Here is a 72,089-nt window from a genome sequence, read left to right on the forward strand (position 1 = left end):
CCCCTCATGAAATAAATTCCAAGTCTAACTACAAAGCATTGAATACGATCCAATGATGTCGTCAATGTGTGTCTATATCCTCCAAACTGTTTTGGTTTTCACAATATTGTATCTTGTAGGTGGAAGAATTTATGTCTGGTGTGCACGAGTCTTTTTTTTTCTTTCTTGACATATATGTGTACTATTATAATACTAACAGTGCCCAATCATGATAATGATATTTTAGATTTAACTTTAAATGCACTTTATACATGGCTCTTCTGGTTTCTCTATGAATATAACAGTTGTACATTTTACCCAAGTCTGATGTATAATACAGGAATGCATTGAACTGCTGAATTTGCATGCAAATTTATCACATAATGGTCCTTATGTATACCATTATAATACAGGTGGACCGATCCCCTTGGAGGAAGAAGTTCACAACAAGTACGCAGTTAGAGGGCATAGATACTTTATTGGTTGGGGGACTGATTCCAAGTTTGACTGATGTGATGGAACCAAAATACGGAAACCCCAACCTGACAGTGAACTTCACTGGATGTTTATCAGGTATATTTGGGAGGTCAACAAGTCACAAAAATGAGATAAACCTACATTTTGTCACATTTTGATATCATTACTACATTTTTCCGGCAAAAAACTGTAAACTCATTACCGTACATACTAGTTAACGAGCCAAAAACAACTTTTACCGCTAAATATATTTAGCCAGGTATGTCGGTATATGAGTTCTAATCAATAGAATTCACACACTATCTAATCAGAAAGTACATATATACAATAATTTTGTCGAAATTTAATTATTTAGCGTTTATAAACATTATGGCCAGTTTACAATTTGTTACAAATCGAGGGAATGAGGCTAACTTATATTGTTATAAATATAGAAAAAATAAGACTTTCAAAAACTCAAAATTGTTAATGCGTTGTAAAAGAGTTTACAAAGCAGTGCAAAACAGACCTCGACGATAATTATTGGTTGATTTAATGCAAAAAAACAACATCCTGTTCAAAATAGTTTACTTTCACCTCCTCTTGGTGAGCATGGTTTACAGATGTAAAATATAGATTAATGCATGTACATGTATAGGTTTACAGTCCGCATAAGTGGCTGGCTAGAAAGAGGCAATGTAGCGGTAATGTACACTTTTTTATGTAGCGGTAACTATGTTTTGCTCATTTTTGTGGATTTGGCGTGCCATAGGTATATATCTTTTTTTTGTTTTCAAGAGAAGAAAGTCTTTGAGAGATCAAGAACAAGAGATTAAAAGCAAAGTTTGAACCATCTCAGTCAAATTCCCAAACAATATGTATCTTTTAAAAAGAGACACCTGTATATTATGTATAGAAAAATTGCAATGTTTATATATTGTAATTTTGAAGATTAAAAAAAAAATATTCTACAATAGATGTAGTAAGTTTGGTTTTTTTCAGATGTCAATTACAAACCAGTGAGAGGAGGCTCCTTTGAAGTACAACCCATGAAACAGCTGAGGGACCTTAAGAATGGCTCCATGAGTGTGTACGGGCCTGAGGTTCCTCAATGCTCACCTGTGGACTATGACGATCATCTGGTGTCCACAACATCCACAGTCTACGTACCTACTACAACAGCTAATCCACTGGTTAGTGCACAGTCTTCAGCAGTATTTTGTGTTGTTTAACAGAGATTTATGTAGTAGAGTTGTTGAACCTTTTGGCCTTTGGGATTATTTTAAAGACCTCACTTTGGTCATTTTGACATAGTGATGACAATAAAACCTACTTTTTGTGGAACTTGGGTATGAGAAAATCTTGATGAAAAGGAATTTATTATCTTAACCCAAATCACAATACCTTCTTATATTGAAATAAAAGAATTTTAGTTACATGAAATTATAAAATGGTGTCCAGTTAACTTCCTTAGCAGCAAGTTTTATGCTAGCCTAGTAAGTTATATTGTTTTTTTAACAGGACTTTTTTTATTTAGATAATAAATTTCTATTTGTTTACAATAGTCTGGTGTTACAATGCCACCCTGGGATGTAGGAGGCCCCAAAATTTACATCATTGGAATTGGAAACAACGGAACAACTCCACCGCCACCTACCACCACCACTTCTACTACCACCACAGTTGCCATTGTCACCACTGCGGTAGACCTCCTTACCACCGAGGAGGGACCTACAAACATAACACTGTTAATGGGACAAATCACCACAGATAAAGTGTCCTCAATGACTATCTGTAAGAGAACTCTTGCCTACTTATAATGCCACATTTTATATGTACATAAAATTGTAGATAAAGGAATTTTTTTAACTTTTTAAACTTTGTCAATGATTCAAATTCAAAGTTCTCCCAATTGTAAATCTTTTGATCATGAGAACAACACATTAAAGTCATATGCTGATATTTTGGGAAGTCCAATAATGTAGTTGATGTCTTTTAACCGAGTTTGTAACAGTAAAGGATATTATTTTCCAGTGATAGTGTCTACGTTGCTGGCTCTGCTGTGTCTTATAGCCATTCTGATTGCTGTTGTCATGAGACGCATGCGGACTCGTTACGTCACGTACGATGTCCGCAAGAAATACAATTTTGATGACTTTGAGCTGAAGGAGCCGCTAAACCATAACATGGAGACATACAGCCCCGCTCCCCCACCCCCCAAAAAAGACATTCATATCGCCACATGGGATGAGTTCAGCATGGTGTCAGCTACATTAGGATGTATGTATGGAAAAAATGATTTTTGTTATTTATCAATAGCTTTCTTTCATATAAGCAGAAACATAGTTGCATGGCTTTCTTTCACATACGTATTCAGAAATATAGATATTATAATGCTTAATGTTTTTCATTGTAGCAAGTAAAAAGAAACAAAATGGAATTCTCCCAGGAAAAGTTAACACAGTAAGTGATATTTATATAAATGTAACAAACTTTATTGAATAACAAAAGATTAAATTGATTAACCAGTAGTAGTATCTTAATTTCAATGCTCATTGACTGAATATGACATTGAGTTGAGGTCCCGGCACATGGTGTCATTTTCTTTAGGTTTTTATCCAGTTTTGTTATTTATTAGTTACCTGCAGACGTGAGGAACTTAGAATACCCAGTACAAACTACCTTCCTACCAGACGACAACACAAAGTACCCAGTATACAGCTGTAAAAAGAACAGGCCTGCTTCTTCTATATCAGAAGTACTGGAGGAAATGGAGAGGCAGCAAAGAGCTAAAGGTCTGTACACTGAAGGCAATGTGTAAATAAAGATAGGTTTATCTAGCTCTCTTGCAGACAAGTTTTGGGTAAAACTGCACATGGTGTCATATATAAACTGTTTCTCTTTATTTCATTCTCAGTACCATCTTTTGGCCATGGATAACGGTCACTCAGTTGTTATATTTTATTTTAAGTGCACCAGTTGACTAAACAAGTAGTTTTGTAAGCTTATTGATGTTAAACCAAAGCTTCAGTACATGTCTTTATATTGTCCTTATTCTAATAATGCAGGTGTTTTGCTTTTGTACGTTGTTTCTCATACACAGCTATTATCTCTATCTTTGAGTTCAGCCTGTAATTTGAATTTTAGAGCTTGGTGCTGACCCGGATCAGTACGAGGAACCAAAGTCCCACGGGGAGGGGGATCTGGAGTGGGACCCCCTGGTCGACCACACCCCACTCACCATGGTATGTATCGACTTTAACTAGGTCATTGTAGGTCTTAACTTCATTGTCAAGAAATGCAATCTTTCTGTCATTCCTAAGAACAATGGTATTTAACATTTTCATTTATTATTTTAATTACATACAATTCTGTCAAATCCTAAATGTCTTTTTTTCACTACAACACTGAATATAGTATTTCTCTGTATGGTATATATCCTAGGAAAACCTAAGTTTAACTGTCATTTGGTACTTTAAGTGTATTTAGTTCGATTAATACTTAATTTCACAACAATTTTGATTAGATTTGCATATGCATGATCTATGTCCTTCCTGGGTATTGTAAGCCTGATGAATTACCCCATATTTCACTTTCACACTCTAATTGTAGATTTTCAAGAAATAACATCTCTTTTATTTATCATTTTAAACTCTAGAAAACATTATACCCATGTTTTATCTGACATTTAAACTCTGGAAAACATTATTCCTGTGTTCTGTTGTTGGATACTTTTTCATTATTCATTATAAAGAAGCTACAATCAAAATGATATTTAGGCAAGGAAAAAAACAAAACAAAACAAAAACAATCCCCCAACAAAATTGATAAATAATGTATAAATTTAAATAAATCAGCTGCAAGCAAACTGAAAAGGGTTTTGAGCTTTTATTGTTGTGTGTTGCAAAGTATATATAATTTATTTGAACAAACGCTTGTCAATTTCGCTGTAAAACCAAATCCAGACCTTGATTTTTATGCAGAATTTGACTTTATCTCTTATTCACCAGGGAGTCCCTGACACTATTTATGAGGTTTGTATGTTTTGTAGTCATATCTTGCAACAGAGCAAATTCTGGTTACAGGACTTGGGTGGCTCTATATGCAGATCTCTAACTTCTCTATCAGTCTCTATTTTAGTTCTCTGTGTGTCCTAATACTTTCTCTTTTGTCTCTCCTTCAATGTCAACTTTTGTTTCTTTTTAATCAGAATGAAGATTTCTTCACCTCACTGTGAATCAATATAGATTTTTTTTTTTATAGTTTTATTGTATGATGTTGTAAGCTAGAATTTATTTATTATTTTGTGAATAATATCACTTTTATTTCTGTTGTCACTGTAAACTTTATATGTGCTAGTTTTAAGAGAGAGAGAAAGAGGATTTATCTGTATGAAGATCTTTCTCAGGTCTGCTTGCCAAATTATTGTAGAAAAAGAATACAACAGTATATGAGGCAATTAAAGAAGCTTTTGCAATGCTTAATGAAAAGGAATTGTCCCAAAAAGGATTTGGATCCCAGACGAGTGTCAGCTCAAACTCTAAATAGAGGGGTACTCGTGCACTCATGTATCTTCAGCTTAAATCCCATTCTTTGAAGCAATATAATTCTTCATTTTAATATGGGACTGTAGTTTATTTAACTGACCAGGAATCATCATTTACCCCACCTCTGTCGATTTTTCCATGAAATCCTGGCTTACGATTGGTTGAAGACTGTCACGTGAAGGCGATGGATTACTTATACACGGTTGTAAATCTATACCCGGTCGATGTATTACGTCACAAACACAAACGTGACGTCATAATAGGCACAGTATAAGCGTGATGAAGCATTTAATTAGCAGAGAAAACCATTTATAAACTACAGATAAAACGTAACTGTTTCATCGGTGGGGTAAATTCGTTACATAGTCTTTTAGTGACAAGGTTTGGGATGATACCTGGTTAGTAAATTTCATACCTGGCGAGGCGGAGGGAATCATCATATATGGTTTTTCCATACAATCATAACACTTTGTAGACCCACAGTAGGAAAAATAAATTTCAAATGGTACAATTTTTACATGAATGGGTAACCCAGTTATTTATGCAGAAAAGAGCACAATTAGTGTAACACTATATAGCTGTAGTTCCTATGGCAAGTTTATTTGGTTGAGGCTTTATTGTTTGAATTGAGAATTGAACTTTTATTTCTATTTTATTTACAAAATATGAAAGCATGATATTTATTGAAAAACTCTCAAAACATAAATTCCATATGTTACTTTTTGGAAAAATAAGTTATACAGTAAAACTTGTTCAACTCATTATTTTATAATCCAGAATATTGCTTATCACAATAGAAACAGATCTGCCTATCACAAAAGAAACATTTCATGCCCTTCAATAAATGAAATTGTTTTGAAGTTCAGATTAGACAATTTAATTACAAATTTTACAGTACATGTATAATGTTTATAAAGATCTAAGAAAGACAAAAAAATAATGAAACTGCATGTGAAGATTTATATGTACTTGGTATGAGAGATGGGAAATAATTAAAAATCTTTAATTTTATCGAATGTCCAGAAGAGAAAAAGATGTGAAGGAGAGATTTCCTTTAATTAGCTAACTTCTCATGTTAAAATTTACAAGCACTGTAGATCACTAAATTTTCGCGAGATTGTCATTGATTCTTTGTAAGCGAGACATAATTTTCACGAATAGTTGTTATTCTTCTATATAATCGTAAGGAATACTTTTATACGCGGGAATTAAATTGTCGCGAACGCATTGTCTCGCGTAATTATGCGAAAATTAAGTTCTCGTGAATAAAAAGTGATTTACAGTATCTTTGAAAAATCCCTTTAAACTGCATTTACTTGTTCAGTTCAATCATAAAAAGGAATGCTTCCTGATAAAGAACAAGTTAAGTCATGACAAATGGCCCCCTTTTAATGATTTCTGCTTTAGCTAGAAGATCCGCTTGCTTTTTTAACATATCATTCAGCTTTCAATGATTTATTTGTAATTTTAATCTGTCAGCTCATCTACATGTAATACTTTGACCTAAATGCATCAAGTTATACTTGGATTAATATGTTTTGTAGTGGCTTACAGTTTAAAATGTCTTTCAGTTATATTAATTGAGTTCCTTGCTTATTTTAGTCGCTGATCTAGTATTCTAATTTATGCGCATTAATTAAGACGTAATTAATAATTTACAGACTCAGGATGAAGATTCGGATGGTAAGAGCCGAGCCACTTCCTGCGAGTCAGAGGATCCTCTGAAGATTTTAGAACAACAGCAAGATCTCCTTCACGAATACAATGCAGACAGCGGCTACGAAGCAGAGTCCCAGCGGAACGGAGATGAAGATCTGGACCTTAACGAGTCCATAACCCCGCCCACCCCTGATAGCTCCAAGCTGTATTATGACATTACGGGGGTGGAAGGGTCCCCTCAGTGTACCTCCACCCCCCACAAAATTATCGTGGAATCTGAGGAACAGTTTGTCTAGTCCGAGAGTTCCAGGAAATTGTCGAAGTGTTGATTTTTTTTTTCCTTGGTGCTTTTATTTTAAAATTCAATGTCTCATTTGTTATAAAAATTTTATGCTCATTTAATTTAAGAATATACTGGATATGTGTTTTAAAAACATGTATCCTTGCTGATAGATGTTTTTTAATGTGTTCAAAGTTCACTGAGAAAGGAAAGGGATCTTAGGTGTGTCCTACTCAATAAATTATTGCTGTGATCAAAATATTTAATCTTCAGCAGAAATTTGATCATTGAATATGTGTATTATCTTTTTTCAACATGTAAAACAATCCATTAGTTGTTTGGTTTCTTTTTTAATTGTAAATTGTATGTCATTCCAGTTTGCATGTGAAGTGGGATTGAGAAAAAAAACTTGCAAGATACTTATAAAGTTCAAAATAAAATATAATGTAATTTCTGTGCAATTTTTGTGAAATTTGGGGCTTTTAAAGGGCAGGATTTTTAAACAACTTTAACTTTTGAGAAAAAAGTAATGGTTTAAAAATACAGGTCATCAAGGTTTATTTCTTTACCAAAGAATAGTTTACATGGCTGTAGAAACATCCTATTTTATATTTTAAGGTGATTCAGAATCAATTTGAATAATTTGTTGGCATTCAGCTTAATTTACATTGGGGAAAATACTAGTGGTATTACACATCAAATTGTGAGTGTAGAATTATTGTGCAAATTACAATGATTTTAACCACAGACATTACCCATATATGGTAAATTAAGCACATTATAAAATGTGAAAATCAATGAATGTGTATTTCTACCTCTGTCATAGTGGCTTAGATATTAATGTGTATGTTCAGAGAGGGAATTTATTTAAAAAGTGAAAAAAAGTGCTTTGTTGAAGTTAGTTCTTTAACTGTGTTGTGACGCCTAATACTTATACAAGACAATTTTAGTGTATGTATGTTGAAAATTGTGTTATTGAAGTTTTTATATTTAAACATTCCAGTGCTGATTTCAGCTGTTTATATTTATTGAAAGAAATGTACTTTTTATGAGATGTGAATTTTTTCTTCTCCATTCATTAACTGACATGAAACTGAAATCAATTCACTATTTAAACTAATATTGGAGCAAATCTGTGCATTTTCAACCCCAAAGAATCTCAAATGCACGATTTCCTTGAAAGAAATGAATTTCTTTCATTAATCAATATGTAGTAGGTAGGAGTTGTCTTTCCTGCTCTATGCTTTATGTTCTCTTTTTTCAAGGCAGCATTGACGTAAAGTATTGCAGAGATATATAATTAAGCAATATATAATTAAGTGTAATATAATTAAGATATATGGATGGAGTTCACATTTCTCACCGTGTATGTTACCAAAGAAGTGCAATAAAATCCACTACAAAGTTTTCTGCTGCTTTTGTTTTCATATTACATAGAGGAAAGAGGACAGACCAATATTTAACATGTGCAAAAGATTTTTTTTAATTAACAAAGACTAGTTAGTATTGGGAATGTTAACAGTGCAGACTTGAATATATGACCGTCAAGAACAACTGTCATATGAAAATAAGTTTACATACATGACTGGCAAGTTTTACTTCTGGCAAAACTATTTCGTCTTTTTAAAACACATCAAAAACAAAATAAAAGGGGCTTTACCCCTACCTCACCCCCTACACTGTTCCGTCCGATATCTGCTGACCCCCCCCCCCCCCCCCACCCACGATGCCGACATGTGCATATTCTTTCCATAGCTACATGACCTCTAACTTTAAATCTATAATATCACTTTTCTTTTGGAATTGTAAATGTTGATACACTGTATTTCACTTATTTGTACTAAAAAACAAGATAACCCTCAAGTGTTTGTAGAATGCTGCGCTGATTGCAAAACAGACGCAGCTGACGAGACATTGGCAAGCCATTGAACTAAATCTACACTGAGAAAAGAAGTACTTGAACCTTTGAGAATAAAAGTTCTTTTTGGGTGTCACGAAGGTAGACGATCTATCGCATTTCCACTTTTTTTTCGAAATTTGGAAATTTGAAAAAAATTTAAAATGTTGGCTGGTTGCGATAATCCAGAGTAAGATAGCCCTGTAATAAGATTAACCTTCAAACTGCTGAGTACAGAACTTTTAAACAATTGCGCGGCGTCGAATTCTACGCTTCGACAGTAAAATGGCATTTCATCAATTTCTTTTACAAAGTATCCTTTTTTTTTAAATTGTTTAGATGCCAAAAGTTTCATTTCAAGATTCTCAACAGACTGTTATTGTCTAGTCGACGAGGGTCATAAACTCACAATCAAAAATGTAGCTTCGTTTTTCAGGGAGAGGGGAGGGAGGGAGTAATTAACATGTACCCCAAAAAAGGTTTTTTTTAAAAATTCGGAGGAAGACTTTTTTGTTCCCACATTTCTTTTTAAATCTTTGAAAACATGGGAAAGTTTTACCATATTTTGCAAAAAACAGGGGGGGGGAGGGTATTGATTGATTATATGTTGTTTTACGTCCCTCTCGAGAATTGTTCACTCATATGCATACGCCACCACTTGCCGGTGGAGAGCTGCAAATTTTGTCCTTTATTCCACACTTACGGCCATTGAGCAGCGAGGGATCTTTTTCGTGCCAGCACCTACTTCGACACGGGACCTCGGTTAATACGATCTCATCCGAACGCTCTTCACGTCCTACAGTGGGATTCGAACCTGCGACGAAAGAATATACGCCTAACCTTGCTACTCTAGAGCAGACCACTGCGCGTCACGCTGGCGACTAAAAGAGAGGGAGGGGTTCAATGTATAAATCCTTTCCATTCTGAATTAGCGCCTAAACATTTCTGTAAAAGGGAGGGTGACCACTTGTCACCCAGTATAGGCGCTTGCAAATGCGACAAGTACGTTTTAAGGTAACATTTTTATATCGCTGCAGGGCAGCCATGTTGCATCGTTTTTGAAAGGGGGGAGGCAGCCAGAGAAAATTTTTTTTTACTTACTTGAAAAAGTTGACAAGCGCGCGAAAATCCTAAAAAGCCAACTTTTTTTCAATGCCAACTTCTTTCAGTACCAAAATTTTGAGTATTAACACTACATTTCCCTTATATCAAATTCCGAAAATCCTAAAGTTTTCCAATAGTAAGAGTAATGTTGGGAAAAAAGTGGGGGGTTGGGGGTTGGCAAGGCCCCAGTTGCGGGGGGGGGGGTTGAAGCCAACTTTTTTTCAATGTCAACTTCTTTCAGTACCAAGTTTTTGAGTATTCAACACAACATTTCCCTTATATCAAATTCCTGTAGTATAAAGTGTGGGGGGGGGGGGGGGGGAACCAGCCTTTCACTAAAGTTTTCCGATAGTAAGAGTAATGTTGGGAAAAAAGTGCCCCCCTCCCTGCTTCTACGTGCCTGCAGGGTATGTATCACGGACCGGACTCCTGCAATTTGTTTCAGTATGCTGTCCCTAAACACTTGAAATTCATAAAATTTTATAAAAGCTATCTTGAGGATGGAAAAAGGGGGTTGAATAACCTAAGAAGTAGATGATTACATGTTTTTCGTATTTTAACACATTGTTCACAATATTTTTTTGTAGTCTTCACAATGTGAACAATTGTAGACATACAGTGAAATTACAACGAAATGAAATGCCAGTGTCTACTACATGTGAAACGCTCCCCCAATGTTCTGTCTTGATGCGTCTAGATATACAGAGAAATTCCTCCTGGTTGTCAGATATAAAGAACTGATTGTACAGCATGTATAAAAACGTCTTGAGCAGATCGTTTTGGCAAATGATACTGCAATTACTGTTTGCATAGCATTCCCATGGCTGGGGACACATGCCAAGACGGATCCATGTTTGATATCTTTATGTTGGAGAGTTAACTAGAAATATACAAGCCTTTTAGACTGAAACAGACATACACTATATATGATGACCAAATCATTTGAAATATAACCTGGGCAAAGGTTGCATGTTTGAATCCAGGGATATTTTTCTGGGTGTGCTTACAAACCAACTTTGGCATATTTTTTTAAAAATTCGGATAAACTAGGACAAACAAAACTTATAATTACAATAACGTTTAAGAAATCAGCGAATTTAAAACTATGTCAAGTTATCTAACTTGTTATTCTCTGAATTAGACAACTTTAATGTAACATGTGCCCAAATTTAAAAATATAAATCTAGTTTTGGGGTATGAGGGAGGTGGTGAAAGTACCCTATTATGAGCGGGGGGGGGGGGGGGGGGGAGTCCAGTGTCATTTTTGTTTCTTGTACTAAGTATAAATTAGCCGCGTTCTTCATAATGCAGTTTGTACACTATTTTAAATATAGCATCTTATGCAACTGCCGCATAAGAGCGTTTTCTTCTAGTGAACTTTCAATATCTCGAAGGCCATATGCACGCCAAAAGATAGCAGAGAAGTTAGACACATATTGGCGACAATATGTGCACATATAATTTTTCAGTCGGCGATAATATGTGCCAATGATCGACAATATGTTTGGATTAGATACATAAATGTCGTCGACGGTATATTTGTCCTCTACAAAAATTGATTTTTTAAAATTAATATTAGTATATGACAATTGAAAAATTAATATTTTTGTAGGTGACATATTTGTAGGGCGATAATTTGGTATACAAACAATGATGTCGCCGTCCTCTAAATAAATCGTTGACGACAATATACAGCTTATCCACATATATTGTCACTTGTCGGCACGTATTATCGCCGGACTGTTTACCGCTTCCATTCCACAGATCACGTAGATGAAGACCGTAAAGCTGTCATTTATTAATTAATTTCGAAAAATTTTTATTCGCGTTTTTTGCAGGGGGTGACTGATTCCTGGTTTAGAATTCACGCCTTGGGCTTTATTAAGTTTATGAACAAATTGAATTACATTAGACTCTTCAGTGAAAAATATATACTCAACTGGAGTGATATACAAACACTGAAATGTACTTGAGAATTAAGCATTATTAAAAACCGAAAAAAAAGAGGACCCACACGACCTATTAGTCTGTTATTAGATTATATAAATCCATTGCGCTCGAGTATTAGGATAAGCGAAAATTCAGGTAAGTATTTCTTTTGAAATCCAGTTTTTAGTTGGGGTCGACACACGTCTGACTTTTCACCAAATAAATGTACCATCAGATCCAATTTCTATCACTTCTGTTTAATTAAATGTTACCTAGATAGGACCTTGCCGGTAAAGGCTTGTTCATGTTTTTCTTCCATTAAAGTGTTTCTATATTAGCGGACATCGACGTTTGGCCCGACCCTTGCGATCGTTCACATCTCAGGGGTTACAATGACATCAGAATTAGCTATTGTGACATCAAACAGAGGTTGAAACAACTTGGTCTAGAGAATGGTTTAGAGAATGATGTGTTCAGTTGGTATAAGAAAGTAACAAAGCATCAGGAAAGGGGGGGGGGTTAATTTCTCTGTTAAATTATTTTCTTTTCTGAACCCTTTTACATAAATGCATTAATTTTTTTTTAATTAGATTTAACCCAGAAATCTTAAATTTGTGACGCTTTTCTAAGGATACATACTACATGTACTAACAAAGTATTTGATGGGTGGATTAGTAATATTTATTTTTGGACTTATTTTGATGGTTGATGATGCATATTGATATTTTAAATATCGTAGATTGTTTATGGTGTTCATTTTTTTTTCTTTTTTCGCCACTTTATAACTGTGCCATTATTGAAAGACTTTGAACGAAAAACTGAATTTATGCCGTTAAACTTAATTGTTTTACTTATTAATATACATACCAATTAATTTAGTTATTTCTTGATTATTTGTATCATTTGTCCTCGGAATGAGTTCAGCTTTTCAAAAATTTTACCTTTATATTCTCGTAATTATCAAAGGAATAAAGCAGATACTCAGTATATGTTTGCTTTTTGCACAATGCAAGTTCAATATTTGATAAAGTAAAAAAATCTTCATACATTTCTTCAAATCTCTCTCTCTCTCTCTCTCTCTCTCTCTCATAGATCTTTTGATTCAAAACTCCCTTAAGTTATACGGTCTGCTTGACGCTTTTTTTCCAGTGAAAAGCAAGGGGGCAAAGGCTTTCAATTTCACGGAACCATTTTACGTGCAAAAGTAAAGGGGATCATACACGTGATCTATGCCCTGCTCCTCACAGTTAGCGGGTTAGAAGAGGCACCCCCAGAGTGCAGCGATGATCCACTGGCGTTCCACGTAATCTTATGCCTGTCTATTAAAGCGTCGAGATGCGAGTTCGTTTGACAGAGAGTACGCGTGTTTGAGTGGGTCGGACGGTATTATCCTCGCATAACGTGCGCTCCAATACAAAAATGTCAACACTGTGTATTACGATATCGATCAGCTGAGAGGGGGAGACACTGTATCGTAAAAGAAAAAAAAAAGTTTGTTCAGTTTTCAGAGAGTTGTAAAAATTTGGGGAGACACTATGAAGTGGCCGCATTCTCTGTGGATGGGGATTTTATTGTGTGTTATCAGTGTACATTCTCAGGAAAAATGTCCCGAGAAATGTGTGTGCATTCGAGGTTCCACGGTGCGATGCATGTTTCTGCAGTTGGATAGGGTGCCTATAGGAATTCCCACGTCTACAACAGTTTTGTATGTATATTTATATTTTTTTAATTCATAAATATTTATTTACAGTGTTTTGTTCATATTTTTCAAAAATAACACCTGGATAGCAACGGTAGTCGGTATAATAATGAAAAGAGATTTTTTTTTCAATATAAGTTGAACACAAAAACTTTTTTCATACATTAACAACATATTTGAAAAATAAGGTTCCCCTCCAGTAGTATTTGACGTTTGGGTGAAAAATTGCCCAGCCACTTTCACAGAAGGGGCACCTGTGTTTTTCACCTGTGTTCCTCTTATCGAAATGATAACACACCTACAACTACCTGTTCAGAGGTGCTCGCTCAAACATATCACTTCCAGTTGAATTTACCGTCTATAAACATGCATGTCACCAAGCATGTTGTGTGGGACTCTTCTGTAAACTTTTTATGAGAAAAAACAAAATTGAAAAAATTAGCATTTTCTTACTGGCTTTTTATTCTGTTCAGCAATGCTGACAGTTGTGAAATATGTAAATGAATTTTGCTTGGAATTAAAAGTCATTCTGCTTAAAGAGGATTTAAAAATCTTTATACTGAATTGATCTATGAACTAAACTTTTTTTTTCATTAAAGCCATCTGTGGTGTAGCTGTTAAGCTTTAACAAATATATGTAATACTTTCAAAGCATTTTAGTTTACAAACGACCTTTTTTTATTTTGTTATCTAAACATTTTTTTACCACTCATTTCTTAAATTAGGAAAGTATAAGGTTATTTTTTATTTAACGCAGTTAATTTTGAAATGAACAATTTTTTTTGTCCATCAAACAAATTTTCAAATTTAATTTGACCTTTTAAGATTTTCAAACTTTAATACTTGCATTATTTATAATTTTTTTTAGTAGAGCAGAAGTTTTTCTTTCATCTTAGATTTGCATTTTCAGTGTTGCACATCTAGGCTACAAATGAAGTGATCAATTTTCAAAATTTATGCAGACATATGTCTTGTGAAGGAACATTTGGGTTGAATAAACCAATTTGAGAACTTAAAAAAGTGCAGAGATGTATGAAATTTACATGTAACGTAGGTACATTAGTTTAAAAGTCAGGTATTTATAGGCTATTAAGTTCAAGGCTTTCATGCATGAATCAAATCCCTATAGAATCTTTCCATTATAAATGCATGTTCTAATTTACTTATGCATTGTGCTGTGGAACAACAAATCGGGCCACTTTAACTCTGTCCGTCTCTTTAGAGAAAACATATGGCTCGACATGGAGAAAAGAATCTCCAAATTACCACCTGTGAGGAGTTGTTTTAAGATAATCTACTTATCTGGAAAAACTAGATGTTATCACAATATTTGTTTATGCAATCAATTATTTACACAAGAATAAACCTTCGAATATATGGCCAGGTTACTCTGCCTCAGGCCTGGTTGTTTCAGTTGAAAATCCAATACAGAGGCTTTGTTATCTTGTTTTATATGTCTTGGTCTTTAACTTTGATTGTCAACAGCCTTAATCCTTCTTTACTGGAATTATGTCTGAATCAGACACCACCACACACACTTGGTCACTGTAGATCTATTCAGGAGCCCCCCAGTATAGTTATAGAAGTCTGCCATAGCAATTATACTTCAGATATTAAAGTCACAAATGGCTGCTATTTTTCTCCCACTTTTTCCCCTCAGGACTTGTATGTGAGAGAGTAATTTTCAATAATTGGTGATTATTTACAGAGATCAAAAAATTTTATGGAACATTGAAAATCATACTGAGATATAATGTGTTCTTAACACTAGACAAAGATTCATTGACTTTCTACACTAGCTAGCTGCCACATGTTTAAATGGGTGATGTGTCAGTTTCCAATCCCTGGTAAATCCTTATAATTTCACACATTAAATTATTAAATGTAGGATTAATTCAGGTCAGTGAGAGAATATCACCTTTACTAACCCTAATGTACCCACTAATGCCAGTGAGATCACTATATAGTTGGAGGAGGGATTTATCATAACATTTATGAATACCACAGTTTCCTTTGTGTCCTCAATGGTAGAATTTGTAATCACTATTTTATAAGTCTGTTAAAAATATGTGTGATGAGTTTAGGTTCACAGAAGTGGTTGTTTTTTTTCCTATTTATTTGGAGTTACCATGCACTGACTGACTTAATATTTAATTGAAGAATTTGACAACTCCATGGCATGGTTGCCAATTTCAGCACCATTGCTGACGTTGAGCTTACTTCAGCAAGAACTGCAGCCAAAATCAGATTCACTTTTGGGGTGCAGTTATTAAAACATTTCTAGATTTCTTATGTATGGGGGATACCATTCTCTTTGGAATTAATAGTAAAATCTGCATGTATCATTGTGAGTGATAAGTATTGAAATTCCCTCTTCCCTCCCTTCTAGCTGCAGATCTGTAGCTCTCCGAAAAAATATATTGATAGACCGGAGAGCTACAGTGCCACCCATTGAAAAAACTGTATATTTATTGCGCACAAAAAAGTGCGCTGTTTCTCGATTTATTTCTCCATGTTTTTAAAACTGTAATCTCAAATTATTACTCACCGTGTGTTCCTAACATATTCTTTCATTGTTTCCACAACCAAACAATCTACATAATTGTTGTTAATAGCCATTGCAATCATCGGACATTTCGCTTATTTATACTGCCATTTTGGTTTCAAAGATATATTAATTAATAACAATTTTAATTAATATACAAAAATAAAGCTACCTCCCTTCATGTTGGAAAATCTTTTACAGATATATTAATTATTAACAATTTTAATTAATATTAAAAAACGAAAAAAAAATGTTTAAAGAAAGATCTACAAATTTAGGAGTTAAAGAGAATGGAAAGCCAGCTGGTATGACACAATTTCCCAAACTAGCTTGTAGCATGCAGAGTCAATTTTTTGTGAACCAGTTCACCTTCTTTGTTTTAGTTTGAGCTGATTCACTGTTTTTCTCTGCCATGTTTAATGATAAGAATTTGGCTTGACAATTTATTTTCCGAATTGTTCACATTGTCACACTAAGCTCCGTTTATACCAGATCAAGATAAATATGCCAAATATTTCGACTGATTGACTAAACAGCGACGACACTTCAGGAGGTGACGATTTCCTATGGTAGAGGGGAAATTGTTGAAGATTAAGTCATTTGTGTTCTGAAGGGGGTATAATTATGTAACCATCAAACTGAAAAAGTAGCCATTTAATATGAAGGACTTCCTTTCTTCTTGAAATGATTAAATAGGGAGTTTGTTCAGAATTTAAAAAGGAAGGTGAACACAGTACAAATATGCATCAATTAAAACTCTCCCATTTTTATAAAGAAAGTTGTTGACAAAGGATTTTTTTTTTTCAAAAAGATTTATTTTTTTGTTAGTCTTAAAGATTCAAATATCACTTTGTCTGCATGGGGGGAAGCAATCTGGGAAATGTATTTTCTTTTTGCAGCATATCTCCCCTGGGGTACTCAAAGGAAATTTGAACATCAGTGTACAATACATGCATGTATTCATTATACTTGTTCTAGAATTTTAATGTGTCTGTTCCTTTTATGAGAGCTGTATATTTAAGAATTAGATTTCTTGGTAGGCGTCAGGTTAAATTTGTCTGTGACACCTAGGAACTTTAGCAATCTCATTTGTCTGGCACGGACAGAAATTTTATTGGGGGAGGGTCTTGTTAAACAGTTGAATTATCAAATGAGTCCTCTTTAAATGGCATATTTTGTTTGACTCTGGCAAAGTTTTTGTCTATATGTAAATATACTCTGTGGTACGCTCGGGTCATGAATGTGATTTTTATAATGGCGAGTTATCTTCAGTCAATGTGTACTGACAGAGTGCTAAAAATAATTATGGTATTGGTGTACCTTATAAGTGCAATTGGTAGGTAACACTTAAGTGTAAAAACATTGCAGATTCAAAGAAAGTTCCTTTCAAATTGAGTATTAAGGATTAAGTGGGAAAGATTATAGCTAGGATATATATCTTGATTTTCAAGCATCTTTCTTTAATATGGGTTAATTTCAAAGGACCTACCATGTAAATTGCACCAACTTAAAAGATGCATGCTAGCTGGTAGGAATCAATGAAAGTATATATATAATTTCTTTTCAAAAATTTTTAATTCAATTTATTACTTATCTTTCATGGAAAAATTCTAGGTTAAACCCATGCATGAATTTTTCTTCATTAATACTCATGTTTAGTTAGCAAAATCTTCAATATTTAAATATTTGACATTTTTCTCTGCTGAAACACTGAAACTGAATGAAATTCATTTGTCTAAGTAGGTGCTGAAGTTAAATAGCCCCACTGAAGTGACAGAAGTTGATAAATGAATGTTACAGGTCTGTAAATGGTCACCTTTGGTCATTGACCATGGTCACCTATCACTGGGTCACAGCGAGATTCTCACTGGAACATAAATTATTTCTACCTAAATTTTAACATTACTATTCAAAACTGGCAATGAGGTGTAATGTGTCACAGTTTGGTTCTAAAAGAAAATTTAATTCATGCAAACATTTATTAATTCTTTTGTCATCCAAGTTCAAAAATCATAAATTTTAGTAAAATTCATAAAATTTAACACTAAAAAATAGATATATAATCTAACAAACAGGATATCAAACGCTTGCTATATCTCTTCCTAAAATGACCCAAGTATGTAAATATTAAAGTTGAAGTCAGAGTAAGCATTGCAAAAGTTTAGTTTTTTAGCTCACTTGAGCTTTTCTGATCACCTGATGTCCATCTGTCTGTCCGTATGTCTGCCCGTCTGTAAACTTTTGACAGTTTCAACTTCATCTCAAGAACCACAGGGCCAATTTTAACCAAACTTGGTACAAAGCATCCTTGTGTGAAGGGGAATTTAAATTGAGAAACATGAAGGGCAAAGTCCCCTTACAAGGGGAGAAAATCAACAAAAGACAAAAATAGGGTAATGTCATCAAAAAATCTTCTCAAGAACTACTAGACCAGTAAAGCTTAAACTTATATGGAAGCATCCTGGGGTAGTGTAAATTCTAAATTGTTAAAATCATGACATCTGGGGTTGGGAGGGGCCACAATAGGGAATCCAAGTTTTACATAGAAGCCTTATATAGGAAAAATCTTTAAAAATCTCCCCAAGAACCACTGGGCCAGAAAAGCTGACAATTATGTGGAAGCATCCTTCTAAAGTATTCAAATCACGACAGATGGGTAGGGGGCCACAATGGGTATAACAAGAGGGGAAATCTGGTAAAAAAACTGCATTACCAAAGTTACTCAGGTGAGCAATGTGGCCCATGGGCCTCTTGTTTAGGTTTTCCATAGAAAACACAGACATTTGAAAAATTTCAAATGAGCAAAATTTTGGTAGACATTTGTACATTAATATTAAGCACCTCTTCACAAAGAAATATTTCTTTTACCCCTCCCCTTCCACTTGAGTCCAGATTTCAGTTTTTTGGTAAGAAATTAATCTGACCTGTTGAAATAAATATAAAGCCTATATGTTTTATATATATATATATATATATATATATATATATATATATATATATATATATATATATATATATATATATATATATATATATATATATATATATAAAGGCATGGCAATTTAAATACCTAGGAAAAATAAAATTGAATTTTTTATACTTTTCTCCATTTTGATGGAAATGGTTGTCATTTAAAATTTTTGATACAGAATGCCCAACTGGACTTGATAATGATAATCATCACTCTAAGAGCCACAGCTGTTCATTAATGTGCATTACTTCCTTAATTCTTCCTCTCAGCAGCTTAAGGAAGCTCACCAGAGAAGTTGGGGTCAGAGCAGGGACATGTAGTACTGTGGCTTGATCCTTGTAGAGATTCTGATCTTCATTTCAAGATTTTCTGTCTCCATTCATAATTAAGACTCAAATCCCAGACAAATTGATTGGCATGTGACCGTCTGTCCTTCATTTCCTATTTCTTTGACACATTATTATTTTGGGGTATCTTTAAGCTTTACTGATCAAAGGGTGTCTGATGTCTGTCTGTAAATTTTTCACATTATGGACTCCTTCTCTGAAGAACCAGTACGCCAAGTTCAACCAAACTTACCACAAAAAACATCTTTGGGTGAAGGGAATTAAGGTTTGTTCAAGTAAAGGACCTTGCCCCCTTTCAAAGTTAGGCAATTAAGAATCAGTGGAAATTTAATGGCATCTTTAAAAACTTCTTAACTGGCCAGAAAAAATGAAACTTATTTGTGATAGGCTTCCCAAATGAAAAAAAGGGGGAAACAAAATACTATAACAAACTACTTACAAAACACATGTTTTGAAAGTATTTTGATAGTATAGCAAATCACATGCAAATGAGCTAACAAAACACTATAACAAACTACTAACAAAACACTTTAACAAACTACTTACGAAACACTCTAACAAACCACTAACAAAACACTCTAACAAACCACTAACAAAACACTTTAACAAAATACTTACGGAACACTCTAACAAGCTACTAACAAAACGCTTTAACAAAATACTTACGAAACACTCTAACAAACTACTAACAAATCATAAGCAACAAATCATCAATAAACCACTAAATTTGAATTTTTAAGAGAGATATAATTATTAAGCCATTGGCCACTTCTCCAAATCACATACATTTTCACAGAATTTTCAAGTATAATTATAATTCATCATTTAATCCAGTGCTTAAAACTGATATAAGCTGGGTAGTATATGGATTAAAGGTCAATCTTAACATGAACAAAACCCCAATAAAAACAGGCCATATATGTACAGATCCACATTCACAGATTGAAGGTTACTGTAGTCCAGCATAAAAGAACTTTATGTCATGCAATAAATAAATACCTCTGTTATATCCAGATTCATCCTGATTATGCTTTTTCCAATCAGGGATCAATATACATGTATATACTTTACATGTCCCTTCATCAATCTCTATGTTTCTCTCTGACCTAGTGCTGGTGGTTTGAAAATTGGCGCAAAACTAGTAACACAGGATGAAAATAGATAAGTTGTTCTTGGAAGATTTTACTGCACCTAGATAATTCAACCCTAAACATGTCTGTTAATCAAATGAAATGCTAACAAAATATTACTTTGATGCAGACAAGTATAATGAAACACTTTCAAAATGCAATTTCATTCTGCAGAGTGTAAAGAAACCCGCACCTCAGATCTCCACATTTTTTCCTTATTCAAAATAAGGAAAAAATGCGGACGGGAGTATTTGGACTAATTTTCCGCATTCATTCCAGATTTTCGTAGATTCAAATTTCCAGATTTTCTCCGTATTCAAAATATGGAGAAAATGTGGATGGGAGTAAAATCCGTATTCTCTCCAGATTTCCGCATTTCCATATATACAAAATATGGAGGTATTTACTTGGTTGATAAAATGCGGAAATACGGAAATCTGGAGAAAATACGGAGTTAATCACATGGTTATAAAATGGCTAATAAAACCGCTACATGATGCATACATACATAAATATTTACAAAACCATCAACAATGTGCAAAATTATATACAATTTATTTTATCATTATGAGAAAAAAAAACATATAAATGAATGAACAAAATTACACATTACGTTCATGAGCAATGTATTGGATCTTATATCTTTGACAAACAAATAGGAGCATGTATGGAAAAAAAACTGGAACTCTTATTTAAGCCACAAGTTCATCATGGAAAAAATGTGGCATTTTTTAATATTCATATTAAATAAATGGAAATTTATTCATTCTATTTAAGCAAAAGTGTGAGTGAAATGTTCAACACTATTAGGTATTGGGGAAAAAATAACAACTGACATAGCATTGAATATTTACAAAACAAGAAAAAATTTTAGACATTTTTTATCAATCTGGATCACATTTGCCATTTTCTACCTGCATCCCTGATTCATATTTCTCACAATTCAATTTATATTCTCAGGTCTGTGCTTTACACCCATCTGTCCAATAAAAATTTTCTTCAGACTTCTTTGTAATTTGTAAGGTCTCTGCATGTTTAATTTCTTGCAACAGCACTTGCGGTCAAATTGGCAAATCCTATCAATTAAAAAAAAAGTACTTAAATTATAATGGTGCGATATTAATAAAATTTAAATTCATTGCTTTTATTCCTTTTAAAATCTTTTTATAAACACAATTTTGGGTTCTTCAATTTAATATCAATTTGTTTAAAATATTATTTATAATAATGACAATCATAGTTGACTGTTTTTAATTAAACAAGCAATAAAAAAAGAAAAAAAAGAATATATATACCTCAAACATAACCATCCATGGACCAAGCTTTAAGCCCGTTAAAATCGCAGTAAGTTGAATAAGCACTTATTCTTTTTCAGAAATCTCCTCCTCATGCACAGACACTACCAAAAAAAAAAATGTATGGTAAATCATTGCTAGAGATTACACCCCACGGCTCCCCAAAATTAACACCTTTAATTGTGGTTAACCATAATAAAATTCTATGAGCTGATTGAAAGATTTGAATCATGGGCATATTGGCTGAAACGTACGTAGCCTGGTAGCTCAGTCCTAGGCCTAGAGTATTTATTTTCATCATCACAGTGACACACGTTAAAAAAATATGAGTGACCTACCGCATATGAAATACGTGTATCTGCATCTTTTGGTTGATACAGCAATACGATCTCAGGCTGTCTGGTCAACAAACTTCTTCCTTTAGACAGAGCAGACGTTGCAACATGGAGGCCAAGGTTAAATTTTGGCGGTCTGTTGTTTAAATTAATTGATCACTGAGCCCGACTTTTTGAAACATTCTTCCGATCCCGATAAAATTGTACATAACATTCAGGAGAAACAGAAAACTGCTGTTAACTCCAAGACAGTTTTTATGCACCCAAATTTTTTCGGGGCGCATATTGTTTTTGTCCTGTCTGTCTGTTTAGCTGTATGTCTGTCTGTTTGTTTGTCTGTTGTCAACTTTAACCTTCGCCATAACTTTTGAACTGTGAGACTTACAGACTTCATATTTGGTATGGATACTCCACTACAAAAACACTTTCAACTGACACCAAGGTCAATGACCTTATGACCTTGATTGTGACCTTTATGCTAAAAATAGCTTTTTCGAACTTTCGCCATAACCTCTGAACCGTGAGAGATAGAGACTTCATATTTGGTATGCATACTCCACTAATTAGGCACTTTCAACTGACACCAAAGTCAATGACCTTGTGACCATGACTGTGACCTTTATGCTAAAAATAGCTTTTTGGAACTTTCGCCATAACTTCTGAACGGTGAGAGATAGAGACTTCATATTTAGTATGCATACTCCACTAATTAGGCACTTTCAACTGATACCAAGGTCAGTGACCTTGACTGTGACCTTTATGCTAAAAATAGCTTTTTCGAACTTTCGCCATAACTTTAAAACCGTGAGAGATAGAGACTTCATATTTGGTATGCATACTCCACTAATTAGGCACCTTCAACTGACACCAAGATCAATGACCTTGTGACCTTGATTGTGAACTATGTGCTAAATATAGGAATTTTCGCCATAACTTTTGAACCATAGATGATAGAGACTTAATATTTGGTATGCATACTACACTAATAAAGTGCTTTCAAATGACACCAAGAACAATGATTGTGTGACCTTGACTGAGACCCATTTGCTAAAAATTGCTTTTTAGAACTTAATGTTGCCGCCAGGTGCTACTGTGTCTCACAAACACATCTTGTTCTTGATGAAAAAATTCTAAGTCCAGAGCTCCGTATTTTTTCCGGATGAAAAATATTCTAAGTTAAGAGTTCAATATTTTTCCAGATGAAAAATAGACTAAGTCCAATTCTCCATATTATTTCCGTATATTTTCCGGATTATTTCCGTATATTTTCTGCTTTTCCGTATTGTTAATTTTCTCTGTATTTTTTTCCACATTTTTTCCATATTAAAATGAGGAAAAAATGCGGAATAATGCGGAAATCTGGAGATCTGAGGTGCGGGAAACATTAATAAAACACCAACAATGTAATGAAACATTAACAAAATACCATGTCACTCCATCCTGTAAAGTCTTGCATTGATGTTTCATTAAATGCAACACTTTCAAAACATACTAAGAAAATATAAAAGTATGATTTGTTAGTGTTTTGAAGATATTTTGAAAGTATTTTGTTAGATTTCTTTTTCATTTGGGTTCATTACATGGTATAGATTCAACTTTATTCAAAACATAGAATTTTGTGACCTGCCACTTAACATTGTTAAATACGGGTACTGGGTAAAAGTTTTAACAATGTGTATGCGATTGCAAATTTCATTAGAAAACGGCTACAGTAGCAGTTGTAAATATTAAAAGGTGATGACCCTTTTCAAAAATAGTGTTATGGTCACTGAACTTAGTGCAAGTAGCTGATAAAAGCCCAGCTTGAATCTATAAGGGCCACTGCGTGGTTTATGGCTTCTAGATGCACAGATGATAGGAAGTGGTGACAAATTAGTGGGAATGTTTGACTTCTCTTGCCTTCAGCATCCATAAACACGTCAATCAGTTAGCTGATCCTGCTGCTACTGCAGAAAATGTGGTGTACGCATTTGCATCCAAAGCTGAGCTTTCTGCTGCACCTGTTGAAGTGCTTTGTGTTTTGTTTTATTTCTAATGTATTCTGTCCTAGAAGAAAAGAAAACTGTTAATTCTTTTTGATTTATGTTTTCCTTTCTGTTGAATCATACTAAATGCTCTTTTTTTGCCTAAATATTATCTAATCTAACAATCTTGTTATCATGCATAAGTTGAAAAATTCCCTAATGCTTTTTTACACCAAGAGCTGTTGTGAAATGACTAAATGACTCAATGCTTGCAATAACAAGATAAAATAGAGCCCTATTACTTGCTGTGTATTAAATTGGATGAAGGAGGGGACTTGCCAAATAATATACTCTCTGATGAGCCACCAAGTGTCTGCTGGATTCATGTTATACAGTATCAATGAAACTAGAATCAAAGAAAGTGCCTGCCTGTAAAGAGGCAGAGATAATGTTCTGATTAGCAAGATGAAGTCCCACCGTGCTTCATAAACACGCACAGCAAGTGGCACATGGCGTCTCTGTATTGGGGGGGATGGACAGTGAATTCCCTGCTCTGACATCATCCCCAGACACCCACAGCTGGTTAATTGCTGCCGGGATTACATAAACAGATGCGATATATCAGGCATTTTACAGCTTCTTTTCAAAGTGTCATAAGTTGTTTAAAAAAGCTCTTTAAAAGATATATTAATTATCTCTTACTGCATGGTTTATCATAAAAAATCCCCCCTTACAGATGATGTAAGCCGGAAGATTATTTGTGATGTATTGCGCAATATGTCTCTCATGCAAACAGCTGATTTATATTTGAAGGGGAAGGAACTATTTATAAATTCCATTTTCCAATGAGTTGTAGCCCTTGACACAATTTTCAAACTTGAAAATTTATAAATAATATTTTATTGATTAAATACTGATACATGTATAAGGTTGTTTTTCTTATACTAATATCATAAGAACTTAATAATAAATTTTTTAATGCTTTCTTAAAATTGAATGTTTTTTCTATTTCTTTTTCAGAGATTTAAGATTTAATAGAATAAGAAACATTCCAAAAGGAACATTTAGACAATATGGAAAAATAACCACTTTGTAAGTATGATATATCTTGAATTTATTATTTTAAAAAATCACAAGATATTAGCATCTATATGTCTGTCATTATTTCTATCAGCTAAATATATCAATCATGTTGTAAAATATGTAATTGAAAAATAAAAAAGTAAATTGTTTTATATTCATATCTCTTGTTTTAAGACACATAGTATGAGAGGCACTAGGGTCTGTATAAAAGAATTAAGTGCTGTGTTTTTGCCCTATAAATTCAAAACAGGAACACAATTATATGTGCATGACTAAAGATGAACAGCAGTACATGATCATCATCCTCCTTTCGATTCATTAATTTCTAAAATACAGTATATTTAAATGCAAATTCAACAATTCACTTGCATCATCAATTCAATTTTTTGTTTGTTTAAAACAGGTCTTCATTTTCATGTGAAAGAATTAAGTTTTAGAAGAGTATTTGATAATGCACTTGATCAATTTGCAAAACAGATAATTTGTATGCAATAGCTGGTCTTGAGAAATGATTAATGAATTGAGCCAAAAACAATGAAAACAGTAGGAACCCAGTTACCCTGCAATCTCTTAGTAACAATACAAACAGTATTGCATTCATTAACTGTTAGACACAGGCAATCAAAGATCACCTGATGACATAAGATAAGTCTCTCATGGCAAGGAGGGTGGCCCCTAATGTAGAACTGAGAGGGTGGCCTTGGTTGAATGAATCCGTCTGCACTAAACCCCCCCTTTCTGAGCAAGATGAAGCAAGTTTATATTTTGATGACATCACTGGTCAACCTGATAATAAAATTCAAAGAAAATGTGCAAATCTGTTGTCTAGACATTTTGGCAGAGGCTAGTTGCAATGGATAGCTTTGGTTAAAAGGCAGTATTAAAGTTTTTATCTCAAATAAAAAAGATGAATGCATAATCTCTTCCGATTTAATAAGTTTACACAGAATTTTTTTTATCCTTAAACTCTGCAATTTAAGTTTTATGTATTTATTTTTAACTCATCAGAGCTGAAGGTTCAAGTGAACTCTTCTGATCAAATTTTGTCAGTTGTTTGTTGTTGTTGTCATATTCAACTTTGTACAATAATGAATATTTCATTCTTTTCTCCGGACTCACTATGCCAATTTCAATCCAACTCAAACAGCTAGAGTATCCTTGGGTAAAGGGGATTCAAGTTTGTTCTCGTAAATGGACACACTCTCTTCAAAGGGGAGATAATTAAGATAAAGTAAAATTGGGTGGCTGATCATTTAAGAACCACAAGACCAGAAAAGATTAAAAAAAAAATTGTGTGAAATAGCTTCAGGCTGACTCAGTGTAAATTTGTTCAAATCATATCCCTGGGGATAGAAATTTTAAAGGGCCTCAATGGACAATCAAAAGTTTTACAGGAAAAAATCTTGAAGAATTCTTGAGTATTTTTACATTCAAATAGTTGTTCAAATCATGCTCCTGTTGGGAGGTCAGCCACAAATGGTGATCAAAATTTTACATGGTTATTTATAGGATAAATTATATCAAATCTTACCAAGAATAGTAAATCTATGATTAGTTACATTAATTCAGAAGCATCCTCAGGTAGTTTAGATGCAAATTCAAATCATATTCCCAAGGGTTACGATAGGGCCAAAAAAGAAATCCTAAAGCCATGATTATAGGTCAACAAAATATGGAAGCATCCTTGGTTACTTTAGGTTCAAGTCTGCATGAACAAACCATATGCCCTTGCAATCACATATACGAGGGGTTATCAAAAAGTTCGTGGACTAGCGCTATAAAATTAAAACCGCTTTAGGCACATCAATGAATTTTAAAATATCTAGTTAGCATCATCTTTTCTATCTAAAGAATAAACCATAAATCATAAATTCTATTTTTTAATAAATTAGTAATGTTTTGGTAAGCAATGGTATGTCCAGGCGGCGCAACCTCGAACACGACGTTTTTGCAACCTATGTGTAACTGAGAAAAAAACTCTTTTGATAAGAACATTTACATCCAAAAATCCCGTCAATTCAGGTATGTGTTGGGACACAATTTTTCCATAAAATATGAAATTTCCACTTCATTTCGTAAGTTGTATGAAATTTTATCGTAAAGTTTATATGGAATGTCCAAATAAATGAGGCCTTGAAAATGATGTGAAAAGGGGGGAGGGGTTTCTTTTTCTAACATTCTATCAAGTTTTGCCCCTGAAATAATGGTATAGACCTAAGAAATGTTTAAACTGGATACAGAAAAATAATATGCACCCAGACTTCTTGTCTTTTAATGTCAAATATGTTCAGAGAGAAAAAGGATACACAGTTAATGTCAATTTGTAGTCAAGGTGTGAAAAATCAATCGCGTCAAAAAATGACATTGATCATGTGTTGTAGATATTGAACTCTCAAAAGCAAAGTATACTGGCACAATCAAGCGAGGATCTCTTCCAGTGTATAAATCCATTTGGAATATTATATTTATTGAAAGCCGCTGTTCATGACATTGTAGAGTCATATAAACAAGGCGGGTTTAAGTCCTTACTCAGCTCCAGGGAATCTCATCCAAAAAAGTGCATGAGGTAGAAGAAGAAGACATTGAAATAAACAATGACGTTGTCGGACGTCATGAAAAAAACGACGACAGCGCCGGGTGATCATATAATGTCGTTTTTATTTTATAATAATTTGGCAAATAATGAACGTATCAATCTAAAATTTTCAACATTTCTTTATTTTTTGTTGTTTAATATTCCATATAAATTTTGAAGCACAGACTACATAGTACTAATTTTATAGCCCCAGTCCACGAAAATTTTGATAACCCCTCGTAATTAAATTTTTTTTTGAAAACTTAACGGATTTCTGCTCTTTCTAGCTAATGTGTGCTGCTGAGCAATGTGGCCCATGAGCCTTAAAAAAAATTTAGACTAATTATATAAATACACTATACCTAGTTATCTGGCTTTATTTACCACTCAAAAAAGTACATTAAGGTTTTATTTCACAAGCCACTTTAGATTTTTTGGATGGACTACATGAGATGCAACATAAACTTTAAATCCATTTCATTCTTTTTCATGTCAAAGGGTATCTTTTTTCCTTTGTGGTTCTTTTGCAATCCAGTGCTTTGTTAGTCTGAGTGCACAATTAAGATTTTATCGTTATATTTATATCACATGATCATCTGCAGCACAAAAAAAAAAATTCCTAAGAGGTTATACATCCCAAATTTTCCCCCAAAACCTTGCTTATGTCATTTTTTGTGATTCATCGTTAAGCATTATTTTCCTATTTTTTTCTGGTTTCCAAAATAAAAGATGATGTGAGTTGCACCTCAGATTTTTCTCGGTGAAGAAGCTAAATTAAACTGGTATGCTATATGGCTTGCAAGCATTCATTGAGAAGTTGATAAATTCTACATAAATCTGTGATGTGCAGCCACTAGACAGACATTCACAACAAAGCCTGGGGATACAGCCCAGGTTTTCTTCATCTTTCTTTTTGTTGCCATAACGGTCATTTTTCACATGAGTCACATCTGTGTCATTTATTGTCCTGTTATGATTGTCCCGTCTTCAAACATGACAAAGACTCGGGAGTCAGTTTTATGTCAGGGAGTTTTCCCTGATAAAGATACTCCCATTCTTTGAGACAGATAGATCTTAAAATTTATTAATTTATATCATTAGGTAGAATGTAGAACAGTATTTTCCAAGTCATCTGTGTATATTAGCTGCTCAAATAAACTAGGAAAACAATAAGCTATCACAGGGAGCTTGTCAGAGACAGTTGCATTTAACTTCCTGTTAATGAGAAGGAATTAAAATTGTTATCAGCTAATAATTAAGATAACATCATGTATCAATGATGCTATTCTACCATTTCTTAATGATCTTTTTAATTGCAATCCAATAATTTTCATTACGTTCTTAGATAAGCTCTAATACAACTTCTTGTAATTTTGACCATTTAGGGGAGAGTTGGTCAAATTCAGTATCTATTAAGTAATGTGTTTTTAATTGTGTTAGTATTCACAAAGAAAGTTTTTGTTTTGTGCACCTCAAGCGTGAATTGAAACAAAAAATTGAATTGAATGTTTTAATTTCTTTTTCAGACTACTTAATAATAACCAGATACAAAGGCTAGAGGATGGCGCATTTGAAGGCCTTTCAGAATTAAAATATTTGTAAGTAGACATTGTTGATATTTCTGGAACAAGGTAATACGAATCAGCTGACAAATGATTATAAATGCTTAACTAGCATTCATGAAAGTTACTTAATGAACTCCCCTCATTAACCTAAATGTTTAAGCCTCCTAATTAATACAATGTTTTTCAAATTATTTGTCTAGCAAAATAATAAGAAAGGTGTATCAAAATGTAAATGGGTGCACTTTTGATAAAAAAAAATTCCTTTGCTCAGCAATTATAAATCAAGTGAATTTAAATTAAATTCAAGAGAAAGTGAAAACAAAAGAAGCTTAAATTACACCATACGTGTACTTACAACTGCCTCACATATCTAAACATTGGCTGGTTAAGGTAATAATGTATGAAGAAGTAGGCACAATTTTGTCTTCAAAATGCTATAAAAATTTGATGTTTTCAAAAGTGCAAAGGACCAGATAGGATAAGACTCGTTTTTGGCCCCTGGTTTGGGATGTCTTTTAGAATGATGCAACAGTTTATAAATTGAAAACCACTTATCACTCCTGCTGCAAAATGAGTACATGTTTAGGTTCTATTGAGTTATGGGATACACAGACGTCACATGAAGGGCAGAAGATACGTCACAATTTCTGATTTTTCCCACTTTTATGCAAATTTTAATCAATTTTACAACATATTTTCTTTCAGAAAACATAGAGCACAAGCTTGCCTATCTACCAGATTTATGTATTTTATACACTAGTGTCAAATCCATCTTTTCATTGTGTAAAAATCTTAGATAGGCAAAAATGAAAAGTACCCAAATATGATGAAAAATTTGTTTGTCTTACATGTAAGCTTTGAATCAAAATTAGTGCTGATATTAAGACAAGCATCAATTTAAGTTCTTAACTACAAACTATCACAGTTATAACTGTGTTCTGATTTTTACATCAAAAAGGGGGCCAGATTCAATGGTTACCCTACCTTGCCCTTTGCTTCAAAAGGAGTTGAGTGTATGAATGTGATCATATTAATCAAGAAAGAATATGGCATAAAGGATGACTGTTTTCAAAATATGGCATTATTAAATTGTTATTTTCTGAGTTTTGAACAGAAAAAAGCCCCAAACTGACTTTTCCCCCTATAGAAAATAGTTTCCATGTACATCCATCTCCCTTTTTGTTATGTAAAAATCCTTGAGAAGTCACCCTTCTAAATATCTGGTTATCTATGTGATTCAATGCTAGGTTTTTTGGTATTTTTGGTAGAGGTACTATGGGATATACATGTTGTATATTTTAATGGTGTCTTTTGTCCAACATACCTAATAAAAAAGTAATATATGAAGCTTATAACAAAATGCCAGAGATGGGCTGAAGGGAATGCTTACTCCTCAATGACACCTGATCCAACCTTTGATGTTTTAGAAGTCCATGTTTGCTGTGTAGCTGCTCCAAAATTTGTATCGTTCAATAATGGAGTTTTGAGCTTGGCTTCAATACTTTTAGTTATCTCCATATTTGCTTTGTTAGAAATTTAATTTGTTATATCCATTAGCTTCACAATATTTAAAACCAACAGGGAATGAAAGACACTTTGCTATAAGCATCAATACTTTTGATTTCCATTACTGGAACTCTTCAATTTAGAGATGCATTCAGTTGACTGGAACAACCATAGGGTTAGGACTTGGGCAACTGTAGGGTTACCTTTGAAACATCAAAATTTATTGTCCTTTATATGACAAATCAATAAAAATTTTACCTCCACAAAAATATGTGCTTTAACAGTAATTAAAAGCAAAGGTCAGTTTTTATGCAGGCCTCTTAATTAGTTTAACTATATATTTGAGAAATAGTTCTTTTGCGATGATACAACATGACTGGGAAATCCACTTAAAAAAACATTTATAGCAGGAGATTGCAAGACTTTAAATTTCCCATAATTCAAATCATAAAAAACTCTCAAAAGATATGCCTGTGAGGAAATGTCAGATAAACTTACGCTTAAGTCAAAGGAAAGTTTATATTTTTTTCATTGCCAATTATCAACAAACTTCAGAGTTGATTTATTGCTCTTGAAAAAAGATATCTGACTCTTATTAATGCAAGAAAAATTTCTAGACAAAATGTGACAAATGTGTTTATTTTTTCCAGATATTTATATAAGAATCAGATCAAGTCTATAGAAAGCCAAGCTTTCAATGGCTTAGAGAATCTCCAGCAAATGTAAGTATGAGAAACTTTTGGGTAAAAAAAAAGCAAATTTATGCTTCGATCACCATACAAGTGAAATACTTATTGACATCAGAAAAAGCTTCATAGGAAAAGGTTTTAAACTTAACAGGCATATAAAGGAATTTAAATCATTTTCATGCTAAGAATTGATGAAACCCTGTATACCATTATATCAGCAAGTGCATACAGTCAAACCTTGTTATCTCAAACTCAATGGGACCAAAGAAAAACGGGCGCGGATCCAGAAATTTTTTCCAGGGGGGGTCTACGCCAGTCAAAAAAAATCCAATCCCAGAAATTTCTTGACAAGCAAAAAAAAAAAAAACCTATTTCGTGGGGGATGGGGGTGGGGGTAGCGGTGACTTCTATTACCTCAAATCTTTCACTTCTCATACTCATTTCACACATATTCGCGTTTACCAGGGGGGTCAGCGTTTTCCAGGGAGGGTCCATGGTAACTTTTTTCTTGCTCTACCATATGCATTTTTTAACCTGGTAAATTCCAGGGGGGGTCCTGACCCCCCGACCCCCCCTCTCGATCCGCGCATGAAAAAACTTCCAAAACATCCAGGGATTTGAGATATCCAGGTAAAAACACTTAGAGAAGATGAGGTTGCATGGAACTTCAAAATTAATTTGACAATTCCATGGTGTTTAAGATACCAAAGTTCAACTGTTACAGTACTTTTTACCAGAATCATTGTTTAACTGGCTTGTTTTATAATCACTTATGCTTAAAAGTTCATTTTTATTAAGAATATGAAAGATTTCCAAGGTACATGTATTTGAAACCATATTTGTATGAATACTGATATCATTCAGTGATTGGGCTAGGATGATTTGGGTATCCTGCAATATGAATCATACATCTTTATGTTGGGTCTCAAACAGAGGAAGAAGTAGAAGTAGAAGAAGACAGAGGGTCAGGTGGCTGTACTGAAGCCCCCAGTGGGTCTAAAGCAAGGTCTTTTTGGGGGGTTGGGGGCCAAAGCCCCTGGAAGCTGACAAGTTCTTACAATAAAAAAGATTTTTTCCCTTTGATTTTAGAATAATGGACACATAAATTTTACATACAAAAATTTCAAATGAAAAGAGAGGGGGGGGGGGGGCATACCATTTCAATAAAAAAAATATCTAGGTTTACCCAAACCTTATAATCTGCCTTTGATCTGGAATAAGTTAACAGTATAGTGTTTGGAATTGTTGGCCAATACAATTAATCAAATTCAGGTCAATATTTCCTCCTTTGATGGTCCTAGTAGTAGCTGATTTTGTCATTATATAACCCAAAAGAACCATTATTTAGATTTGGAGTACTACTACTAGGACCAGCAAAATCAGCTTTGATCAGACACAATGTGAGTTGTATAAAGATATTGCATGGGGAAAAGTATTTTGAAAAATATATTTTTGTGAATCACTGATCTGCCCGTATGGCAGCTCAATGCCAAGGTTAAAGTTTTAAAATGTAGGTCAAATGCCATGATCAAGGTAAAGAGTTCAAAATATTAGCGGTAACATCCCAAAAAGATCAAGATCTTAATTCCACAAGGAATAGGTTAAAGTTTTCCAAAAAGTGTGTCATACTTCATGGTCAATATCATGAGGTCAAAGTCATATTTCTGTACCCATAGAAAGATCTTTTCTCAAGGAATACATTATTGGAGAAATATGAAAGCCCTAGCATCAACCATTTAAAATTTATGGGCATGAGGTTAAAAAGTTTTGGATAACAGATAACATATTAACAGACAGACAGATGAACAGACCAAAAACTATAGGGCCCAGAGTCTTTTAGTTATGGGAGCATAGAAACACTTTGGATAAAAGCTTGAAACAACTTGCGCAAATTATACTGAATCAGCTGAACCTGACACACAATGTAGTTAACATAAACCAGTGCTGTATCATATGTTTTGGCTGCTAAATGTTTAATTTTATGAACACATTAATTGCTTGGTCATGTTTTGCTTATAAAAACAGTCGTGTTTGCTATTTGTTTTTATGAAGAGTGTATTGGAAGCTGTTTCAAAACCATGCAGGTGGGCTTAGTAAATTCTGTTTATTGCTACTGTAACCATATATGGCATAAGAATCAAACACAAAACATCTACCCAGTACATGTTTTTTTAATTTTGAATAAAAAAGAATGCAAACAATTTTGAAAGACATTTATTAATAAATTTTTTACAATGAAAAATTTCTTACAATTTTAAAAACAAATAATGAGGAGAGATATACCTATTTATAAAATATTTCTTCCAACCCCCCAAAATATTCTTGTGCCTTTTATATGAGTTTCAGAGAGTGTATTGGCTTAGCAGCATTAATGCTTATATATTGTCAGGAAAAGTCATTGCTTTGTATTTGCAGATTCTTGCACCATAACAAAATACAGACAATTTTGCCTGCTTTGTTTTCACATTCCCGTAATCTTCGAAGATTGTGAGTATTTGCATGTGTATCAATGCTGCGTATGACATAACTGTGTATCACACACATCTGAGTGTTCTGTGTGATAAGAAAAACACCACAAAAAAAACTCTGGTATTTCATGGTAGTCTTATCATGTTCATACCAGGGTTTTCTCCTTTGATGCACTTTCACAATCTACTTTAATAAGAAAAGGACTATATTCAATAATGGCTAAAAGCTGACCCCCAAAATCAAACTTTGATGGGGGATTGGGGGGGATTGAATTAATTTTAACTTTTTTTCTAGGGCAGTCAAGGATAGTATATGCAGACTTCAAAACAAAAGCCATAATAAATAAATTGCTAGATTCTCATCCGAATTTTTTTTTAGACTTTTATTTTATATATTTTATTTTTTTAGTTTTCAGATTTTTTATTGACCTGGTCAAGGTGATAAAAGTCATAGTAAAGGTTCAATTATTTCTTATCATCACCAATTTTTTTCAACCAATGACCCTTGGGTATTACAACAATTGATCTTTTTTAAAAAGATGGATTTTTAAAAAAATGATATAAAATCAGATTTCAATAATTTTTTATGCTCACTTGATCTAGAAAACCCTTCCATCTGTCCTTTCGTTTGAATTTAGCTTAGTTTCAAAGAAACCATATATATTCAAGATATTTTATCAAACTACATATGCTGGTTTTACATCGCAGCCTATTCAAAAGAATGGTGAGGATACAGCTAGGGCAGTGATGCAGGAGTTTAAAATCAAAACAAATTAAGTTCATTAACCATTTTTTAACATAATTCAATGTTGGTTTCAACTCACACATAAATATGACACCCTGTCCCATTAAGTCAAAAGTCTGATCTTTCTGTAAATTTATAATCTCTATTATGCAATTGTTTTATCACTTTTAAGAAATTTTCAAGACATGGACTAGCAAGAAAATTATGTCAGTTTGAATTGTTATGCAGTCTCCAAGGGTTCAATTGAAAATCAATCATATTTTCAACTAAAACTGAGCAGTTCAGATTTTTTAGATATTGACAGTGCAAGGGCCAAAAAGGGCTCTTAGTGAACCTTATTATTTGGCCCTTTTGTGAAGTTTTATGCATAATGCACATCATCACATGCTAAACAAGTACTTGATTACTCATAAAATTAGCACAAACATAGTCATTTATATTAATTACTGATTTAGCACATGCTTATTTGTTGGTTTTTATTTCGTGCTTCAGAATCTTTATAAAAGAATTTGAAATGATCATATATTTAAACCAAAATAAACTTATGATAACTGAATTTGTTAAACAGGATTTAATTAAGTTCAATGGAACATGAAAGGAAGAGATAGTTTTTTTTATTTTCTGAATTTCATGAATATTTATAATAATATAAATTAAATCATGTATATAAAAAAAATATGCCTTCATTTGATGACCATATGTCCTTAAAGGAAATGCTGTCACTGTTGCAGAAAAGTATTTTGTTGTTTGAGAGAAATTACTTTTAACCAATATTATAGTAAAACAGGCTTATAACGAAGTGTCAGAGATGGACGATTTTGCTTCGTTATAAGTGAAATTCATTATATCCATTATTCCATTAATTAAATTTATACTATATTCTGAAGTCACAAGAATGAATTTGAAAATCACTTCGTTGTATTAAAGCGTCAATTTGTTATAAGCGCGTTCACTTTAACCATGTTTTACTGTAATTACCAATATCTTTATAAACAGCTGGTTTTTCTTTGCTAAAATTTTTTTCCTCTGAATGTTTTGACAAACACCGGTAAATTTGTCATGCTCAGAATATATCTGTGCTTTAATATCAAAGAGTCCTGTTTTATGTCTAGAGGGGAAGGAAATGTGCTAATAGGAGGAAAAATTATGGTACAGAATTTGACTGTGAAGATTTTTACACATTAAAGTGTCAAAGATTTCTGATATTTGAACTGGCGCTAATTAGGAAAGTTTATTGCTTGACATCAGATTTTTAGAGTTTAAAAGGATAGGTTATCGAAAGAAGTTTTGAAAGGCATTCAGACATCCTTTGAGTACTATAGTACAAAAAATAAATGCCAATGCACATTGGTTGTTTGATTCTATAATTGTTCTCATGTTTTAAAGATGCCCGAAAACTACCATTAATATATAATAATAAATGAAAGGAAAATTGAAGCCTGAATTGTTAAAATACTTGAAAGTAATTCTGTTTAATTACCATAGTATGAAAAAGAGATAATTATGAAATCTAATATTTAATGCAATTATCATCTGTAATTTGCTCTAAATCATGTTCACATGTGCAGAAAAAAAGGGGAAAATCACAAACTAATAACTGTCATTTACCGGGGTATTCAGAATAAATTTTGAAAAATTGTTCGACATTTAGATTGAAATAACCTTGTATCTGTCAATCTAAAATATTCTGTAATTTGTAATTTTCAGACGATTAGATTCGAACTTACTCAACTGTGATTGTGATATGAAATGGTTTTCCAAATTTCTGAAGACGAATATAGGAAAAATCCACGCCACAGCAACATGTCACGGCCCCGCCGAACTCAGGGGGAGACCACTCATTCAGCTCACAGATTCAAACTTCGGCAACTGCGGTATGATGATTTTTGAATACCAACAAACTTTTTTTCAAAAAATGATGCAACTCTAAATATTCAGTAATGAGGGATTTGAATTATAATTTTCAGTAGAATTTATGTCTGTCTCATTGTTGCAGACTTTGGCCCAAATTATTGCTCTAGCTGTTGAAAAGTAAAACCTTAGTTAATCTAATTTTGGAAAATTCTATGAAATAAATTGGTCTCACATACGAAATTCCACAGAAACAATTTTTTTAAAACATACATATTTTAATGTAATAACAAACAAATTATAGGTTGCATAAATTTGCCTGCTAGAGGATATTTTTCTTCCATTATCACATCATGTAGCAAATTGGAAATTTATATTTCATTCCATGAGGGAAAAAAGTCATCTAACGTATGTGTTTTGGGCTGACGGGTAGCTGGATAAATGATATGTTATTCCTGGACATCTGGGAGTAAATTGAGATAGATTGGAAGTGTTATTGTATGAAAGGATAAAGATGAAATTACGATTTATGTCTGCACATTTTTAAGGTTGTTTAAGAGTAAGAGGCTGAATCATATTTTATGCAGGTGTGAGGTGTGCACAATATCTAGTTTGTCTGTTCTTACCCTGAATGTGAAACTGTTTTTCTGGTTAATTTAGTCTCCATTGTCCAAAAGTGATCTTTAAAGCTGTCTTTCTGCTTCTTTCATCCCATTTAGTAGGTATTATAAAGTCATTTATTTGAAATTTGAGAATAATCTTATATCAAACAACTGGGGATTAAATATCATAAATCTTGTATGAATGATTTCATCATGAAGGGTAGGTCATTCATATTTAATAAAAAAAAAATTGCCTTCATTAAGTCAGATTACATGAACCGAAGAAGGTATAAAAGTTTCCTACATAAGAATAATGACCTTCAGGGAGGTACATATCCCAATTGAAAAAAGTACATTTTTATTTTTAAGATGTTAAATTTAAATGATTTCGGTCAAAATATTTCCATATTTGGGCCATTTATTTTATACATGTATATTGATAAGATTGAAAAATCACTCTGATTCTACACACAAATACTCTGAAGTTGAGATGCTTGAGTTCCTTATTGACAACATTTATGTCATATTTCGAGACTCGAGTCTTCCAACAAACTTCTGGAATCCAAATAGGCACTCATTGTGCTCCTTTATTAGCCAACCTATAGAGTAATATTCTACTATGACCTGCATATAGTGTTTATGTCTCCCATTATTAGCTACTCAAGAGTATGCTCAGAGTATAATCAATTTTTAAACCAAAGCAGTCGACTCACACATAAGTTAATGTTACAGGGATTTCAATAACCTCATTTTAAGTTAGCATATTGTAAATTCTGTGGTTGATATAATGACCCTATAAATAATAGCAAATATAAGCTATCACTGCATTGTATTTTGGCTGACTTATTAGTTTTTATATGTGACTCATCACTTTTTGATATCTTTACCGTTTTCAATTGTCTACAATCAAACCTCGTTATCTCAAACTTGATGGGACTGAGAAAAAAGTTTAGATATCCAAGGACTTCAAATGTCTGAGATAAAATATTTAAAGAATTAGTGGTTGAGACTTCCACATCACTTCAACATATCCATGGCATTCAAGATATCAGTGTTCAAGATATCAAAGTTCAACTGTATTTAACATGAACTTAATAATAATCATCTCCAGTGTAGTTCTTTTTCAATTTTCTTCTATTATCAAAATTATGAAATATTATAGTAATCATATATAATGGTTTGAAAAAGAAACAGAATTACAGGAACTTGTTGACTCCTGATACATAAGTATATCTTTAGTGTATTATGAATTTGTCTGGAGAGACTGAGAGGGGCATTGAAATCTTTCTAAGATATTCAGCTTTTTACATTTAATGAACCAGTTTAAACATTAATTTAAAAGAAATAAGAGATATGTTTTAATGTAATCAGGAAATATATTTTTTGGTTAATAACAGAAAAAATGAGTATCATAATGTTTTCAGCATGTTAAAAAAAGTTTAAAAAGTTTTGAGCCTATGTTCAAAGCAAATATCTTGATAATAGAAAATCTCATTTCCTGTCAAATTTTATCTAATTCAATTTATTTCCTATTAAGTGTAATGAAATTTTTGAGTCTATTTCTTTACAAAAAAAATGCCAAGAATCTTTCACTATCAAATTCTTGCAATTTCCTATGATGGTAATAGAGAGTGATACATGATAAATTTGCAGACACCCCGCACTTCACCATGGAACCCCGAGATGCGATAATCACAATGGGAAACACAGCGTATTTTTCTTGCCGTGCAGAAGGAAACGAAAACTACAAGATTTCCTGGCTTCATAATGAGTGGGTAAATTGTCATTGTTTTTATATACCACATAACACGGGGTTACGTCAAGATACATAAATAAGCATCCGTTAATTGATTCCAGGCTAATTCAATCTTTTATGTCTCCAGTCAAAAAATCTGCCAAAATTTTTAGAGTTTGGAGAATGAGGGAGGAATGTGTTTTATGTTTATTTTAAGGACTGGGTGGATGAAAAAATCACTTTGTAGGTGTGTCAGTGTGTGTCACTATTTGATTCATTTGATTGTAATGAGTGCATTATTTTTGGTATCTGAATGTACTTAATGAAAGGGGGGAAATATGCTGGTAGCTTTATTGGGCTCTGGGGAAAGTGAGTGCTTTCATTGATAGAAAGAAACAGTAAAAGGGTATCATTATCGTATTTCCTTGTAAGTCCTCTTGACATAGATTTCAGAGATCAATTACTGTAAATTACTTTTTCTCCAGGGGGTTCAGTTTCATGGAATCCCCATTTCTGTTTGATCCTGCAAGTAGAGAAAATAATTATAGGCTTATTTCTTGGAATACAGTATTGTATAGGTCTTAAATGCACTTTTTGAACCAGTATTGCTGCAATAAATTTCTGAGGGAAAGTTTTGAAAACATACCAGTATATACATTTAGCTTTAATTAATCTCATAAGGAAAAAGGTACATCTACAGTAAATAATTAGAGTATTATTTACAATAAGAAGTTACTGTAGAACACTAAATTTTCATGACACCTTATTTTCACGAGATAGTCATTGACTCTTTATTAGCGAGACATAATTTTCACAAATCGTTGTTTTTTCTCTATATAATTGTAGGGAATACTTTTAAACGCGAGAATGAAATTTTCGCGAAAATAAAGTTCTCGCGAATAAAACGTGATTTACAGTATATATAGAGTGTGCTTAGTGAGTTTCTCATTTCCAATATTACAGCGTAGAAGTGAACTTGCGAGACAACAGAGTGTCAATGCTGAATGACGGAACATTAATGATTCACAACACCGTGGACTCGGATAAAGGCACCTATCAGTGTGTGGTCCGGACTCAGGACCAGGAAATCCGCACAAACAAAGTCCAGCTCACTTACTCCAGAGGTACATGCTAGTGTCATTGATATTGAGAAAACTAGCTTTGTCTGAATCATATAGATAAGACCAAGAATGAAGATGGAAATTTAGATCGACATTCCAATTCAACAAATCTTTAAAGTATGTTGAACATTAAAACAGTGCCAGACCATTCTCTTTCAAACAAAAACAATATCAGCTCCTGCCACCAACCCCCCTATACCAGTGCTCTTTTTTAAAGCAAAATATAAGAATTAAATTCCTTCTTAATTCTGTACTTCACCAATGATGTACAGTTACATTAGTAGATTATAAAGACACAGTATTTTCCATCTTACTCAAGTTGTCATCAGTTTGATTAAAGATTAAAGCCAAAAGAAGAAAAAAGAAGAGAATGTGCTGACCTGGAGTGAGGGATTGAGGAGTGGGGTACTTTAAGGATGGGAGGGGCTATAGGGGGTTATGGTATAAAATTTAATGCAAAAACTCAAAAGCTCTTGAGATATTGCTGGGAAATGAAAGTTTTACACACAAAGTGTATGAATTTAAGACCTTGACCTTTTGACCTAAAAATTACGGGTCTTCATTTGGTCATAAGGAGTTGTTATATGAAATGTCATTACAAAAGCTCAAAGGCTTCTTGAGATTTTGCACAAAAACAGAAAATTTACCGGTAATACAGACAGAATTTCTGTAATTTATGACCTTGACCTTTTGACCTCATTTCATTGGTATCTTCCTACGGATTTAATGTGTAAAATTTCATTGCAAAAGCCTCAAGGCTTCTTGAGATATCATATGGAAGGATGGACAGACAGAAATTTTAAATATCTTCCACTTTCAGCGGGGAACAATTAAGAATTGTGTGTGATCTTTTCTTTCAGAGGCTCATTTAATATTTGCTTCTACATTGCATTTCAGCAGCCCCATCTATGGTCACCACCCCGTCTGACTCCAGCGGACAGATTGGTCAGTCTATACGTCTGTCCTGTCAGGCCACAGGAATCCCTCCCCCCACCATTACCTGGAAATTTAATGATGTCACCATTGTACCCAGCAGTAAATATAATGTGGACTCCATAGGAAATCTAGACATCAGTGACCTTCAGCTCTCAGATCAAGGGGCGTACACATGTCAGGCAGGAAACGAGGAAGGATTCGCTGTAGCTGAGGCTAGAGTGACAATTCAAGGCGGTAGGTGAATTATTGATTATAGCACAGGTTGTTAGATTCCTTTACATATGCATGAGGATATGTAACATGTGAGGAATTGTTTTTGTGCAATTTCAAGAGAAGAACCACTAAGTCTAGCAAAATAAAATAACCTACTTGATTGAAATTTATGATTCTGAAATCCAATTTAAAATCTTGTTGCCTATTACACGTATTAATATTACCAGTTGTTCTCGCAATTTGACATACTGCCAAATCTCATAATTTGACGTATTGAAGGGCCATTTCCATTTTAAATATCAAGTACTCTCAAAAAATAAGGAATCTAGAGTTTACAAAGTATAGTATCAGTAAATGTGTCTTAATCTCAGTGGAATCCCTGTTTGTTTAATAGTATTTATGATTTGCCTGTTTTGGTTTTCAGAGGCCCCTGTCATTGTACAGCTACCCTCAGACCTGTCCCTGAATGAGGGGGACACAGCCAGATTTACCTGTGAAGTATCAGGGAACCCCCGACCAAACATCACATGGTACAAAGGAAGTAAGTAGACCATTTTATATTGGGGGGGGGGGGGGTGAAGCATAGAAAGTGCAGATATTTTTGGTATTATAGAACCTTTGTTCACAACTCAAAATTATAAGAAAAAGCATTAAAGAAATCCTTTTTGTGTGAATGTGTGCTTGTTTCATCAACATTGCTTGTTTTAGTTTATTCAAATAAAATGCTAATTTCACCTAGTGTAGATTTTCAAAATGAACCTTGAACTACATTGGTGTATTTGACTACTTGTACTTTAAAATTTGTAAAGTAGTGGATTATTTTCACATTTAATAAGTATCAGATTTCAAAACAGATTCACTTGAAATCATATCCTATGCATTAGAAATAAATTGAGAAAAGGCACTTTATAGGCCATAAACAGTGTTTTAAAGAGCCTTTGGATATATGTGGTGTCAATATGGTATATTACTTTTAATGTTTATGATAATGGCTTTTAATTTCTAGCACTATTTCTCTACAAGGACATTTGAATTTTACATTTTATGAAATAAATCATAAAACCAGCCTCTATGAAATTAACCTTACAAAGAATCTTGAAATGTTAGCTTGCCTTTGGAGAACACCAATTGTCTGCATTCATGACTTATGATAGTGTTATTATGTAATATCATAGCATATGGATTTAAATTTGAAAGTTAGACAACAAAAAAATACATTCACTAGAGAAGCAATGAAATATGATGATCATTGGGTACACAGTTCTTTATTGTTGTTTTTCTAAAATGGATTTTTTTTACGGTATCAAATTTTCATAAAATATGGCTAAAAAATAATAATAAATCTAAAGCTTTGGGTAGAGTGAAGGTGAATGAACTATGTGATGAGGTACCAGGATTTTAAGTATTTGTTACATGTGTTATTAAACTTTAACTCAGTTCTCTCATTACAATTCATCAGTGGAGGTCTTTACTAGTTTACCTTAAGAAAAATGCAATGAAGAACCAAAAAATGTCACTGCATGGAGAGACTTGACTAAAGAACTACATTTTATAGTAATAGACAGTATTTAAACCCAAAAAAATTCAAATTTTGGTGGGGATCACAAAATCTAAAATTATGCTCTTAGCCAGAGGGATATGTGCAAACTTCAGAGCAATATTCATTCCCCTAGCCGATCAATAATACAACGTACTTCTTCAAATTTATTTTATACAGATACATATATATATATAACTGTGCACATTTCTGGAGATTTTCAAAATTTGATTCTCAACAGGGTAAGGATATTCCTTTACCATATTTTTTTTTCAACTTCACCAAGACTTCTTATTTGGAAAACACTCCCACTTCTCTTTAGCTACCCAACCTGCTGATCCATTAATATGCACTGGTTTAAAATTTGATCATCTTAAATTATTTAAATTACCTTCCTTTTCAAGATACTGAAGTCTTGACCAATGATAGACGGATTCAGATTGTGAATGAAGGGAGACAACTGCGGATAGTTTTACTTCAGTCTACAGACAGAGGGACATACAGATGTAGGGGAGAGAACACTGCAGGGGTAGTGGAAAGTAGCTCAGCCAGATTAACAGTCACACAAACAGGTCAGAAAAGAATCAACAAGTTTTTGAATTGTAATTACATTTGTATACCCCAGGTCTGAAGGAGAGGGGGGTATACTGTTTTACCCTTGTGTGTCTGTCTGTCTGTCCGTGGCAAATTTTTGGACGCAGTTTTCTCAGCAACTATTTACTGCAGATGCATGAAATTTTAGCACATTCTTTGCTGAGGCATATCTTATGGTGAAATTCATTTTGTTTAAATTGGATGTCAACTTTCTGTTTATACATGTATTTGAAATTGTCATTAATCAGCTATATGAAAATAAATAAAAATTTTAGTTTTTATCTCAAATTGAAATCAATTGAAAGGTATAAAATGAATGAAAATAATTTATGAATATAATTTGTACTTTCTTCAGCTGTGCCTGTCAATAACAGAGAACATGATACAGAGGGGCGAATTGGAGAGGACATTGTTTTGTTGTGTGCCGAGGATGCTGATCCACTGCAAGCCACGAGGTGGATCCGAAATGGTGCGTCCATCTTACCAGGACCCAAATACTCTCTCCAGGGGAACCGCTTAACTATCAGACAGGCCACCCGGTCTGACTTTGGGAGATATGAGTGTTTCCCAGAAAACACTTTGGGATTTGCCAGGAATGTAGTAAATTTAAACATTGGAGGTGGGTACAATTGATTTTGACAGTTTTCTAAAGCAATAATGATGTGCTTTATTTAATTCAAAATTCTTGAGGAACTCTTTTTCAAAATTCATTGGAATCCCTGTTTTCTTCCAGAAAGAGAAATCCAGACCAATTATTCCGGCCACACTTTCGTGGACCCAGCCATTAGACAGGCGACTAACCGAGTTGACTTGGCAATTAACCAGACGATCCGAAATCTTTTTGACAAGAATCGCACTCACTCAGTTCAGGATCTCATTACAATATTCCGCTATCCATCTGCCGATGCCCTACAACTGGCCAGGGCCGAGGAAATATTTGAGCAGACGCTGGAAATCATACAGAGACATGTTAGTGATGGCCACAAGTACAATCTAAGTGATGATAAAGGTAGGACAATTAAAGCAGAGGAAAAATGGTGACATATGTGGTGAAAAAGTTGTACATGCCACCTCTTTTTTTTTTTAAGCTTGTCTAATGCTAATGTTGTGTATTCTGAAATGTTGCTGAATATGGTCTAAGCTTTTGAAGTCCCTTTCAGTTTAATTCATTTGTTTAAAATGTTGTCTAATCCAGAACATTGTCTACTTACTTATCCTCTCCATGCCTCGTATGACACATGCGGCCATAAAGCATCACTTCATCAGTGTAATTCTTTAGAACCAATGGTGTCTGTAGAAGCCAAGTTTTAATTTTGCGTTTCCTATATTTCAGGTGCAAAAACATTTACCGTAGATACGTGCCTATAAGTCGAATTTTTGGGAGTTAAACTTTGATCCAGAACTCTATGTCCGACTTGTAGGCGAGATATAAAGATATTTGTATTTTAGAGGGTCAGTATTTCTAACATTAGTTCAAAAAATACAACCGACTTATAGGCGGACTGACTTATAGGCGAGTATATACGGTATATGATTTGGGGCATAAAGGTTAAAGGCATGAGGCATAAAATACTTATTTAAAATTCATTTTCTCTTTCTTCTTTTTTAGTATCCAGTTACAAGAAGATCCTCTCTCCTGGTCATCTGGAACTCATTGCCAACATGTCCGGATGCTTTTCCAATCCACGGATTATCCGTTGCTCTGAGATGTGTTACCACAAGAGATTCCGATCCATGGATGGGCTTTGTAACAACCTACACAATCCAACTTGGGGAGCCTCTGTTATTGCTTTACAAAGAATGCTCCCTCCTATCTATGAAAATGGATTCAACACTCCCGTTGGTTAGTGCATGTCAAATTTCATAATGACAAAAGAAAGAAAATAAATCTTAATGTCATTCTTGAAAAAAAAGATTTGAAAAGTGCATCTTGCAACAAAAAATGAAGTTAAAGATTTATCTAAAGCTTTGTTGATAATTGATTTTTTTTTCTTTAAATTAGACATCTTTGAAGTTATGTAATTCTAATTATTCTCAAATAAACAAAACATGACAGAAACCTGGTGATAGTTATTTTGGGGGTAATACATTGTATGTAATGTGGAATCTTAATTCAAAACAGAAATGTTTGCAGATTTATTCTGAACTCATTTACTTCAATAATTGTAAACAATCTTTGTAGGTTGGAATCCCTCCAAGCTGTACAATAACTATCACCTGCCAAGCCCACGTCTGGTGTCCTCATTTCTAATGTCCACAGATCACGTGACAATGGACGAACACAGTACTCACATGTTGATGCAGTGGGGTCAGTTTCTGGACCATGACATGAGCCTGACCCCTCAGTCCGTCAGTAACGCTCGCTTCAGCGACGGTCGCTATTGCAACGAGACTTGTGAGAATCAGTATCCCTGTTTTCCCATTACTGTTCCACGGAGTGACACTCGCATTCAACATGCGTCTTGTCTTGGATTCTCGAGGAGTAGTGCTATTTGTAATTCAGGGAGTACCTCAGTGTTCTATAAGACATTTACTCCCAGGCAGCAGCTTAATGCCATCACTGCATTCATAGATGCAAGTGCCGTCTACGGAAGCAGTGATTTTGAAGCTCAGAGATTAAGGGAATTCACAAATGGACGTGGACTTTTGAGACTGGGAGTATTAACCAGAAATAATAAAAGACTGTTACCTTTTGATACAGGCAATTTTCTTCATCACTTCGACTGCCAAATTGAACCAAGTAAGAGACATGTTCCCTGCTTCAGAGCTGGAGATAATCGTGTGAATGAACATTTAGCCCTCACTGCCATGCACACTTTGTGGACGAGGCACCACAATTATGTAGCTACTGAACTACTAGCTGTGAACCCACACTGGGATGGAAATATATTGTACCACGAATCTAGGAAAATCTTAGGTGCTATGATGCAGCATATTTCTTTTAAATTCTGGTTACCTCAAGTCATAGGAGAAGCTGGGATGGGAAAGCTTGGGTCATACAAGGGCTATGACCCGAGTGTCGACCCATCCATTTCAAATGAATTTGCCACTGCAGCATTCAGGTTTGGGCATTCTCTAGTCCAACCAATCATGTTCAGACTCAATGAAAGTTTTAGCCCCATTCAAGAAGGAAATCTTCCCTTACACAAGGCCTTCTTTTCTCCATACAAAATCTTGGAGGAAGGGGGCATTGACCCACTTTTGAGAGGCCTCTTTGGTGTGGCCTCCAAGAAGCGAATGCCGGAGGAAGTGATGAACAAAGAGCTGACAGAGAAACTCTTCTCTCTGGCAAATGCTGTGGGACAGGACCTGGCCTCCCTCAACATCCAGAGGGGCAGGGACCACGGTCTGCCATTCTACAATGATTACAGGGAGATCTGCGGCATGAAAAGGGTCACTAGTTTTGATGACCTTGCAAACGAGATGCCACAGCGCAATGTGAGGAACAAACTTCAGGCGCTCTACGGACATCCAGGTATTATATAGAAATGAATAAAAATTTACCAGTAATCTGGATGCTTGTGTTCTCAATCAAATATCCAGATTAATAAAGTGTTTAGATTATGTGGTATGTAATAATTTTTCACTGCAAATTTCATGTGGAGGGTGAAGCATCCAGATTATTTGTGTCTGGATTAACAAGGCTCCACTGTTTATCAATTTAATGTATCAAATTTTTATGTGCCCAGATAGATAGATCTGGGGCATATATTGTTTTTGTCCTGTCTGTCTGTTTATGACCTTGTGACCGTGACTGTGACCTACATGCTAATAATTGCTTCTTGTCTGCAAACTTTAACCTTCACCATAACTTTTGAACCATGAAAGATAGAGACTTCATATTTGATATGCATACTCCACTATTAAAGCTCTTTCAAATGACACCAGGTTCAATGACCTTGTGACCTTGACTTTGACCTATATGTTAAAAAAACCTTTTTCAAACTTTCATCATAACTTTTGAACCATAGGAGATAGATACTGCATATTTGGTATTCTCACTCAACTAAGTAAGTTCTCTCAAATGACACCAAGGTCATTGACCTTGTGACCTAGACTGTGACCTTTATGCTAAAATAGCTTTTTCAAACTTTCGCAATAACATTTGAACCATAGGAGATAGAGACTTCATATTTAGTGTGCATATTCCACAAATTAAGTTCTTTTAAATGACTCCAAGGTCAATGACCTTTTGATGTTGACTGAGACCTATATGCTAAAAATAGCCTTTTTCAAACTTTCACCATACCTTTTGAACCATAGGAGATATAGAAGTCATATTCGGTATGCAGAGTCCACTCATTAAGTTCTTTCAAATGAGACCAAGTTCAATGATCTTATGACCTTGACTGTGACCAATATGCTAAAAATAGCTTTTTTGAACTTTGTTGCCATGGGTGCATAGTGTTTCACAAACACATCTTGTTAGTATTTTTCTCAATTCATCTGATTTAAAAAAAATGATTTTATTGATCTCATCTATTAGTCCACATGTTAGACATGTAACAAGCTTTGTACATGTATCCTAATAAAACTGAAGGTGCATTATTTTACAGACAACATTGATCTGTTTGTTGGGGGAATGGCAGAGAAGCCGGTTGATGGAGGCAAAGTTGGACCAACATTTTTATGTATCATTGTAGACCAGTTCAAAAGAACAAGGGATGGAGACAGGTAAAGATCATCATTTTACAAAATCATAAAAGAAGAAATAACCATATACCGGTATTTGTTTTTGACAAGAAAACTTTCAAATACTTTCTTTAGTTCAAATGAAAAAGAAAATGACTCGATGAAACTAATACACGTATTCAAAAACCAGAAGTTGTTAAAGTAGATTGAAATCAGGAATTTATAAAAATTGTAAGTGAACTTGCTGTAATAATTTTAAACTTGGATTGAATTACGTATTTCAGGTTCTGGTATGAAAACCCTGGAGTATTTGAGTCTAACCAGCTGTCTGAGCTACAGCAGGTGACACTGGCTCAGGTGATCTGTCAGAGTAGTGATAACATACAGAGAGTTCAGAGGGACGTGTTCATCAAGGCCGAGAGTGATGCCGACTACCTTAACTGTTCTAAGATCCCCAAACTCAACCTTAAAGTTTGGTCTGATTGCTGTACAAGTAAGTGGTTCAAAAATACAGTAAAAATACATTTTTTCTGGAGGATTATACATATAATTCATTGAAATCACAATTTCTGTTCAATCCACAAGAAAAAACATTCAATATCTTAGAAACCTTTAGTTACTGTTTCTTGCACTTGCAAAATTTGATTTGATGATCCTGATGTAAATAGCAAAAAAGTGGTTTACATCATCATTATATTGTAGATTGTGAGAAATCTGGAAACTTCCAGTCTCTAACCAACCATTTCCGAAGGGCACAGAATTCCCAGTTTTCCCATCGAGAGGACAGAGAGCATAACACCATACTAGGGTCACAACCTCCAGCAGACAATACTCAGATACAAACCCTCAACGACCAAATGTCAGCCATTGACACAAAGTTCTCAAAAATGGAAAATGAGATCCAGACACTGACAAAAACAGTGGTCACATTGAAAAGAAAGGTAAAATAATCATTTACATGTACTATTATGCACTGGCAGTTTTAGAGAGGGGGCCAGCCCTCCCCCCCCCCACTTTTTTGTGTCCAAAATAAACATAAAATTTAATAATTAATTCAATATTTTTTGGTGTTTGTGAGCCATTACCCAAACCCCAAATTTGTTGGCCCCATCGCCCTTTTTCAAGATTTCTGGATCTGCCCCTGTTATGATTGAATAAAGATACAAAACATTTTACAGTGAATTTTTGTTGTAGAGAATCAGAATCTGATTCATGGTTTTTTATTGGCATCGTTGGTTCAGGGGGAGGGGGATGTAAAAAGTTTTTATGGAGCATTTCTTTTTTCTTATTTGCATGTACATATGATTATTTATGTAACCTTTAAATTTAATTACAGTAATTGCTATATTTTGGGTAAAAAAAATTCTTTAGAATATCTTTTCCATTGAAATTAGCATAATTTTCATTTAGAAGTTTTAAAATAGATTTTACACTCCCTGACCCAATATAAATACTGAATGTAAAGTAGGATCTGAATGCCATTTAATGTTCCCCTACTTACTGATGAACTCAAAATACATGAAAAAAAAATGAAAACAGTTTAAAAGGTGCAAGAAAATAACAATTATCATGGAGGAAATTTTACATAATGCACTTCTTTTATTTTAAGTGGAGAAAAATGAACAAATATATGAGGAAGACAATGAGAAAACCTGGTTGTTATGACAACAAAGGACAGAAGAGGAAGCACTTAGACTCATGGGATGTCAATAAGTGCAAGACATGTACTTGTAGGGTAAGTTTGGTAGCACAGAGAAATTATAGCTTACAGTCCCTGAAACGTTCTACTTTCCCACCTGAACGGTGAGCGAACGCTGAACGAACGGTGAACGAACGCAGAGCGAACGGTGAACGAACGGTGAACGAACGGTGTGTGAACGCTGAACGCAACTTGGTGAACGATGTGTGAACGGAGAACGGTGAGTGAACGCAGAACGCGAACGGAGCGCAAACGGTGAACGGTGAACGAACGGTGAACGCAAGATGAACGACTTATTCGGAATGCATCAGATTTTTTCCTTGCATTTAAATTATTCTGTTATATTCTAATGTTAGATGCTAAAATATAAATAAACAATAAATAAATAAGTGAATAAATAATTAAAACATTTTTTCTGCACATACGTTTGATGTTTTAAAAAATATTTTAATAACACAATTTTTATTGCCGTAAAACATGTGTGTTTGTTACCGAACATCTGTCGTATAAAAGATAAAATTAATTTACTAATAAAATAAATCTGCTTATTCTTTTGACTATTAAAATAATGTGGACTTCAGACGAGAAAACTACTATACTTACAGAATGAATTATTAGATTAAAACTAAATAATATATATTTCGATGTCACGGCGATTCCGTGTAAAATACCGATTTTTTTTATTACTTTATAAAGGTTTGTTGACAAATTGCACCATTCACTCGTATTAAAAAAAACTATGCAATAATATTATATATTTATAAGTTATTTTTATTTTGTCTGGTTATTTTCTAAGCTAAGTTTTACATGCAAATGTATATCTGAAGACATTTCCCGACAATGATTATACTCGGACAAGATAATGGATAGAAGCATTCAAATTATTTGTAATAGATTAGAATTTCAGAACTAAATAAATAATAAATATGTTGTCATAGTTTTTATTTAACATGACAAATGTAATAGCGATAGAAACTTGAGAGAGAGAGAGAGAGAGAGAGAGAGAGAGAGAGAGAGATTTGTTGCATCGAATAAAAATTCATATATTAATTTTTTTTCTAATATTCCAGGCAGTCAAATTAATCATTTATTTTATTAACAAATCCATTTGACAGTAAGCATCGGGTTTTTTTTTCCTTCAAGTTCAAACGATTCACTCCAAGTGCACGTGCTTGTCCTGTCAATCAAAATAATTCGACACAATGGAGGTGTTTAAATCTCGCTTCAACGAACATGCCGAAGTCAAAGAGTCACTTCGTATTCCCGAGAAGTTTTAACATTTTGTTTACATCATTTTTAAATTTGATTTTCGCTTTTCTACGGAAAAAATGAATAAATAATTGCAATACATGTATATACCTGGAAGGATTAAGTTTGAAATTGAATTTAAAACATAATCCCTGCCAAATCAAAATACCACTGTCGGCACATGTATGTATATAATGACTGTTTTGATGTTTGTATAAAGAATATTTTTTTCTGTGTTACATGTACAATACACATTGAATATTAATTAATATATACTGAAAATACTAACTAAGAATTTGATTTCGGGAGAAAGGGTGCCGGGGGGGGGGGGGGGGGCTGTTAAGCATACTGAATGGCAAAAGTATATTTAGTTACTTGAAAGAAGGTTTTTTCCTTTGTAATGATACACTTTATTTACGTGATGTAGAACCAAAAATTATATTGTATTAAAATTTAAACAGTTCGTCTTTTTTAAAATTTAGAATCACACTAACAATTTAATTCGCTCTACAAATATTTAATTAACTGAATTTCTGTAGTACTATTCATAATTCTCAGACATATAAATAGTTCTAGCATGTTTGTGTTTATTTTTTCTTTAAAAACTTGTTAGACATATTTTTTTGTGTATTCCTGTCTTGTAAAATTATTATTCATCTATTAACGATTTTTTGTTGTCTTTTATATTATAACGAAATGCCGCGCTTTAAGTATTTGTTAGGGACATTGCCCTTATTTAAATTCAATATTTTAGCATCGTTCTACTTATATGTATGTTCTTAATGTATTTTTTCCAGGGAAAAATGGATAAAGTAACAGCTAAGTTATAATAATAGAAATATATATATATCGTAGATACTTTTTGCATTGAAATAATTATTCTTTAAACACGATATCTTAGTTATTTAATTAAAAAACGTGTTAATCCTTACCATCAAAAAGATAAGTCCTTTCACTTCGGAGTTCCGAATGACAATAAAGACTGAACGATAAGTGAACGGTGAACGCAAGGTGAACGCAAACTAAACGGAACGAAGAGCGAACGGTGAACGTTTTGTGAACGGTGAACGCGAGCGCATGGTAAACGGTGAACGCAAAACTGTGAACGGAGAGCGAACGGTGAACGCACGCTGAACGAACGGTGAACGCACGCTGAACGAACGGTGAACGAACGGTGAGCGAACGGAAAAATGGGAAAGTAGAACGTTTCAGGGACTGTATAACCTAAATGGATATCAAGTTTCAATGCCCTAATGTGCGATACATTATTTTAACATTGTATTTGAACTTTGGAGTTATAAATTAACATGAAAAAATTTTTACTCATATATTGAGTCATATATTGAAGAGCATTATCTGAACTTTGTGCTTTATTCAAAAGTAATTTTCCTCTGAAATATTTCTTTTGATTTAAGTCTGAAAAAAAATCTTTATATTTTTTTTTTACAGGGAGATCAAGTTGAGTGTACAAAACAGTCTTGTCCAGTTCTACAATGTCCCAACCCTAGATCAGTCCTAGATCAGTGTTGTCCCGTGTGTTAGTCAAACAGACAGACAGACTGACAATCATATGTGGTGCAAGAGAGAGAGAGAGAGAAAAATTCCAGAAGATTGCAAGGGAGAAATCCCATTTGTGTGTCATTATAGTGAACAATTGCAATTAATGTTTGCACATTATCTCATGGTGCAACAAGGTACCGAGGTATATACATGCATTATGTGTTAAAACTGCTATGATCATAGAATATAAACATGCTTTTAAAAAGTATTACCATTTGTGTGAAGGAGGGATAAGTGATTGTGCATATATTATCATTAACTGAATGTCTCATGTTTGAAAGGTTGATTTTTATATTTTGTCTCCACATTTACGAGATATATTTTCTGTAATCTTTTTAGTATGTAGTTCGTTGCTTTTTGTCCCACACTGAAAGCTTTTTTTATACAAAGGAAGACAAACCCAAGTATTTTTTTGTTTGGTCTTCCACATACACGTCAAAGCAATATGTTTCAATAATTGAATTTATCTCCATAGAAAGAAAGAGCAAAACTCAAAGGATCTGCTCCTTAATATAGATATATATATATATCTTTTTATTGCAGTATCATGCTATATGTTAATTTGTTTTTTTAAATGGATACAGACTCTGAAATTGATATAAAGGCTGAAAATTAGATATGTGTATACTTCAAAAAAAGAGAAAATGTCAAAATATTTTCCAAGTTACTCAAATGTGTTCAACAGTTTACCCAATGTCCTTAATTAGAATTTACTGGATTCTTTATACACGTGTACTGAAATGGGTAATTTGAAAATTTGCTTGGCTATGCTAAAATCATCCAATAATTATAATATTGCATGCTATATTTCTACCTCAATCCCAGCTTTTCCTAATACTAACACCTTGTGTAATTTTTTTGTATCTTATCATTGTATAAATTCTTAAATGTTTGCTGTAATATTTTATATAAACACTTGCTTATATTTCACTTGGATGAATGAATTTTTTCTTACAAGACAATTTACCTAATACCAATGGTAAAATCATGATAGTGAATTCTTATTAATAAGGAAGATTTAATAAATATTGTCAATTGTGGACTTCGCAGTGAATTTTATCCCCTTACAAGTTCCATGAATTTGCTTTGACAACACAATCCCTTGTGGCTTAATGGCCAGAATTAAAATACTCAATTGGAAAATGACTTTTTTTCAGATCATTTTTGTATGCTATAGCAGTTAATGCCTCTTTCTTGATAGTTGTATTGAGTTCAATTGAAAATTTTATAGTGAAAATTGGTGCTTCTGTAGCAAGTAATGCATGCTATTTTAGATACAAGATATTCGTTGACAAAATAAATTGTGTATGTTCATTGCGTACTTTGAAGTTTTATTGTACTCATTTCATTTTCAAAATGGTGCTTTCTATGAATTGTGATTAGTAGTAATGGTTTTTTTTTTTGAAATATTTTATATGTGAATGTTTCTAGATGATTTAATGATTTGATAATGATGAAATATTGTTTATTTCTCTTTCTGTTAAGCAAAAATACCACAGATTTGCTGAAAAATAGAAAAATGTATTATTTTCAATTTCCATGAAAATTTATCCATAAAATGCTTGAGAGATGCATCCATTTTTCTTTAATCTAGAAATTATAAAGTCACATAGTGTGATGTCTCGCATTTAGAACTTTTACTTCATTAGATCTTTATTTGTAATCTATTAAGATCCTCAGGTATAGACATAAAAATCAGTTATTATGATTTATGTTCATGAATTTACTCTTAAAAAGAGTGAAAAATAAAATTAAAGATCTGCTGATACTTTTTTTTTAAATACCTGATTGATATTTGTTTGTAAATGAATTAATTTAAAAACCTCAGAAAATTAATTTACATTTTGTATATTAAATAAAATGACTATGTATGTTTTTTTTTATATTTATGAAAATAAAAACTTGAGAATTCAGAGTGTTTCTACTGCACTGTAATAATGAAATTAATTAAGACTACATGTACATGAAAATAAGTCTCTTGCTGTTGTCTCAATTCAACAGACATATCAATGCCATTCTAACAATTAACAATATAAATTTTATTCTTAAATTGACTTTATATATCCCTTTGAACTTGAAGAAAAAGACACCATAGAGTCTGTCTCATTGTTTTCATATTTTGATATTTAAAATGATAAGCTTACAACAAAACTTGATGATAAACATGATTATTTTACCTTTTCTATTGTCAACCATCCTGTGCAGCCCTTTATCCCTTGCATATAGAGTATATTTCTCTCATTTGATTCAATATGCAAGAATATGCTCTATGTCGGGCCTCTAAGTGACCTCTAGGTGCCTAAGCTGGCTCTTAATCAAATAATTTCAGTCGCCAATGAAATTTTTTTTATGCTTTGATTCCTTATATTTACATGTGAAATTTCTCAAATTTCAAAAACAGTTCAATAAGATCTAAATTCAAAAGCATGAGAAAATGCACATTTTTATACTATTTTTACTTTGTTTTCATATCTGCAGAATAAGTATACATGTTCTCTTTATCTTCCAAATTATTCTACTATCTGAAGAAAAAATATTGTTCATCCAATGTCACATACATAGAAATCCTCAGTTGATTTTTCAAGAAAGTTTCTTGAAATTACAACTTGATTCTGGAGTGTAGTAATTAGGAGATTATGCTTAAGATCAGACTTGACAGTTTTCTACTAAGAACCACAAAAAGTTGAGCTAAAACAAGAAATACTCAGTATAGATTTTAAAGTGATTTATTCATGCAAAACTATAAGTATCAAACAGATATATTGCACAGTTATACAGGTATGTAGTACTAATGTGCAGTTTTGTAATCACAGAAAAATGGCTGCCAAATTTACTTTCAAATATATACATGTGTCCATCCACATCTAAAAGCATCTCTACATCAAGTCCTGAGATTCTGTACTTTTTTCCATATAAAAATATTTGTTTACTCTCTGTCAAGATAGGATCTAGAAGTGTTACAAGGAAATAATAGAGTGTATGTATCTGTTCATATTTACTATCTCGTACAACAATTACAAAGAGTTTTATGGTCCCTAATTCAAATACAACAAAATACAAATTTGCAGTGGTGTAGATTTTCAAAAATTCTCATTCATCTTTAATTTTCATATCAGCTAGCTCAAACTAATTCTTCAGAAATGTAATGGGGATGAAAATGGCAAATTTAAACAAACTAAATTTTTTTTTGCTTCAACGCATGATGGTAGTCAATTAAATTGTAAAGGAATGAGTTTAATAGCTACCCAAGTTGAACAGTAAAGCCTGGGTTGGGGCAGTTTATGCTTTATTAACTATGAAGCCCCCAACCAATCGATACTGTGTATCTTCCGTTAGTATAATATGCACTGGTTTTAACTGACAGATAATCATGATATGGAGCACAAGATTTGACTGATAAATTGAAGGTTCCATAAAAATGTGTTGCATGACTCCAAATCCAGATAAGATATGTAAAGAGGCAAAGTAAAGTAGCCTGATCTTTTTTGTACTTGAAATTCTTAAAAAGTTAAAACCAGAAAAGTACATATGCATGTATCTCCAAAGCCTTGCTATTCACACATTTTTAGAAAAACTATCAATTTACATCTTGTTTGTCATTGGTCTACATTATAAATACAAAAATACTTGTACACAAAAATGCAAATTTGCATAAACCTTCCATTATAACAGTTATTCATATCTTTATAGTCAGTTAAATAGCAACACTTCACACATCTTGTAAAATAACATCTATATAAACAAAAAAAGACAAACATGTATTTTGAACAAGTAAAAAGCATCAATAAAAATACCATATATCTTAGGATTTCTTCATTTGCATTACTTCCTTATCATTTACATCAAGTTACAAGACAGATTATGCATTACAAAAGATGACAAAAAAATCAGTTTTAAATATGCTTCATTCTGCATCTCACACATTCGTATGGCTCTGGCACATAATGAATTAAAAGACATTTCTTAATGCATTTGATCATATTAAATATTTATCATACTGATGAAAATGCCAAATTCTGATGCATCATACATTTCAAACATGCTTTTATTTTTAAATAAAATCTTGAATCACATTGCTCCATAATCTAATTGATACATCCTATCTTTACATGAAAACTTCTCATTTTACATATTCTTAAATCATCTAAGTACCACACAATTGACAATGAAGTATAACTTTATCATTTTTTAAAAATTAAGAATATCATTCATTTACTTTCTTTCATTTGTTTATGAATTATCTATCTCATGCTTACAATACTGTACACATAGTTCAACTGTACAAATTTCATCTGTTGAGTATGTGTGTATGTACTTCAACTCGGCAGTTTTATTTTGCTCAATGACAGAACAAAGAAATTAGAAATATGATTCACAGTTATATAAGATAATTAACATGTGTTTAACACAATGATTGCAATCCAATAAAAAAAAATGCAAAAAATATTTAAATACGAGATATTTGTTCAACGTTAAAGAAAAAATAACAGGATTTTTTATGTGCTACTAAAATTCTTTTCATCTAATATTGATAAGAAATTAAAAATAAAAATAAGGAAAAAAGCCTTTCTATAAAAAATATCACAAAATAATTTTTAATATAACACTGTATATCACCTACAGCTAACAAGCACATTGTGTCCTACTCTCCCCTCGGGGAGATGAGTGTGAAAAAAAGTTCCGCAATGATTGTACCCTGTCTGAGTCAGAAACTCCGAAATCTCCGGCTTCAGTCTATCAAAGTATACAATATGACTAGGTGGGGGTTTCCTCTGGAAGTGGTACTGTTTCTTTAGCCAGTACAGAGGATCATTGTAGAAATCATCTGCCTCGTCTATATAGTGTTCCTTCTTAGAGAGGTTAGGTTCGCAGGTCAGGAACCTCATAGAGATGTTTCTGTGTAGGTAACTGTAAAAATATTATAAAAAAAATATACATGAAGATAATCCAATAATATGCAAAAGTATTCATACTTAAAGCTACTGAAGAAGTAAATTTAGTAATTTTATAGGACTTTTTATCAACTTGAACAGTGGTTAACAGAAAAATATTTCTGCCATAACATTCTCCAAAAAAAGGAATGGTTTCAAAATTCATGAACATGTGTAAATACAAATAAATATAGCAAAAAATTTATAGCTCTTCTTATTATTTATAAATCCTCTTGTGCTTACATGTACTTATAATCTAAGACTTTATAACATTGTTTCTGTATCTTTACCTGTAATAAGGCGTAGAGTGACATGGCATGAGAAACAAAACATCCATATTTTTTTCAAAGCTCTCGTCATACAGAAATTTCATGACAACCACTGTCCCTCTCTGGTGAATGAGACCAAAGTAAACGGTTGCTGGAATATTAATGAGTAGAAAAACCATCACAAGGATCCAGGCTTTCAGCAGGTTGCTTTTGTGTGTCATTTCCTGTGCAACCTGTGCATCTTCTGCACTGACTGGAACTTTTGATGAACTTTCTACATTCCCTAGAATGTCTCGAGTCTCGATATTTTCTGTTGTATTTTCTGTTCTAGATTCCTCAGAATCTGCTGAAGTCTGATTTTGGTCATTTTCTGTGCTTCCTTTGCTGCCTGCTTTTTGATTGCTCTCAGACGTCTTTGCAGATTTGTGCTTCTTTTTCTTTAGACTTGGTTTCTTGCACAAGGTTTGGAAAAAGACACCGCAGTAGTGCATAGATACAGGTAGAATTTGAAGCAAAAATCTGAATTCCTTGTGAGCAAGGAAACTGAAATAAAAGTTAATCATAACTGATACAAAAAAAAAAAAGAAAATTAGATTTTAAATAATGATTATTGATAAGTATGCAGTGCCATAGTAAAAGAAACTTTACACTCATATATCTGATATACATGTAAATTTATATAAGCATAAAGGTAGGTCACACCAAATGATGCTTGATTTTCAATTTTATGCTTAAATTCTAACAGTCTCCTAATTATTACCTGTAAATAAATATATTCCATATGATCAACATCAGCAGTACTTTGTGTTTGGAGTACCATCCACCAATCAAAAATGGTATAAGATGTGTTGCCATGACAACAGGATAGCCCTGTGTGATGTACCAGTGCCAGGGATGGCTGCCATAGAAGGCCGATCCACCGTGGAGTACATTAAATTCCAGAAAATTGTACTGAACTAAGATCCACTCCCCATAGAAAATCCTGTCCACCAGTACACTAATTAATAGGAGAACTGATCTGTGGGATATAAAAATCAGTTTATAAATTCTGTTCAAAACTATCAATTAACTTTTAGCAGAGAGGACATTTGTGATAGGATAAATTTAAAGTCAGATAATATGATATCCCTTATTCAACTGAAAATAAAATTTTCAGCTATCAATGTTAATTTAGTCAACTTTTCTCTTGCTATTTCAAAATGTACAACATAAATTAACAAGCAAATCTTCAATAAATAAAAACACTTTTTAATGCTGGGACACTGTACATCCAGGTCAGATTACCCTTTCTTTCAGCTGCAATAATAAAGCCCTCTCTGATTGTTTATCTGATGTTTTAGGGAGAGTTTAGGGTTACATTATTGTAGCTTTATTTCTTTGTCACGTTGTGTACAATATGATTTAAGTACATAGTGTTGTCCACTTTTTATAAATATGAACAATTTTCGTGTAATTATGCGAGTGTTCTTACAAAAGATTTAAAGTTCATGTATGTTTGTAGTGCAAAAGATTATCAGAATTAATTTTGTGAAAATTGTGCCTCACTTATCAACATCAAAAGGCCATCTCACGAAATAAAAGCAATAGGGATGGGTATAGCTAAAAATTTCGTATTGCGATATACATGTATCACGATTTTTTAACCAAAATATCACAATAATATCACAATATTTTTACGAGCAATTTTTACAATGATTCTAAATGAATAGTCATAATTTTTCTTTAAAATATGCTAGAAAAACAAAATTTCACTATTTTGAAATTTTTTTGTACATAAAATTAATCATGTTTGGATGGTAAAATACTGTTCTTTTCACCTTTTACAACATTTTTTAGACTTTCTATAATTGTAATTTGAAAGATTGAACAAATAAATGAATAATTTCTGGACTTTATAATATGTACCTAAAGACTGGTATTTAAGTCTCCGTATCACGATTTACCGGTATACCGATAAAATCACACATCCCTAAAAAGCAACATAAAAATTTGGTGATCTACAGTATCCTGGGTACTTACCCATACTGGAGATAAACCCTGATTGTCTTCCACAGTTTCGCTGCATTCAGCTGTACGTGCCAGGAGCACATTAGGACCCAGGTTATAGCAGCAGTGGGTCTGATCAACACAGACAAGACAGCCAGACTCACAAACTTCCAGGTGCTGGACTTCTTCCCATGGGTACCACTAATATGTTAACAAGAATAGTATTCAGGACATAAAAAGCATTATAGAATAAAAAAATCATTTTCAACCTTTTACACTTACCAGGTATCTGAGTAATAAATTAAGAGGTTTAGAAATTCAAGTAAATTATCATCCAATATTTATGTTTTAAAGAAAGATATGCAAATAAATACTATAGTAATTAATTACATTAGGTTTAAAAACTTAACAAAATTTCATTATTAAAAGTATACAAAGTGCAGATTACCGGTATTATAAGTACATGTATTAATGGTTTGTATACCTTCTTATATTAGGCCATGGAAAGTAGTATAGAGCAACTGTCACTAAAACAGATTCCATAGAATTTGTGAGCGTCCTGGTGCAGCAGTAAAGAGTAAACCAGGAGGTAATCTGACAGAATAACGTCCACTGAGCGGTCGCTCGGTCTGCCAGCTTCCAGCTCAGTTTATACAAGTACAAATCACCCCATGCTGCAAAAATACCCTGTAGGACTCTTGGTAACTTTATCTAAAAAAGAAAATAATATTTCAAAATTCTTTTGTCAATGGAAAAAAAGCTTAATTAATAAAGTTATTTGCTTTAATGATGTGGTTTTGTAAGACTTTGTCAAATAAGAAAAAATTCTTACCAATAGCAGTCTGTGATCCAGACCAAATATGGCTAGAAATTTGTATAAAATGGCAAACATTGATGGATATAAATAAGCACGTAAACCGTGCACCCATTCCCATGTTAAGTATCCATAACTACAAGAAAGAATGCAAAACTCTTGAAAAAACAGTTATTAGACTAATCCAGTAAATTTTGTAGTTTTTTTGGTAAAGTAAAAAGACCCCTTCTAACTTGCAAAACTACATTTCATATTATATCTGTAATTTTTAAACATTTGGATTAAAAGCTAATTGTACCCAAAAACAATGTTGTGTGATACTTCTAAAGACTGCCAGTATTCATCTGGTACATATGATGTCTGGATAAAAAGTGCATTTACAATTCGCAGGGCTATCAAGCCACTAAAAAGTTTTCTTTCAGATGACATGATTGTTTTAATGATAGATGGTCCAAGTATTTCATCATCAAATAAATATCCCTCCTCTTCTTCCTTATTGTATATTTGTTCATCCTCAGGGAGGTTAGAGGTGTTGAGTTTATTTGTGTTTCTAGCCTGGTCAAGCTCATCTGGTCCATGTTTCATTTTACGCCTACGAATAGTAGCAGCACATTTTCCATCCTTTGTCATTTTTTTCCTGGAAATTTCTGAAACATAAATCATAAGAATACTTTGTTAATTTCAATATTATCCATGTATTCAGTTTTGTAAACGTTAGCTGGTTAGTAGTCTGTTGTCGTTCTCTAAACATACATGTATATCAGTCATTACCCTACATGTACAATATTCTGTTAAATAAAACAAGATGCATATCATAAAGTTTAAAGCAATAACTGTTTTTATTAGCATCATCTAGAACAGCTAAGAAAATAAAATGGTTCAGATTAAGTTACACACCTTGTTCTTTAGACTGTTTCACTGTTTCATCCGCCAATGGCACCAGTAGATCAACAGCGATCGATCACATACTCTGACTTCTTTCAACAGGAATAATTTTAAATAATCGATAAGAAGCACTAATGCAGTAGAGAATATGTATCCGTATCGATCACATACTTTCCTAGTGAAATAGTTTATATTCAATGTTGATAACAACTTTATAATAACACCTATTCCAACTCATTCTTTCAAACGCTTGTTTGAACGAGATTAAGGCAACTATAAAATAAAAACGAAACTGTTTGAGGAATTCTTTCCGGCACATGACCTGAATTGCTTAAATAAGGACTCATGGCTTTTTAAGAAATTTATTGATTTATTATCTTCATTTTTTGAATATTTGTTATTTGAAAAAATATACAATTTATTTTTATGAAATTGCTAAACTACATTGTTGATATGGACGATTCCATTTATGGTTGCACCTACAAAATAGACCAATGAAAACGCTGGCTGCTGATGACCCACTAAAAAAACATTGCAAACGTGCAGACGGGAAGGATGGAGTCCTCTATGGTCAGCAAAGATATACCAGATATTGAGGTAACCTTTATATCTTGCAAATGTATTTGACTAATTGTTTACCATCTTATATTGATGCATTAAATAAAGTTGCTATATTCCGTATTCTTGCGCTATGATACTGGCTGCGCATTTATGAAGAAAATTAGGTCATTTCGCTGACCCAGTACAATTATGGTGGAGGCTGAGATTTACAAAAAGTGAGTTAGTACCGACTCCATGATGGTTGTCAGTTATCATCGAACATTACAGTATTAGTCTAACGTTACATGTCATGGAGCTCAAATAAAAAAAATTGCTCAAGATGAGTTGAATCAAATACAGTAATTCAGATAAATAAATTACATAATCAAACGTGTACACAATGGGTATAGCATGTGCTTTTTGGTGCAAGTAATAAAGTGCAATTTTTATGCTGCAAAGTCATGCATGCCATCAGTTTATTTTGAAACAAAATGTAAGAGAATCTGTCGCAATCTTAGTAGAAACAATATTATATATTGTTTGATCGTTAAGATGGTGGGAAAAAATAATGATCGATATACTAGTAATGACAAACCAATTATAGAAATCTTTACAAAAAAATTATTTGTTGTATTTAATGTGTAATAGAGAGATATTTAATCTTTTTATTTTTTACTTAATTCAAGCAGTAATTTTTACATTAATTTATGCTAAAAATAAGAAAGTACATCATTCATTTAATACACTGTGAGTTACACTGGAAAACTTAAACAAATTTGTTATTTTTTGCAATGAAAATTCGGAATGATGAATCAAAAAAACAAGTCATGGAGAAATTGAAATTCTTTCCTGCATGCCATTTATTAAAACTAATGTGTGAATATTTATGTTTCAGAATTTACTTGCACTGAATCCAAAAGTGACCAAGTATGCCAATCTGGTGTCAAGCACTGAGACCAAAAACAACAAAAAGCACTGGAAACGTAACAGTACAAAAGGCTGCTCGGTATGTATGTTAATAGAGGTTAACAGGTACACTGGAAATGTAACAAAACTAGAGGTACTGTGAGCAATGAGCTCACTAAATGATACCCCCCGCCTCCCATATGATTATAACTGATGACAAAGTCCATGTTTTGCTGTGGCCGGGAAACCCAAAATGTGTGTCGGATCAAAGAGTAAAGTAGGAGGTGCACAATGGCAATATATAATAAAGATTCTGTGAAAGTTTCATTAAATTTCACAAAAAGCACTAAAGCGTAACAGACGGACGGACGTACAGCTCGACGGATGGACGGACAGACGGACGGAAATCCCGATTACTATATACCCTCCCACTTTTCAAGCGGGGGGTATAATAAAAGGCTGGTAATAAAGGACAGGACACTGATGATGTCAACCATAGTAATGGTTTGCCATCTGTTCAGAGTGTAATTGCAAATTATTCAAGGAACTGCCCTGAATTTCAATCATCATGTATATTTTTTAAACCTATTTGTGTCAATTTAAAATCTGTTCCAGTTACAGGAGAAAAGTTATTTGTAGGGCTGGGTATTGAAAGAAATTTTTCGATACGATACATATTGCAATACAGAGGGTTAACATTTTGCTGATACAACAGAGAATACACTATTTTTGCATGTTGTTTTAAAGAGGTGATAGTATTTTTTGATTAAAGCAAAAATTTACAATAATAAAACATTTTAAAAAAGGCAAGTGTATGACAGATTCAATCTGCCCATAAAGGAGTCCTTTTGCATGTAAATATGTTGCCACTGGTGACATCACAACATTGACCTGTTTGACTCTGTTGATACTTCACTTGATGTCGTATTCGTGGAAGTAATGGCAGATAAAATATTTTACCAAACTGCTTTGAGTTAAAGTAAATTATGACTTAAAAATTCTGATTGATATCTTATTATCGGTTTACATTCTATGACTTTTTTTGCCGCGCCATTTTACCTACCGGAATTGAATTTCAGTAGCAAACATCAATGTTATATTAATAATATATAACCTCGTTGTGTCAAATATAATTACATTTTGCCTTTTTGCTGCTAACTTTAAGTTTTACCTAGCGACCCTACACTTTTGACATGTTTACATGTATGCGATTTTAGATAAGCTGTTCGTAATATTAGTCACTTTACTCTTATTTAAACGTTGAAATAAGAAAAGAAATAACTAAAAAATATCGATATATACCGATTACCGATATATTGATCCAGCCCTAGAAATAACTGAGAATTACTTAAGTACTGGGGGTAGATGAATTAATATAAATAAGAATAAATGCAGATTCTGCATAACAATTATTTACTTACATACTAAAGAATGAGTAAAATCTACACTGCATAATGTAGACAAGTGTATTGAATATAAGAGCAATGTATTAATTTCCAGGACTGTCCCCCTAGAACTAAAAACTTTGATGACATTAAGCACACAACACTGAGTGAGCGAGGGGCTCTTAGGGAGGCAGCCAGGTAGGGCATATTTGATCTTACTCTTCATACATACTAGTATCTACATGATTGTACTTTATATTGATATTTTTCTGTAGAATAGTACATTGATCATTTTCTTTTAATAACTGTCAAATTCTTCTTTTCATCGTGTATGTATACAGAGTCAATTTCTAATAAACTATTTTAAAATTTATAGGTGTTTGAAATGTGCCGATGCACCATGTCAGAAAAGCTGCCCAACTCAGCTAGACATCAAATCTTTTATTACCAGTATTGCAAATAAGGTATTTATCTTTATTTCATAATTGAAAAATAAAATCTTGGTCAAATCAATTGATTTATAAACATGGATATTTTTTATTCCATGTTTTTTTTTTTACAGAATTACTATGGGGCAGCCAAGGCAATCTTTTCAGACAACCCCCTTGGCCTTACATGTGGAATGGTCTGCCCGACCTCTGACCTTTGTGTTGGAGGATGCAATCTGTATGCTGCAGAGGAAGGTCCCATTAACATCGGGGGGCTACAGCAATTTGCTACTGAGGTAACAATATACTAAAGAACTTAGCTACACATGGATTTAAAAAAAAAAAGTACTAATATGGATAGATGCATTATATGTGGATTTTAATACAAATTTCAAAAGACTCACATTTAAGTTTTAAATTCTCTTAAAATTGAAACAAAAGAATGCTTTTCATTTTAAAGATTTTGTGCATAGTCAAAGTGTTAAGTTGTGCAGTGTTGAATTTTTATGCAACTAGATGTAATAGAGAAATCTAACATGCATAAATGACATACTGATAGGTTTTATTTCACAAAGTGTTTAAAATTTAAAGTCCTTACAAAATTAACCTGATATCACAGCCTTCACAGGTTCTGTTGTGCCACTCATTTAGGTACCTTGATACTATAGGTATTTTCTTTGGCTGGAAAGGTGTCTTTATCTTGAATATTGACCTACTTCAATATGTGAACAATTGATTGGTTTCAGTGTTGGTTTGTGTATAAATAAAGTCATTTGAATTCAGCACTGAATGTAATCAAAATCTAAACAGAAATAAGTAAAAAGTGAAAGAACATGGACAAAAAACTCACCTGCAGACTGAATGTAAAAGTCTAATGGTGAAATATTAGGTACATTTGTACTGAATATTCTAACTACTCATGATTTTCGAGGAGTAGAGCAGAAATGCAGTAAAAGGAAATAATCAAGTAAAATCTATTTATGACTTTTTCTTCCAGTATTTACTGCACCATATCCATGACTGGGAGGGAATCAAAAATACAATAAAATGAAATAATCAAGCAAGACATGTTAATGTCATTGTTAACTCTTTCATTATATAGATTTTTAAGGCCATGAAGATTCCTCAGATAAGGGACCCGTCTTTGCCCCCTATGGAGGATCTCCCTGATAGTTACAGGGCTAAGGTGGCCCTGCTGGGCTGTGGACCAGCCAGTATTAGCTGTGCCACCTTCCTGGCCAGGCTTGGTTACACGGATCTTACTATATATGAGAAATATGACTACATTGGGGGACTGAGGTACATCCATTTCTTCTTGATCCAGTCCTGAAACAAAACCCAGAAAAGCTACCCTGCACACTTAGTAGCAGTCTTTGCCCCAAAAAACCCACAAATGAAACCCAAAAAAGTTTATTAAAAACAGGAACATTTGTGAATTATTTATTGCAATATTCACATTAATATGTTCTACAAACTTAGTATCCTTTGTACACTTCTTCTTTAAATCTTCCTGTAATACCTGTAATATACTGTAAGCCTGTAATCTTTTACAGCTCATCTGAGATCCCCCAGTATCGCTTACCTTACAGTGTTGTTGACTTTGAGGTTCAACTTGCTAAAGATCTTGGTGTCAAAGTAAGAACTCTCTGTTTATCAATTTATAAGATAAAACTGAAAATGTGTTACATTATAATTGTATTACTTTATGCACAATGATGATTTTTAAAAGCATTACAATTCATATTCGTATAATTTAAAATTTCTAAAATAGAAGAAGACAGAAATATTCTTGAAATGAATTATTGTGACCATGCAGAAGGAGATACAATCTGATTAAAACCAGATCCTTTGATCCGCTCACATTAATCGCGTCACAAGGATCTGAAGAAACCCAATTCAGGGTCATCTCCTGGTGACCTCTCAATTATCCAATCAAACGTTCACTTCCAAGAATTAAGAAATATCTTGGAATTTAGTTACAGAAGTAAAAGCCCCGATGACACACAAACGGAAAATCGTGACCTAGTTTCTGTAGCCTGCCAATAGAACGACTACAGTCTACATATGTATTTTGTACTTGCTTTTGTCTTGGTTTTTAGCTCTTTGTTTGGTATGAAACAATAATATCTTCTCCACAGCAACTTTCACTTCTACATTCATTTTCCTGAATATCATTTAAATACAATCTCTCTGATTGGTCAAAATTTTAATGAATATTTTTGTTAGAAAGGTCAACAGGAGATGACCCTGAATGGGGTTTCTTCAAATCCTTGTGTAGCGATCTATGTGAGGGGATCAAAGGATCTGATTTTAATTAGATTGAAAGAGAAATCAATAACGAGGTACAGGTCAACTACATGAATGTAATACAAGACAATTTAATGCTTTCACTCTAAAACTTGGATTGTAAACAGATTGAGAAAGGGAGATCACTCAGTACGTCAGATATAACCGTCCAGAAACTGAAGAGTGAGGGGTTTGAGGCTGTGTTCTTAGGGATAGGTATCAACTGATGTATTCTACAAATGTTTTTTTTTAATCCAATTCATGTATATTAATCATTCTTCTGTTTGATAGTTATTATACCTTTATGCCATTAATTTGATAAAAATAAATATCTTTCTCTGTGGATGTAACAGTGTTAGGTTTATGTCCTCAGTTTAACCTCCAAGTTTTTTAATCATCTTTAAAATTTTCATGGTTTTCTTGTTATGTCATATTTCTAAATATTTTATTTACAGGTATGCCTGACCCCAAGAAGATTCCAATCTTTGCTGATTTGAAAGAATCAATGGGATTCTTTACATCCAAAGATTTCCTACCAAAAGTTTCGGCTGCTAGCAAAGCAGGTAGTTAATCAGGCTGTCATTGTAATGTACCCAGAAATCTTAAGGATACACCAAAGGTTTCCAAAGGGCAAAACTTAATTTGCTTGTAATTCTTTCATTATCAAAGATAACATATTAAAAGTATATATCATTTGAAAGCTTGTTAAATGTACTATTTAATGATTCTAATATAAACTTTCATTTTTATCTTATTAACAAATTATTAATATTTTAATGTAAATATTAGTGCATTTATATTTTATAAATCAACTTTTTTGTATTCCACCTTTCAAAGTCAAAATTTTGCCTCAATGTAGATTAAACATTGAACTTTAAAACTGTATCTCAGATTTTTGATAAATCTTCTTATTCAAAAGTTACATTCATTTGTCTTTCAATGTTACTGATTTATTAGCCAAATTCTACATTTCCCCCAATAAATCAAGAACTAAGCAAGATATCAAAAATCTGAGATAAGGTTTTGTGAACACACATTTGAGACGCATTCTGGCCAGTTTTCAGAGAAATTGGTCAATAAATGAGGGAGCTGAATCCTTTGAAATAATACCACCAACTGTCTGATCTTACTTTACAGTAGAGGGCAAAAACCCATTACACAACAAAGTCTGCCAAAACTAGAAATATATGACACCTTGGAGATTCAGCCTTGGATACCTGTCACTTATCCATGTTTCCTATGCATATTCACAAGAATGGGAGGTTCTATTCTTTATTAAGGTGCTTTTAATGAAGTAAAATAGGTTCAATTCTGAATCAGAAAGATTTCCCGGCAAAATGGCAAAAGCTAAGCCCCACCTCCTATTTCACGGTCATTAGTGACCTGTTAGATATCCTTCCCTAAATCTAGAGTCCCTGTAGTTTAATTACTGATAACCTTTGTGTGGCTAGTGAAGAATTCCCCAAGTGGTCACAGTGATTTATTGCTCCTTTCAGAAGCAGGCAGTTACAGACCAACTCAGAAGCTTCAATAACGGCACATTCACATGTGTTAGTGTTTATGTTTGATTATTGTTAAATACCGTAATTTCGGGAATATAGGTCGATACTTTTTTTCTCAGAACCGCTGGGGTCGACCAATATTCAGAATTCGACCTATTTAAGGCTCAAGTTTACGAAAAATGCCCCCAAATCAGTAAAATTTACGCCAATTTCAAAGCAAATCTGTGCCACTTTCGTAACTTTTTTGATTATTTTTGCAAAAAAATTAATGCTCCAGTAAACAATAAAATATTTATTCTATAGCTTTCTTACAAAATAAGTTCCATTAATTATCTGTTGATGACAAAGGAAAACAACGTTGCTATATCTATTAAATAATTCCTCAACGTATTATCCATTAACATCATGCGGTATCCATCTTGTGAAGTTAGGAAGTCGCGATCGTGTACTAAAACTAAAACCGCAACCGTATCCAAATTTAAAATACGGAAAATTTTCACGATCACAACTGTTGTGTTCTTACCATTTATTAGTAGCGATAAATTGAAATAGTATATCAAATATTTTTTATTGTCTTATGTTTATTTAAATGTAACACGAGTGAAATAATCAATTCAATTCCTAAATTTAATTAAAAAAAAGAAGTCATTACTGTTTTTTTTTTTTTTTTTAAATATTAATTAATTATTTACCGGTATACACAGATTGGCTTCTAACAGAATTTTAATTGTCTGACAGATAAAGGGATTTACCGTACACTGTGTACGCAAAGGTGTTTAACACCTGTGTTCACTGTTGGTTTAAATGCCTGCGGGGCATGATTAAGAAACCCACGTGCCATTATAGGGTATTAGTGTTACACATCATTGAACAAACAATGTCGTGAAATTCATGTTGAAAGTCAAATTGTGAATGTACTCTCAATTAAAATTTATAAATTAAACTTATAGAGTGTTAATATGATTTCAATTCTTTACTGTTGCTTGATATATACATTCAATGGTCATTTGCGTGTTTTAGCAAATCCCTGGAGAAGAAAAATAAAAATGGCGGACATCGAAGTAATTGTTAGTCTCGTTTTCCCCAGACTCTCGCTCTCGTACGGAAGCGTATTAAGGCCGCAGCAGTATTTTTTTTTAATTTGTTATAACAAATTAATAATTTGTTATAACAAATTACTAATTTGTTTAAACAAATTATTAATTTGTTATAACAAATTATTAATTTGTTATAACAAATTAGTATTTTGTTATAACAAATTGATAATTTAAATTACTAATTTGTTTAAACAAATTGATAATTTGTTTAAACAAATTGATAATTTGTTATAACAAATTGATAATTTGTTTAAACAAATTGATAATTTGTTATAACAAACTACTAATTAATTTGTTATAACAAATTATCAATTTGTTATAACAAATTATCAATTTGTTATAACAAATTAGTAGTTTGTTATAACAAATTATCAATTTTAAACAAATTATCAATTTGTTATAACAAGTTATCAATTTGTTTAAACAAATTATCAATTTGTTATAACAAGTTATCAATTTGTTTAAACAAATTATCAATTTGTTATAACAAGTTATCAATTTGTTTAAACAAATTATCAATTTGTTATAACAAATTATCAAATTGTTATAACAAATTAGTAATTTGTTATAACAAATTAGTAATTTGTTATAACAAATTAATAATTTGTTATAACAAATTAGTAATTTGTTATAACAAATTAGTAATTTGTTATAACAAATTGATAATTTGTTATAACAAATTAAAAAAAAATACTGCTGCGGCCCTAATACGCTTCCGTACTCTCGAGACTTTGCCCGAGCGAGAGTCTGGTCAGATTCCTATTTAATTTTTGTAATTTCAAATCGAGGCTTACCGAGAAATCGGTATGGATTTTCATTGGCTGATACATTCTCTTCGATGCTAAGATCTGTATTCTTTAAAAAGTCAGAGGCAGCGCCTTTACTTTTATCTGGTTTTATAATAAAATACCTCTGTCTGCTTTACAAGGAACAAAAAACGCACATATTTTTGTTTTAAAAAGTAAATTCTCACATGTATTTTCATGGGAGTCGCCATCTTGTTAGCCGGTTTAGCGACCTCTACTGGTTACAAAAATTAAATAGGAATCAGACCAGACTCTCGCTCGGGCAAAGTCTCGAGAGCGAGAGTCTGGGGAAAACGAGACTAAGTAATTGTCGTCCACCGGTAAATAATGTTTGAGTAAAATTTATTAGGAATGTGTCCAAGTTGTTCTGAAATCGGAATTACTATTCTTTGGTCTCGGGTATCTCCCGATTTATAGCTGTAAAATAATAACGTATTTACGTGTTATTTATGCCTCTGATTTAACAACAGTGTGAAACTACGGAGGCATTGAACAGGCAAGTTGGAGAAAAATAAGTAGTTACACAATTCAAAGAAGTTTTAACTACATTTTTTTACAAAACAGTATTTAATTGCTGTACTCATTAAAATACCTGTTTATTTTCTTGATACGTTCATGTCACTTAATAACCCCGATAATTTTAGGGGTTTACCTGTTCTGATACGTTGTATCTGCGTTAAAATCTTAAGAAAACGGGAAACAAAGCCTTGTCCTATATAGTAAGTTCGACCTATCTTAGGATTTTTCAAAATTTAAGGCTGAAAATGAGCCTTTCGACCTATATACCCCATCGACCTATATTCCCGAAATTACGGTAATTAGAAAACCATTTAATAATCAGGAAGAATTTTTCATGCATCATAAAGCAGTCATTAGCATTGCTTTCTTAGCCAAAAATCTCAAAATTGACAAAAATCTTGAAAAATGCCTTTGGTGTATCCTTAACAATTCTTGAAATCTAAAATTCTATATAAGGATGGTCTGTTATCCACAATAAAGTATTGTTGTTTAACTCACATTATAAGCATTAATAAGCTATGTATTGAATTGTCTAGGTATGTGCAGCTGTAAGTCTACCCTGCCCCAGCTGTCAGGGAAGGTGATTGTGCTGGGGGCGGGAGACACAGCCTTTGACTGTGCTACCTCGGCCCTGAGGTGTGGGGCCAAGAGAGTCTACGTTGTGTTCAGAAAGGGATTCACCAACATCAGAGCTGTGCCCGAGGAGGTAAAAAGTGTTATTTTGTTTTTTACCCATATGACATCTTTAGGTTGATTCAGTTTAGATTTTATTATAAGCTTGGTGAACATTTGAATTATGTAAGGTGTAGATAAAAAAGTAGATACCTTGTGTCCTCTCATTTCCATACGATATCTTGTGTCTATTGTTTATGAGTTCATTGTCCATTTTTTGTCTTTCCTCAATCTTCTTTATATTTTACTAAAAGTGGAAGGTTTTAGTTGGGAACCATTCCCATGATATTTGATTAAGATAATCTTATTGGTCCCCTAGCGGTGAAACCGGAGGGAACTACAGGTTTCCTCTGCATCTGTCCGTCCATCTAGCCGTCCCCGTGTCTGTCTGTCCAGCTGTCCTACTTGGTTTTCCGCACTTTTTTTCCACAGGGGCCGGTAACATACTGTTTTTGATTTTATTTTACGTAATCACTATATATATACAAAAAAGGAAAGGGAAACAACATCAGCCCAAATTTACACAGGGTCGATCTCAGAAATATTTCGGATTTCATAGAAAAAAAA

General features: G+C 33.1%; 4 protein-coding genes and 1 long non-coding RNA gene across 9 annotated transcripts; 3 read left to right on the top strand and 2 right to left on the bottom strand.

Annotated features, from left to right (window-relative positions):
• Nucleotides 1–297: 297 nt before the first annotated feature.
• Nucleotides 298–7,462, top strand: LOC134245970 (uncharacterized). 2 transcript variants are annotated; one of them, XM_062728198.1, is made up of 9 exons: nucleotides 298–552; nucleotides 1,438–1,628; nucleotides 2,001–2,229; nucleotides 2,470–2,715; nucleotides 2,852–2,898; nucleotides 3,074–3,230; nucleotides 3,583–3,680; nucleotides 4,446–4,469; nucleotides 6,644–7,462. In XM_062728198.1, the coding sequence occupies exons 1-9, from the start codon at nucleotides 345–347 to the stop codon at nucleotides 6,935–6,937; spliced, it is 1,494 nt and encodes a 497-aa protein (XP_062584182.1). In that variant the 5' UTR covers nucleotides 298–344; the 3' UTR covers nucleotides 6,938–7,462. The 2 variants fall into 2 exon arrangements, with proteins under 2 accessions (XP_062584182.1, XP_062584183.1); XM_062728199.1 differs by lacking the exon at nucleotides 4,446–4,469 and having other exon boundaries at nucleotides 301–552.
• Nucleotides 7,463–13,044: 5,582 nt separating this feature from the next.
• Nucleotides 13,045–53,896, top strand: LOC134245972 (peroxidasin-like). Of its 3 annotated transcripts, XM_062728200.1 has the most exons (20): nucleotides 13,045–13,556; nucleotides 25,158–25,229; nucleotides 29,322–29,393; nucleotides 31,517–31,588; nucleotides 33,971–34,042; nucleotides 36,476–36,642; nucleotides 38,875–38,992; nucleotides 39,920–40,080; nucleotides 40,975–41,247; nucleotides 41,651–41,767; nucleotides 43,168–43,335; nucleotides 43,713–43,976; nucleotides 44,091–44,366; nucleotides 44,967–45,200; nucleotides 45,540–46,832; nucleotides 47,914–48,031; nucleotides 48,274–48,482; nucleotides 48,692–48,930; nucleotides 49,599–49,724; nucleotides 52,386–53,896. In XM_062728200.1, exons 1-20 carry the CDS (start codon nucleotides 13,387–13,389, stop codon nucleotides 52,476–52,478), a joined length of 4,314 nt encoding a protein of 1,437 aa, XP_062584184.1. In that variant the 5' UTR covers nucleotides 13,045–13,386; the 3' UTR covers nucleotides 52,479–53,896. The 3 variants fall into 3 exon arrangements, with proteins under 3 accessions (XP_062584184.1, XP_062584185.1, XP_062584186.1); XM_062728201.1 differs by lacking the exon at nucleotides 33,971–34,042 and having other exon boundaries at nucleotides 13,046–13,556; XM_062728202.1 differs by lacking the exons at nucleotides 13,045–13,556; nucleotides 25,158–25,229; nucleotides 29,322–29,393; ... (1 more) ...; nucleotides 33,971–34,042; nucleotides 36,476–36,642 and having other exon boundaries at nucleotides 38,875–38,996.
• On the bottom strand, nucleotides 21,367–22,362 carry LOC134245969 (uncharacterized). The gene is made up of 3 exons (XR_009987560.1): nucleotides 22,177–22,362; nucleotides 21,839–21,942; nucleotides 21,367–21,619 (listed from the first exon to the last, which is right to left on the bottom strand). It is a non-coding gene; the product is annotated as an uncharacterized LOC134245969 (long non-coding RNA).
• Nucleotides 53,897–56,991: 3,095 nt separating the features above from the next.
• Nucleotides 56,992–61,666, bottom strand: LOC134245973 (GPI mannosyltransferase 3-like). Of its 2 annotated transcripts, none has more exons than XM_062728205.1 (8): nucleotides 61,394–61,666; nucleotides 60,795–61,133; nucleotides 60,515–60,632; nucleotides 60,167–60,393; nucleotides 59,716–59,883; nucleotides 58,457–58,714; nucleotides 57,718–58,239; nucleotides 56,992–57,404 (listed from the first exon to the last, which is right to left on the bottom strand). In XM_062728205.1, exons 2-8 carry the CDS (start codon nucleotides 61,124–61,126, stop codon nucleotides 57,110–57,112), a joined length of 1,920 nt encoding a protein of 639 aa, XP_062584189.1. In that variant the 5' UTR covers nucleotides 61,127–61,133; nucleotides 61,394–61,666; the 3' UTR covers nucleotides 56,992–57,109. The 2 variants fall into 2 exon arrangements, with proteins under 2 accessions (XP_062584189.1, XP_062584188.1); XM_062728204.1 differs by having other exon boundaries at nucleotides 60,795–61,143; nucleotides 61,392–61,665.
• A 178-nt stretch (nucleotides 61,667–61,844) lies between these two features.
• LOC134245968 (dihydropyrimidine dehydrogenase [NADP(+)]-like) lies at nucleotides 61,845–71,604 on the top strand. The gene is made up of 10 exons (XM_062728197.1): nucleotides 61,845–61,978; nucleotides 62,817–62,927; nucleotides 64,328–64,410; nucleotides 64,589–64,676; nucleotides 64,775–64,936; nucleotides 65,743–65,939; nucleotides 66,194–66,275; nucleotides 67,055–67,142; nucleotides 67,382–67,489; nucleotides 71,387–71,604. Exons 1-10 carry the CDS (start codon nucleotides 61,937–61,939, stop codon nucleotides 71,602–71,604), a joined length of 1,179 nt encoding a protein of 392 aa, XP_062584181.1. The 5' UTR covers nucleotides 61,845–61,936.
• The last annotated feature ends 485 nt before the right edge of the window (nucleotides 71,605–72,089 follow it).

This window comes from Saccostrea cucullata, unplaced genomic scaffold (genome assembly GCF_032062105.1).
Source record: "Saccostrea cucullata isolate Sc308-1 unplaced genomic scaffold, CSIRO_AGI_Scuc_v1 ctg2431, whole genome shotgun sequence".
NCBI classification, from domain to species: domain Eukaryota; kingdom Metazoa; phylum Mollusca; class Bivalvia; order Ostreida; family Ostreidae; genus Saccostrea; species Saccostrea cuccullata.

Coding starts and splice junctions, on each gene's coding strand:
- LOC134245970 (XM_062728198.1), top strand. CDS start 345: ATGCAAATTTATCACATAATGGTCCTTATGTATACCATTATAATACAG. Junction 1,629..2,000: donor CTACAACAGCTAATCCACTG/GTTAGTGCACAG, acceptor TGTTTACAATAG/TCTGGTGTTACAATGCCACC. Junction 4,470..6,643: donor TCCCTGACACTATTTATGAG/GTTTGTATGTTT, acceptor AATAATTTACAG/ACTCAGGATGAAGATTCGGA.
- LOC134245972 (XM_062728200.1), top strand. CDS start 13,387: ATGAAGTGGCCGCATTCTCTGTGGATGGGGATTTTATTGTGTGTTATC. Junction 36,643..38,874: donor TTCAAACTTCGGCAACTGCG/GTATGATGATTT, acceptor ATAAATTTGCAG/ACACCCCGCACTTCACCATG. Junction 48,483..48,691: donor TTGGTCTGATTGCTGTACAA/GTAAGTGGTTCA, acceptor ATTATATTGTAG/ATTGTGAGAAATCTGGAAAC.
- LOC134245973 (XM_062728205.1), bottom strand. CDS start 61,126: ATGACAAAGGATGGAAAATGTGCTGCTACTATTCGTAGGCGTAAAATG. Junction 60,633..60,794: donor TCACACAACATTGTTTTTGG/GTACAATTAGCT, acceptor TCTTTCTTGTAG/TTATGGATACTTAACATGGG. Junction 58,240..58,456: donor TGGAATATATTTATTTACAG/GTAATAATTAGG, acceptor CTTTTATTTCAG/TTTCCTTGCTCACAAGGAAT.
- LOC134245968 (XM_062728197.1), top strand. CDS start 61,937: ATGGAGTCCTCTATGGTCAGCAAAGATATACCAGATATTGAG. Junction 61,979..62,816: donor AAGATATACCAGATATTGAG/GTAACCTTTATA, acceptor TTTATGTTTCAG/AATTTACTTGCACTGAATCC. Junction 65,940..66,193: donor GACTACATTGGGGGACTGAG/GTACATCCATTT, acceptor AATCTTTTACAG/CTCATCTGAGATCCCCCAGT.